The following is a 65032-nucleotide window of genomic DNA, read 5'->3' on the forward strand; positions in this document are numbered from 1 at the left end:
CCCTCTTATATTTATATTTTAGTCTCCCTTTCCAACCACTGCCTGGCTGCTAAGTTAGACCTTAGCAACCAGATTGCTACTGAAATTCCAAACGGGAGAGCTGCTGAATAAATAAGCTAAATAATTCACAAACCACTTAAATTAAAAAATGAAGACCAAAATATCAGTCTACATGATGTTAAAAGTTAATTAAAAGTAAACAACCCCTTTAAAGGAGTAGGCTAGAAATGTTGTACATTATGTTTTGGGCTTCTATATCAGCCCAAGGCAACCACAGCCCTTTAGCTTGGAAGATCTGTGTCTCCTAAGATGCCCCAGTAGCTCCCCATCTTCTTTTCTGCTGATTCACTGCACATGTTCTGTGCTGCTGTCACTTACTGAGCTTAGGGACTCACTCACAATATACAGTACACATAGAATAGAAATGTCACTTTATAAGGCTGATTAGTAATTAATCCAGATAATTACTACATGGCAGCACAGAAACCAGTGCAATTAGCATTAGAATTTAATAATCAGCCCTGTAGCATCAGCTTATATTACAGTCCAACCTCATTTTCTGCTTGATAATTTGCGACGACCCCTAAGGTTAGCTTCTCAACAGTTGCTCAAAGCCCACTGAGCATGTGAGTGTCATAGACACTTTCCAAGATGGTGACCCCCTGTGACAAGTTTGAAGTTTTGGATCATTTCTGCTATTGGGAAGCTGAAACTTTAGGCTGGTGCAATAAGTTCAGCATATAAAATATAGCATTTTTAGTCATGTTCATTTTTAGGGTTTAGTTCTCCTTTAAATGAGCAATTTATCAGTGCTGATATTTGATGTGAGAATTGGCTTTCTATCTGTTAAAGCCTTCTTTTTGTAATTGGCTCTGTCTGAAAGGATTGCGAACCTCTGCTTCCTTATATGAAAAATAAGTGAGAAAACAGATAAAAATGTTTTCATGTAAGCCATTTTAAACATGTCCGTATTTTGATATAATTCGCCTTCATAAGTGTTTTCCTAATGAGAACAGTAGTAGCCCTCAGCCTTGCAAAAATTGCACCTATCCATCAACAAATGACAATTGCAGGACTTGCCATTGTAGTCTGCGTAAACCAGACTTTCTCCATGTTTTTCACTGCTGCTTTTTGACTAATTCATCACTTAATTATAAATAGGAAATACTGGTCCTGTCAGTCAGGACTTCAGCTCCAAAAAAACAACTGTCTAGATAAATCAAGTATTTCACTGCAGGTAAACATTTTACAGATGCAGATCCCCAACTGTTGTACTTTCAAAAATCAGGGACTGCTAAGAATAGGAAGTAAGCATTAAACATCACCCCATGTGACAAAAGAGAAAAACAAAGCTTCATAAAAGTTAAATAATAAATGCTGAATTTAGCATAAAATATTAGTGACCTTCAATATATTTGTAGTATTCATAGCACATGCTATAGGATGTTATAATGGTTATTAGAACAATCTGTGTTCTCCTTAAACAAACAGAGCACCCTCATTAAAAATAAACATTGGTTAGTGCATTGGGTGGGGAAGGTGTCGGGAAAGAATATTTTTATGCTTCTGAAATGTATGCAATAAAGTTGCCTTTACTTCAGTGTGAAGCCTGTCGCTATCACACTTAAATTAAGAAATGATGCACTGGAACTATAACTGAGACCTTATTATGCTCCTTCATTCAATCTGCTATTTTTTTTTTATATATAAGAATAATTTTATAGCTGGAGTTTGCAATTAAACTTGTATTTCTGTAAAATGTGTTTCTGCAATTTTGCGAGAAAAGAAAGCAAATGGCATCACTTTTTGTAAGCTGCAATTAATTTTTAACCGCTTCAATTAATTTTATCACTTTTTACTGCTAAAAAAAACATAGGCAGTGATTAAACAGGGCAGCTGTGTATAATGGCCTATGTATTAGTACAAGTAAGCAAAAGCAGTAGGGACAGAAATAATTAACGGGCACAGAGCTTGTATAGTGATTATATCATATAATATACCATCCCATGGTAAAAAGATAATAAAAGTCCTGTATTTTGCAGGTTATTTATGGCTGTTGCTGTCCTCTAGAGCTCATTTATAAATATGGGTGTATCAGTATGTAACTAGCAATTAAATTCATAAGGACTGCAATAAGTACAAGTAATGTTCTGTAAAATAACTGCTATTAGGTTCTGGACGATAGTAAATGTACCCCAGCATATATAACGGTATAAATAAAGTGAAAAACATGGCTAGATTCTGGTCCTTAAAGGGCACGGAAAAGCAAAAAATAAAATCCCATTTTAACTTTCTTTAATGAAAAAGAAACCTATCTCCAATATACTTTAATTAAAAAATGTGTACTGTTTTTTAAAGAAACCTGACTGTATGCAGTGAAATTCTCCCTTGATTTACTGCTGTGGATAGGAATTTATCAAATGGTCCCTAACCTCAGCAGGGACAAAGATATAAACAGATAAACTGGGATTCTATTTGGAGGATTATTTTGCTGCAACTACTGGTTCTGCAGAGTTGGATAAAGTTTGTATAAAACAATACAAAAACTATAAAATCCACATTAGATTACATGACAACACAGGACCCAGTGCAGTCTACATATTCTGAATATTAATCAGTCTTGCTGTATCGGCTTCTGGCAGATATTATTTGACTTGTGCAGTTTTGATGATTTAGGACGATCCCTAAGCAGCCCAGACTACACTGAGCATGGGCACAGTCTTGGTCTTGCAGAGATGTTTAACAAAGTTACAAGATGGTGACCCCCTGTGGCCAACTTTGAAAGCATAAATCATTTGTTTAATTAGGCGTGTGGTGCAATAAGTTTATGTTTAGTATACAAAATACAGCATTTCTAGCCTTATTCTATTTTAGACTTTAGTTGCCTTTTAACATCTACTGGAAAATTACATTTTCTTTCACTATGCAAAAAAATAAACCGTTTTTGGTGGGACATCCCCTTAAAAGTAGCTGTACAGCAAAAGTAATATGGCTGAAATGTTTTCCTAATGCTGAGCAATTTGCGGAATTGGCCACTGTCTCGAATGTCATATTGACTTTTTTTATTGCAGGACTTTAAAGCAACAGTTCATGCTATGTATTTTTTTTGGGGGGGGAGAGAAGGGGTCAGTGAATGAATTATGAACCAATGCTGGTCAGTTATAACTAGGTGGGGGGGGCTGGTAGATGTGCAACCGTATGTGGCTATTTGCATAATAGCCATGTTTGAATGCCTCATACTAATTCAGGAAATGAAATGGTTTAATTCCAAACAGCCGTTTATCTCTATTGGACAATTAAGGTCCTGCTCATTAATGGTACAATACATGCAGGCAACTTTCTGCACTTGAAATTAATGAGCCCAGTGGGTTTATATTTAATATTGAATTCCTTGTAAAGTCTTGTTTATTCATAGGTGCAGTAGTGATACTGTTTTACCAGCATTCATCCTACAATATTAGGTAAAGGCCCCCAATTTGGCACACTGAAACATTGTACACAATACACATGACAAGTACAATCCGGTTGAATGTCGGAAGGAACTGCAACATGCTGTAACTGTGTCTTGAGTCAGAGCAGATGAATAGATAATTGCTTTTTCACTTATTCAGATGTAATGCGTTAATATCCCTGATTTAACATTTACTTTGATAAAAACTGAATTACATTCAAATGTTATTTTGGGTGTTTTAAAGGGGAACTCCATTTAAATTTTTTGTGAAAAAACATCATTTGACATTCTGTGATCTTTGGGTATTTTATTTTCTGTGAGCAACGGACTGCCTACGATTTCTGCAGCCAGAAAGTTTGATTGAGGAACATGCAAATCATGAAATACTAGAAAAAAAAAAACTGTATGAGAAAAAAATTCCCTGCATTCCCTTTAGTTGCAACAGTGAACAAGCCCTCAAGGTCAGTACCTAAAGTTAAATGGGTCCAGTTCTTTGCAATCAGACTGTCATTCCATGGCTGTGCTAAACATCGGAAAATAATAAATTACTTTATATTTCTGAAACCTGCCTATTGTGTGAGAGAGAGTGTGTGTGTGGTTTTTGAAGGTGTGGGGTGGCATCCGATGCAGTAATATAGCATTTATATTACATCGTTATTACAAGCCAGGGTGCTCAGATTTTTTTACTACACACCACATCATCATTAGCTTTCTTGCATAAACTGTAAGAGCACTATTTTTATTATTGTCTACTAGTCCTAGCCAACACATATCTGGGGTACAGCCCCCAGGAAAAGCCAGGTGCGCTATCAGAGACAGTTATAGGATCCTCTAATTTGGATTTCACTAAAAATCTTTTATACATGAAATAAACGTAAACGGATTGTTATGCCACCGATATGGATACATGCAGTTTAATTAGGATTAAGTACAAAGTGCAGTTTATTACACATAAAAAGGAAATCATGTTTAGGAATTAGAATTATTTGCTTCAAGTGGATTATGTGGCATCTGGCATTCCTGTACTCCAGAGCTTTCTGGATAAGGGATCCCATACCTGTATTCTATTAGGTGCCATTATTGTATGGCAATCCCATATCCTCTATCCCCAAAAGGATTAATACAATGAGACAGGAAAATCCCATATCATGTCAACATTTTGAATTACCATATCCAAATCGGGGACATATTTATCAAAGGTCGTATATAGTTTTTTTTTTTAACTTGAATGATCCTAAAACTCTAAAATGTCTAAAATTTTAACAAATATTACCAACACTCGAATTGAATTTGAACGGAACTCGAATTGAGTTTTTCCTCTAAAAAAAACTTGAATGTCAGAAAGACTTACCATCTTGAAATGGGTCAATGGACCTCTGCCATTGACTTCTACATGAACTCGGCAGGTTTTAGGTGGCGTACTATCAAATTTTAGCTGTTCCCTTGGTCGAGATATAATAACGCACAAAATCGAGTTTGGATTTTTCCCAACTCGAGTTTTGACCAAAAATCCAACTCGAAAAATTGAATCCAAATTTACCATTTGAACCGTAATAAATCTGCCCCATAAATTGCATACCATGTGTCATGTCATACCTCAGATTGCTGGTCTTCAATTAAGAATGGGAAACTGTAATGTTATTTGTCATACACAAAGGGTTTTTTGTGTTTAGTTTTGATTTTTGTGAGATTTTGCAACATCTCCAATATAGAATAAACCCTAATTTACATTTGGCTCATGCAAAATCAAGTTCTATAGATAGTCGTGGGATTGAATGCCCCTCAAATTCAGACATAACGAAGGGGGTTTCCAAATTTTGAAACTCGTCTGCTGAAATTCAAACTTCAATCAAAAGATACCTCTGTTAAGTTATGCTTGTTCCATGCTCAGGGATAATTTCTACACAAGTGTTAGGTAGGAGGTAAGAAAGGCACTGGGAATGGGAAAAAACAGATAAAGGCAGAAGGCAATCTAGTTTTGTTTACTTAAAGGGCACCTGTTGGGCGAAAATATTTTCCCCAGCCAAAGGTGCGGGTTAATAGAACCCACACTCCGGTTGAGGGTAACAGTAGTTTGTTTGTTTTTTTAATTTGACCCCCGCCAGAGCTAGGACACCCGTACCAGGAGGGAGGTCCCAGTTTGAGCGGCTATGTTGAGGCACACGCATTTGCATTAATGAGCGAATGCACACAATGTCAGAAGCTTATTATGCTTTTGTGCACTGCACAGCATGGGCATGGACACTCACACTGGGACACTTCCATCCTGGGTCAGTTTCAGGAGTGGCATCCTCTTCAGGTTTAAGGAGGATTGCTATCAAATTCTTCTCCCCTGCAAGGGATATCTTTCCCCACTCATAATGGTAGAGCTCAGCTACATGAGTGCTATTCCCGTGTTCACTAGGGGTAATATGCACTATATTACTCCTAGTGAACCCAGGGATAGCACTCGTGGAGAATTTGGTAGCTATCAGGGAAACCTATCAGGACCAGTCTAAAATGAACACTTCATACTGTGCTACATACAGTGACACAATGCTGGTGCCCCTCCAGCATTTTGTATGAGTAACAGGTGAACAATGTGGGCAGTTTCAGTCTGGGTCTCAGGTGTAAACAGTACAGGGCTTTAGGGGGTGAACAATAGAGGTGTTACAAGTGTGAACAATACAGGGGGTTACATTGTGAATTTGACGTTTAAATAATGCAGGGGCCAGTTAATCTCTGTAGTGATACCTTTTAAAGGTTACACATGGTAAGCAGACACAGCAGGCAGACTTTCATGTGGGGGGGCACACAAGGGGGGGTCGCAGGCCGCCAGTTGGACAGCCCTGCTCTAGGGCACCTGGTGTCTACATTTGCACAGGCCACAGAATGGGATAATCGAGACCCTTTTGATGGGGGAGAAGGTCCCCTGCCACACATAATGTCGCTCTGTTTCTACGGGGTTTGGAGTCACTCCATTTTGTCCTCCAGGATCTCGGTATCCACATTTATCTCCGCTATCTTTTGCTTACATGTGGCTATCTCCAGTGTGGTTGCAACCATACTCAAAATGGTGCCGGGGATTTCTCTCATGTAAACTAAACTTACCCCAATACTTTGCTCTGGATGAGACCTTCATTTTCAGGGGTTTAACAGTGTGGAGGCAGGGTATTCTGCAACTGTAACAATGCTATTACAATTGCTAGGCGCAATAATTGAGCACCAGAGGTTCTCGCAATTTAACCAGAGAACGTTTATTGAACATTGATCCGCAGAGGGTTTTACCCTAAAAATTGGATCAATTCCATCGATTAAAGTTTTTTTTTTCTTCGTGGAAATTCATTTAATTTGAGTTTTTGAGTTGTTAACCCGAAATCGCTGAATGGAGGTTTTTTTCCATTCGATTTTTTTCTGAAATTAGAAACCATTTGAGTTGTGAGCTCATTGAAGGTATAAAAAACTCTAAAATTCGACCTTTGATAAATAACCCCCCTAATTGAACACAATAGGATTGTGTTGCCTACAATACGGATTAATTATATCTTAGTTGGGATCAAGTACAAGGTACTGTTTTATTATTATAGAGAAAAAGGAAATATGCTTTACAATTTTGAATAAAATATAGCCTGAAGGAGCTTACTGGATAACAGGTTTCCAGTATTTATTTTCTATTGTATTGTTCCCTTTCTGTTCTATTAAAGGAGTGGTTTACCTTAAAAGGGGTTGTTCACCTTCCAAACACTTTTTGGACTTAACTACACAGGAGATTTTGTAAGATGGTCTCAGATCAACAGATCACATCCTACATGTTGGAAGTAGTCGCATGGGTCAAAATACTGTATAACAGGACTGATACAAAAATCTGATAAGTAACCTACATGCCATCCCACACAACATGCCTGCCTGATGCGAACACTGCATGCTGCATCTATAAATGCGGAGAAATCTGATGAAGCCTGACTGTCTTTATTCCTCATTGAAATACATGTAGATGTGTGATACAAAATACGCCATCTTTATTAACATTACAGCTACGGGGATCAGATTTTGTAGAATCCTACAAGCTGCCTTTAATGAAACTTTACTGATTCTGCTGAAAGATAAGAAATGTATCCACTAATGTATCAACAGTTTTGCATAGAGTGACTTCCCTCCCAGAGCTGCCAGTGCCTACTTTATATCTTAATTCAGACCTGCTTTTCTCATTCTCACATCACCTATGCTGTCATATTTAAAGCGGTCTGTAGAGGGTGCAAGCCATATGGCAGCTGTATGCATAGTACAGAAATGTGTGTTGTATTTCTCCTGTGCATGAGATGTACAACCCAGTTAGTACATTTTCATCAGAACTGTTCAACATGCAGACTCCAGTGCGTGAATGACAATATTCAACATCCTCTGACAACTCAAGAATGTTATTATGCAGTCTAGGAGTTGTAGTTTTATAACACCTGGAGGTAGAGTCCTGCAGCGGGTCAGTTACCCGCAAAAACCGGGAGTGGGTATAGACGTGGGTCAGTGGTTCGCCAGGTTTGCGGGTCGGGTCACGGGTCTTCTCAATAGCGAGTTTTTTCTTTTTCTGATCACGCCTACTTACAATGATTTCACTTTTGGTTAACAATGACAGCACTTCGGACAGGGTCCTGGTTTTGGGTCGGGTTTAACTAATTGGTTCCTCACAGGACTCTAAGGGGAGGGCAGCAGGTTGTTTTTGTAGATATGGAGCCCTACAAAAGCTAGATCAACCCTCGTCTCCAGCAGCACAAGACTCCTGTGGTTATATTCCTTGTAGTGGCATACAGTCAGTTATTTTGGGAATTACAGCACCCCTTACTTCCTTAAGAGGTATTTGTGATTATAGGAAGGCCAGTATTTTTTTCCAGAAAAGGTGGCAACCCTAACTAGATGCTAACATCTATATTGGAGTCTTTCTGAGCCTGTTCTACTTCGGTAAACGTTTAAAATTTAGCACAAAGGTATAAAAAACCCTCAGATTATTAGATTTGTCTGTGGATCCCTTTAATAAAATATTCTCACATTCATACACATTTAAATATCGAGACTAGAGGCTTTGGTGGTATTGCTGGAAATCAACATAACAATGTTTTTATTGCTCTCTTTATCTGCCTTGGCTCAAACAGAAGCTGTGAATAGAAAAAAAAACTTTATATCTAATTAAATACTTCAGTGGCAGCTAATGGCACCCAGAAAAAAAAGTGTGGGAGAACAAATATTAGTTTTAGTTAGAAAACAACGAATTGCTCATTTGTGGCAAGCGCAACTCTTCACTTCCTCGAAGTGGGAAAAAAGTGTCAACACTGCGCCTATATACGGGTATCCGTGACCTCCATAATCGCGCGAGATGAGATTAGTTACGTCGGGAATAGCGGTCCATCAGAAGTCAAGGCGCTGGGTCTTAACGGAGTACCGGGACTGCGGGCTGTGGTAAAGAAAATCGCGAAACGTGGGATGTTTGGGCGGTAGGCCAGACGGCAAGTAAAATGCAGTGAGATTACATGTGTATTCACTCAGTGGTAATAATTATACGGGTTGACATTGGGATCAATTGTTCAATTTAGCTCCTGCTCCGTCCTGACTGATAGCTGTGGCTTATCGTTAATAATGGAAGAGACAGCAAGCAGCCTATGGCCATTGACTCTTCTGTGGGGGCGGAGCTAGTGTAGGCGCCACCCACACGAATTCCGATAATCATTGGCAGGAGAGACAGTGCAGGGTGGGGCGTGTGTAATTGGCAGCACTTTGCTCGTTGTATGAGGGAAACGAAGGCTTAACTGCTGGACATGAAGTGCTGGCATTTTCAGAATGGCCTCTTCTTGCAGCAGTATGATTGGCTCTCCCGCAGTGTACGTCACTTTTCCACAGCAGTGGCTTTTTTGCATTTTTAGTTAAAGGGGTTGTTCACCTTTGAGATAACTTTTAGTATGACATAGAGAGTGATATTGTGAGACAATTTGCAATTGGTTTTCATTTTTTATCATTTGTGTTTTTTAAATTATTTCGTTTTTTATACAGCAGCTCTTCAATTTGCATTTTAAGATATCTGATTGCTAGGGTGGAGATTCCCCTAGCAACCATGCATTTTTATAAATAAGACACTGGAATAGGAGAGGAGCTGAATAGAAGGATCAGGAATATCAAGTAACAATAGCAATACATTTGTAGCCTTAGAGCATTTGCTTTTTAAGGGAGTCAGCGACGCCCATTTGAAAGCTGCAAAGAGTCAGAAAAAAAGGCAAGTAACTATAAAACTGTAAAAAAATAAATAAATAATGAAAACCAATTGAAAAGCATTGGCCATTCTATAACATACTAAAAGTTGCCTTAAACGTGAACCACCTCTTTAAGTCTCTTTTGAGGTACAGCATTGTTAGGGGCACCCGTAGCGCATCAAAAGGTAATGCAGCAGGTGGGGGGTGAAATACTTGCCCCTTCACTGACTTAAAAGCCTGGACCCTGCTAGTGAAGTTTTGGGTCAGTTAATTGTTATTTTTAATTATTATTGTTTTTATTAATAAAGGGTTGGGGTTAAAGGAATTAAAATAGCTTGATGTTTGTTTTTTATCATTTGCTAAGGAACCACACAAATTTATACTTAAGGTGAAAACAATTGTGATAAACTGTATATTACACGCACTTGTATTTTTTTATAATAATGGCAGTGCAAACATTTTTTAAATGTGATTCTCTTATTGATAGGTTTGGCACCTGGGCCATATTTTTTCCCCTGGAAACCCCTACTCGTTGATGCCTTAAAGGGGTGGTTCACCTTTGAGTTTAACTGTTAGTATGTTAATTCTAAGGAGCTTTTCAATTGCCTTTTATTTTTTTTTTACAGTTTTTGAGTTTTTCAAGCTTTCAAATGGGGGTCACTGATCCCATCTTAGAAACAAATGCTATGTAGGGCTACAGAGTATTGTTATGACTAGTTTTTATTACTCCACTTTCTGTTCAGGCCCTCTCCTGTTCATGTTTCGGTCTCTAATTCAGTGCATGGTTGCTAGGGTAGTTTCGGCCCTAGCAATCAGATTACTGGAACTGGAGAGCTGCTGAATAAAAAGTTAAATAGCCAAAAAAAGACAAATAATAAAAAATGAAAACCAAGTGCAAATATCACTCTCTACATTACACTAAAAGGTGAACAACCCCTTTAAACATGATAATCGTCTTCTTAGGGTGGGTAGGTTAGATCATTGTACACATGGTCCTTTGATGTGTTTAGATTAAAAATGCATGCTGAAGAATCAATAGCTGCACAAATATAGGGGCTACATTGCTCCAGTGCAATTCTACATGGAGACCAAACAGGTTTTGCTTTCATTTTCTACCTTGTAGCATGCCATTCAAGCAGCCATGTTGTTCTTGTAAAAGGGACATGAAACCTAGATAGGAATGCTTGTAGCATGCAGGATACTATGTAATGAATTGGCTTGTGCTTCGGTGTGCTTAAACCTGCTCCTCAATCACGTTAAACACATTAAACATATTTGTATTAGGGTAGGACTACACTGGCATACAGAAAACGCCCGTGTAGCCCTACCCTAAGGGCCCTTTAAGGTTAATGGTTGAGTCTGAGTTATACACATTTGTATGTTGCTCCCGCCTCTTCTCTCGACTGGCACATGTTTAAACCTGGAAAAATAACTAAGCTATTTTAATATATCAGAAACCTTGGAGGTCAATGTTTCATGTACCAATATTTATTATCAAGCATCAATGATGGTTACCACTAAAAATATGAGGCATGTAAAATGTGAGTTTCTTTTCAGCACTGACAACAATCTTCTAAATCTTCCGAGTTATTTGCAGTCAGAGTGATCCTGTGTGTGTTAGTATTAGAACATGCTTATTGGTTGTGCACCAATGCATATGCAGCTGCAGTTGTTCTCTAAGTGCCCTTTGATACAGTGCTGTGCTTGTCAATTTTCTGCTTGAACATCTACAGATTTGGACCTTTATACAGATAAGTACAAGCAGTTGTTATTGTTGTTCTCAAAAGACAGGTTGGACAGAATGTGCTTTGATTGTAACAGTCCCCTCCCTTTAACCAATATTGTGCCTAGGGCTCCAAATATATTGAACTTTGAAGTAGCGCAAACAGTGGCAGGTACTCTATCTATTGCATATAAACACAAATTTATTGGCCTGAGGCATAACTTATGTTCCATTCTAGTTTGAAGATAAATCTAACGTAAAGGTGAACCATCCCTTTCAATTTAGTATGTTATAGAATGGCTAATTCTAGAAACTTTTCAACTGGCCTTCATTCTTTTTTTTATTTTATTTTTTATAGTTTTTGAATGATTTGCCTTCTTCTTTTGACTCTTGCCAGCTTTCAGATGGCGGTCACTGACCCATCTACAAAACAAATGTTCTGTAAGGCTGTAATGTTATTACTGCTTTATATTAATCCACTTTCTATTTGGGCCCTCTCCTATTCATATTCCTGTCTCTTTTTCAAATTAATTAATGGTTGCTAGGGTAATTTGGACCCTAGCAATCAAACTGGGGAGCTGTTGAAGAAAATACTAAATAATTTAAAAAACACATAATGAAACCATTTGCAAATTGTCTCAGAATATCTCTCTAAAAGTTAATAATAAAAGTTAATTTAAAGGTGAACAACCCCTTTAAAGGAATTTAAAATATATTTAAAAATAAAAACTGGGTAAATAGGTAGGCTGTGAAAAAAAAAAAATGTTTTCACTATACAGGTATGTAACCTGTTATCCAGAATTCTTGGGACCTGGGGATTTTTTTTAATTTGGATCGTTATAACTTAAAGGGCATGTAAAGGCAAAAAAATTAAATCAAATTTTTACTTTCTTTAATGAAAAAGAAACATACTTTATTTAAAAATGTGTACTGTTTTCATAAGAAACCTGGCTGCAGTGAAATTCTCCCTTCATTTACTGCTGTAGATAGGAATTGTCAGACAGTCCCAAACTGCTGGGCAGGGAAATAATCATACTTATGAACAGCAGGGGGAGCCCCGCCTTATTTCCCAGCCATGCAGAACTCAAGAAGCTTTGTTTGTTTCCCTGTAGAGCAGTCGGCGACTGTGTAGAGATTTGTATTGGATTTTATTTTGGCTTTACATCCCCTATACTGTTTCCAACTCTAGCTTCAGAGACCGAGATCATGCAGTCAGATTTAAAAAGATAAACTGGGATTTTATTTGGAGGATTATTTTGCTGCAGCCACTGGTTCTGCAGAGTTGGATAAAGTTTATATTAAACAATACAAAAACGCTAAAATCCACATTAGATTACATGACAACACAGGACCCAGTACAGTCTGCCTATTCTGATTATTAATTAGTCTTGCTGTATCAGCTGGCAGTTATTATTTGACTTGTGCTATTTTGATAATTTATGACGATCCCTAAGGAGCCCAGACCACACTGAGCATGTGCAAAGTCTTGGTCTAGCAAAGATGTTTTACAAAGTTAGAAGATGCTGACCCCCTGTGGCCAACTTTGAAAGCATAAATCACTTGTTTGATTAGGCTTGTGGTGCAGTAAGTTTATGTTTAGTGTACAAAATACAGCATTCTAGCCTTATTCTATTTTAGACTTTACTTCCCCTTTAAGTCTACTAGAAAATCATGTAAACATTAAGTAAACCCAATAGGCTGGTTTTGCTTTCAATAAGGATTAATTTGCATCAAGTACGATGTACAGTTTTGTTATTACAGAGAAAATGGAAATATTATTTGAATAAAATGGAGTCTATGGGAGACAGCCTTTCCGTAATTCTGAGCTTTCTGGATAATGGGTTTCCGGATAACAGATCCCATACCTGTGTTAGTTAGCCAAAAATATAATGTAATGTATAAAGGCTGGAGTGACTGGATGTCTAACATAATAGCCGGACCCCAACATTTTAATCTGTAGCACCAGGACCAAATCTGATGGTGGGTCACCCACAGGAAATAGCACACACTTGAACATCCTCTTTTCATCTGTCATCCCCCTTCAACACCCACCCACCCACCCAAGTTCCAACTTGGCCAGTATTACTGGTACCAGTGTAGATGTGACCTGCTACCCTATATTTGTCTAAATTACTGCAAAATACTGTAAAACATGTTTTTCCTCTTTTAGGTATGTGGAATGTTGAATGACTTTTGACCCCCTGTTGATTGCCACTTGAACCTTATTGCAGTGTCCCTATTAGATCACAGAAAGGCAAACTGTATGGGTTGAGCTGAGGGCCGGCAGCAGCTGTCAATTCACAGTTCTGTGCTTCCACGATATAACATAACAAAATAACACCCTAACAACCACCTTTGCTAAGCTCTATGAGTAGTAAAGGGTAAGCACAGAAACATATACTTTTTTTTTGTTTCAATAAATTTTTATTATTTTTCCAAAAGAAAAAGAAAATGGGTTGTAGTTTGTTACAGACAAGGAAGTATCGTAATGTTTTAGTCATGTACATCTTGTAGCATATAGCATTGCATAATTAACAGATGAGTCCTATATCATATTAAAACATGTTGTATGTAACAATTGACCAGTATGTTCAACATAAATATCAAACTAAAATTATACATATTGAAGAAACATATACTTTTAAGGACAATTTTTTATGCTTGAAGTGTGGATTGACACAAACAAATAATTTATTGGTTATTAAAATGCACTTACAGAATTATCTTGTGAAAAACTGATAACCGCAGTGCCAAGGGGCACTTTGGCTAAATAGAAGGAAGTGGCCCTTAATCCTTCTGACAAATACTACTACTTTAAAGGAACAGTAACATCAAAAAATGTAAGTGTTTTAAAGTAACACCCTGCACTGGTAAAACTGGTTTGTTTGCTTCAGAAACACTACTATTGTTTATATAAATAAGCTGCTGTGTAGCAATGGGGGCAGCCATTCAAAGGACAAAAGGATCAGGTTACACAGCAGATAAACTCTGTAGAACATAATGGTGTTATCTGTTATGCCATATAGCTTTTTTTCAATTTCCGACATTGCTACACAGTAGCTTTTTTGTATGAACTATTAGTATTATTAGTGAAGTTTTACCAGTGCAGGGCAACACTACATGATATTTTCATTACTTTAAAACACTTTCATTTTTTGGTGTTACTGTTCCTTTATCTAATATGCTAGCACAAAAATCATCATCCTTAAAAAAACACAACTGATAAAATGTCATTAATGCCAATAAATGAACTCGTTAAAATACTAAATAAAAATGATACAATTATGTGAAAACTGAAAAAAACCCCATAAAAACACTGCTAGTCCCAGGAGTTCAGTCCAATATTGTACCATTTGAAACATGTACAAATGGAACAAGTACAGGAATATAGGGTCAGACTTGAATTGAAGAATTTTGATAACTTTTTGATTTTTGCAATCAAGTTTTGCATATTAAAGGGAAAATAGAACTCCTTTTTGACATGAGCTCATACTGTTGGGCACATAAATACTATCTAAACATCCAAAAATATATTTTATAACATAGACATAACTAATTCCACTGATTGAAAGGAAACCATGGAAGTTTGTCTCTGATTTTAAGGGAACAATTATTAGACTCACAGTTCAATGCATACCCCCCCCCCCCCCATCCACCTTGTTTCTTGGTGAGGAGACAGATTCTGGGGCTTGAATTTCCTCTTCTTTCTGTAGGTGGTGCAGAGCTTCTCTTGAAAGGAGAGGGACCTTAATCACTACCTATTAAAAACTGGTCATACTGTCTGTGTGTATGTATGGCCGGAAAATAACAATCATTTCAGACTTGCAAAAGAAATACATTTGAACTTTTCCATAGAAGTAATAAAAGCAAAATACAGTAGCAGGATGCTGTCTGAGCAGAATGGCGAGGAAGAGTCATCACTGACTAGTTAGTCAAGGCTTTCTCCATTCAGTTAATTTGTGTATATTGCATTATACCTTGACTTTTCAATATACATTCATTGCTGTTCATATTTGTTGCTGTTGCATTAACCTGGCATTTAAAAAAAAACAACAACAAAAAAACCTTATGCCTTTCACACACAGGGTTAAGTACTGATATTTAATTTCACACTTGCCCTTTGCTATTTTGGCAACGCTGCCAGTTAGCCTGTGGAATACGGAAGCTCAGCATGTGTTATATTTAGCCTAACTTATTTGTGACTTTTTCTCATTACAGATGAGAGAGGGGGATCCTACATGAAGCTGACTGAACTGAGGAGATCCACACACAAGGTAATAAATACTACAGGTCTTCCCCAGCCAATTGTTTTTTTATGTTTTCTTTGAATGAGCATTAAACATATTAGTCTTCCTTCATGCATCTACACTGTATAATATATTCCATGTAATGACTACTTGTGAACATGGAAAAGTTATACACAGTCAATGTGTTGGTGTTCAGAGAATTAAAGGTGCTTCACATTTAATTTAACTTTTAGTATATATAGAATGTCCTATTTCTAGCAACTTTGCAATTGGTCTCCATTTTTATTTTTCAATTATATGTTTTCCATTTCTGCCTCATTCTAGTTTTTAGACTTTGACCATGTACAGGTACAAGGCTGCAGTCCAGATATGTGAACCATAGGCTAGTGGAACACAATGCGTTTTCTCCACCAAACAAATGTCTTCTTATGTGAAAATACATACATTTTCATTTCTGCTCCTTGGGTGTTCGCAGACAGGTTGATGCAATGTCAGTGTATATAGAATATAAATCAGACTTTTTACTAGTTAGACATAATCTATAAATGTACATGAACATGCAGAACTTTTTTTTTTGTTATGCATTCATTTGCAAGGTTTATGTGTTTTCCATATATATGGGGGTTAGCAATAATTTAGCAACAGATGCTGCTTATCTGGTTTGTTTTGTCCACATGACCTTGCAAGAAATCAAAGTGCATTGGCTTCAAGAGCTGTGCACATACTATGTCTCAAACAATCTTAGACCGGCAAACAAGGTTTATATGGCAAGACATCACTGTGTTAGTTGCTGTATCTTTCATTGCATGTCCAATTATTAATTCTTTCAAGCAAAATAACTGCGGAATGGGCTCTGAAACCTGTTCATCAAGTTCTGTTCTGTGGTTGGACTGAGCAGGTGTTTTAAACAACAGTGGGACCATTTGCCCAGATCTTTCCAAGCTTCTAGCATGGGGACTGGGCTTTGTTCAGACATACTGGGGCATGGCTTGTATTTTTATTATTATTATTTATTATTATTATTATTATTATTATTAACACCTGTTTATAAAACGCCAGCATATCCTGCAGCACTGTACAATAGAAGGCTGTACACATCAAGCATATACATTACATACAAAACAGATACAAGAGGTAAAGCACACACTGCTCAATAAAGCTTACAGTCTCCAAGACCTTTATCCACAGTCGGGACTTGGCCCCACCTCCACAATTGACGTCAACTACAGACACATCAGGGAGAGAAACTAAGTCTATGAGTGAATTTGCTCATATAGCTGTAGTATGTTTGATTTTAATGTAAAAGGTTTAGATTCACAGGGGACAATGCAGACACAGCTTTTGGGTATGACATGGTCAGCTGAGTTTTGTCAGATATTCTGTTGGTTTTAATGAACACTGACTTTCCATTGCTGAACCTGTTAGATATCTTGTACGTGTGACAACTGATTGTTAATCATTCTCCCTTAGTAACTGTGACTGCAAACAGGGAGCAAACTACCTGCTCAGCAAAGACACTTGTAAAGTCCTGCCCCTTGTTTGTCCCTGCCCAACTCCCTCCTCATTCTAGGCTGTTTAACTAGCAAAGTGACCTGCACAGTGGCTTCTTTCCTGACCGGGGAGAGGCTTGGCATTTTTGAGCTGGTCAGATCTATATATACACATTCCAGTAAGAGTTTTACTTGCTTTAAAATTTCACGACGTGCCCACTCTGTACTTAGCTCAACCTTTGTCGTCTAGGGTCTCCAAGCTGGTGCAAGGCAAGATGGCAGCGCAGGGACAGAGTTATGGCTACTACCGTACAGTTATATTTTCTGCAATGTTTGTGGGATACACCCTTTATTACTTCAATCGGAAGACCTTCTCCTTTGTCATGCCATCTGTGATGCAGGAAATAAAACTGGATAAAGATGATCTAGGTAAGTGGTTTCTGTGCATAACCTCTATGATGGTGTATTCACTAGCTTGCATGAAAGCATCATATTTCCAACCTTTAAGTGCTTATTTAAATTAATATTTAAAGCACCCCCCCCCAAATGTGTGTGTGTGTGTGTTTTTTTTTTTTTTTTGCACAATAAAGGAAAATGTACTTTTAGGCAACTTGGCAAAATATGTTTTCTTTAGCTTTCTTTGTGAATTAAATTTATTGAAAGTATTTGTTGATATATTTCTGTTCGCTGGGTCTGACTCTTAAAACAATGAAACAAAAGTCAGTTTTTATGCAGGTCTTTTAATCAGATGCTTCTGCTACATTGTTTCAGGAGTCAGAACCAGGAGAACAGAGAATGTAAATTGTCAGATACTGCTTTTAGTTAGACATGCCCCAAACTTGGCTTTGGTTTGAGATTCAGCCAAAGCCTAGCTAAAGCTGGCCATACATGAAGAGATCCGCTCGTCTGGCGACATCGCCAAATGATAGGATCTTTCCCCAACGGCAGGACTAAATCGGGGTAATCCGAACATTCGGCCCTAGGGCCTGAGGCGCAATGGCTCAGACAGGTCGGTTGGCGAAAAATGAAACCTTCCCGATAGAAATCGTGGCCAGATATCTAACAGGAAGGACCGTAGAAAGCCCCCATTCCCGGGCAGATAAATTTATCTGCCCCTGTATGGCCACCTTTAGTCACATGACACCTGAACAACTGAAGGTAATTTTTTTCCTGTATGTACTTTAGGGAGGGGGTGTTGTCATTTGCATACACAAATTAGGATTGGAATTTTGTTCAGGAATACTTTTTGATGGATTTGGTGTTTAGCTGAACTGTATAATTGTAAACCCCTGCTGGGTACAGCAGTTGTGGGGCACATGCATACACAAACAACAAGTCATTCAGAGCCCAAGTACACTACCTTAATATGTGCATTTTAGTGACATACAATCCAGGTGAATATCTATCTCTATATATATATCTCAAACGGAAAAAGGTGTGGTGTTGGAATCTTTCTGTTTGCTCTTGTTTTGTGTACTTGTTGATATATTTTGTATTGTTTCTTTGTAACTAGCCTTGGAGTTGAAGATATTGTTTACGTCAGATGCTTTCATCTTTATTTAAGATAATGTCATAAAAGGATTTACCTACCAAGAGATGATCGGCTGTAATCAGTTATGGGTTGGACCAGAAAGTGAGACACAATGGCATCAATGATTACATCCTAGCAGGCTCAAGGTGGCCATAAACTATATGGTCACCATAAACTACAAAGTCACCAAAAGAGCAGACTTTTCCCCAATATGCCAACCACAGACAGGGCAATATCATGCTAATCTAATTGTTCGGCCCTAGGGCCAAACTATCGTATTACAATGATGAAAATAGGCGCTAATGCGGCCCTCAATCCCAGGGGGAAAACAAACAAGGCCGATCAATATCTGCCCGATTTTTGGCAAATTACCGGTGGCGACAGCCTGTCGGAACTCCCTGCACACTGGCAGAAAAGCTGTCTAAAGGACCTTCATCGTCGGCTTAAATCTGCATTAGTATGGCCACCTTTAGGCTAACAACACATGAAAAGGGAAAAAAAATCAAGACACAAAAATCACGATAGTTGACCCAAAGCCTTAAGGCCCCTTTAGACGGACAACTATCAGTTGCCAACAGATTAAGTCAGCAGCTTATTGAGCAGTGTATGGTTCCCTCCGACAGGCTTCCCCAATCGATATGTTGCTGAAAATCAGACAGATTTTAATCGGGCGGGTCTAAAAAATCCAGTCTGATTGATGACCACATCGATGCAGTCCTTGATCTGACTGTCTGTATTCTTCTCGTTGTGATCTGATCATTGGACCCTAGGCCTCGTGATAAGATCAGCCCAATATCAAGGTGCCCTCAAGGTGGGCATATGTGGGAGATAACGAGCAGTTCTCCCCATGTATGGCCAGCTTTAGGCTTTTTGCAGATTGCATCAGAACATTTAATAGGCAAAAGCATTTGTGTGCCATTACTCTTGTTAATTTGCACAGTGCATCAGAAGCAGCAAATCCCTTTGCTTTTGGGCTGGCTTCACGGATAATGAGGAAGGTTCTATGCATCCAGTGCCAAGCAATTGTTGCTGGCAAAAGCTATACTCATTTATGTACTTGGCCCTTTAGTTGGCCACACACAAACTGATTATTTCATGCTAACAAAGCCACAACTGACCAGGGCAATCAGTGTCCTATGTTCAGTGAATGTGTGTATGGAGTAATTGACACTATAACACTATATAAAAATATTGCTGTATTTAAAGCAGGGGTCCCCAACCTTTTGAACCCATGAGCAATATTCAGAAGAAAAAAGGAGTTGGGGAGCAACACAAGCATGAAAAATGTTCTTGGGGTGCCAAAGAAGTGCTGTGATTGGCCATTTGGTAGCCCCTATGTGGATTGTTAACCTACATTGAGGCTCTGTTTGGTAGTGCACCTGCTTTTTATACAACCAAAACTTGCCTCAAAGCCTGGAATTCAAAAATAAGTACCTGCTTTGAGGCCACTGGGAGCAACATCCAAGGGGTTGGAGAGCAACAAGTTGCTCACGAGCTACTGGTTGGGGATCACTGATTTAGAGAGTGCATAGACAAACTTAACAGGCCGAATCAATGTGTGGCCAGATCTAAACTAGGGTTGCATAAAATAATTGTGTTGCCTGATCCAGATGAAATTAGTCGAATCAGATGAAATTTGCTCATGTAAAGAGTGAGATGTGTCTTTGCAACAAGTGGGTGAGCAGACCAGGATCAGAATATCATAGCTGCTGAGTCAAACTGAAGTGATTAGATTCAATGTAACTATTTTAGTTAAGAGCATACAGATGTACCTCACTTATCATGCCTCTGGTATGTGCCTGTACGACAGGCTGCATGAAATGCTGGCAAAGCAGTTTGAATTTTCTGTACTTTCCTGTAGGTGAAGGTGACAGGGAAGTTGCACAATTGGGTTCATGAGAGAGTCTATCTGCTGGCATGGCCTAGTGTCTGCATGAAAGCATACTAAACACAAAATGCATTATTAGTCAAACCTTAAAATGCAAAGTACTAAGTGTGAAAATTGGTCTAATGGTAACCTGAGGTAAATTACATTAAAAGGGAACTATAGTGAAAATGAAAATTTAATATAAGCTTCCGCATACTGAAGTAAGAAACTTTCTAAATATAATCAATTAAACATTTTGCTTTTGTTTCTGAAATAATCAAGTTTATATTCACTATTCCTCTCTCAGCACCTGTTTCTTCACATTCTGTCTTCAAGCAGCAGTTGGGTGTCAGATAATCACTGACAGATCCAATATATCTTATGGGGGGCTTCCTTTCCTAGCAGATGTATTAGAGCTCACTCAAATACTGATCCCGGTACAAACAAATTCGAACAAAATAACTGCCTTTTGCACAAATTGTGCATGTATAGAGACATGATGTCTGGTGATTTTAATAGAGTGAGCTCTAATACATCTTCTAGACAAAAGGAGCCCCTCTATAAGATATATTGGATCATTCATCTGACACCCAACTGCTGCATGAAGACAGAATGAAGAGAAACAGATGCTGAGAGAGGAATAGTAAAGATAAACTTGAATTTTAAGAATTTTTAATTGATTGTATTTAGAAAGTTTCTTATTTCAGTATGCTGAAGCTTATATTAAAATTTCGTGATAGTTCCCCTTTAACAAATGTAGCCTGATCATTCGGATATCACATTAACATTACTATACAATAAAATACCATGTTTGAGTCTACCACTTAAATATGAACTAACCCTTAAAGACCTGTAGAGAGGTTGCCCCTTCCCATTGACCACAAACTGTAATATATAATCTAAAGGGCACATATCACTTTAACATATCTTGTTGCTCTTAAAGGGATAAATCAAAATGTATTATGTCAAAATTGTCTGCAAAGAGTTAGAAGTTGACTTGAAAAGCTGTCAATGACAGAAATTTTGGTATGGATAATGGATCCTTTAGATCAGGGATCCCCAACCTTTTGAACCCATGAGCAACATTCAGAAGTAAGAGTAGGAGGAGTTGGGGAGCAACAATAGCATGAAAAAATGTTCTTGGGGTGCCAAGAACATGTGGATTTTCAATCTACATTGAGGCTCTGTTTCGCAGTACACCTGGTTTTAATGCAGCCAAAACTTGCCTCCAAGTCTGAAATTCAAAAATAAGCACCTGCTTTGAGCAACATCCAAGGGGTTGGAGAGCAACATGTTGCTCACGATCTACTGGTTGGGGATCACTGCTTTAGATGTTTACAGTATGTGCAGTGTCACAGTTTCATCCAGATTTGATCTTGAGCAGTAGTCCATTTCAAACTGATAGCTACATGTCTGATAAAACAGAGAGAATGTCTAAAGTGTGTTGGGATAGTTTTAATTCACTTAGAAATCCCATCACAAATCCGTAACTTTTGTCATTTATTGACAAGTTTTAGAGGAGAATTGCGTCATGGATTATTTGGATTCTGCAAGATTCAGGCTAATAGCACAAAACGTTCTGCTCATCCACCTACAAACAAAACATTTCTTGGAATCCAATGACTGGACAATGGCAGATGGTACATTTTATTGCTTCCTTGTCTAGTGTGAAGTTCTGCCCCCTGAGCTCTCCTCTCACTCTAGCTATGAAGACCTCAAAGATGTGCATGATCACTGCCTCTTTTCCAATAGAAATATGACCTGCCAGAAGGCACCTCTTTGAGCTCTTCATAGAGGACATATGAGAGTTCAGGGGGTGGAGCTTCACACTAGAAAAGAACGTGGCTAAAGTTCAGCTTCTTGTTATAAAAAAATAAATAAATAAGACTAAACTGAGGGAGAAAGGTATGTTAAAGGAACAGTAACACCAACAAATGAAAGTGTTTTAAAGTAAAAGCCATGGGTGCAGCCATTCAAGCTGGAATAAAGGAGAAAAGGCACAAGTTACATAGCCGATAACAGATTAACTGTATAGAATGCAATGGTATTTTACTTGGCTTATCTGGTATCTGCTATGTAACTTGTGCCTTTTCTCCTTTAAATGGCTGGCTCCTGGCTACACAGCAGCTTATTTATATAAACTACAATAGTCTTTCTGAAGAAAACTAGGGCAACATTACATTATATTTTACTTAATTGGATACACTTTCATTTTTTGATATTACTGTTCCTTTAATCTGGGGACTGTTTAGAGTAATTTTAGGGGATTTTAAAATAAGTCTTCGTTTCCGTGTTACTTGCCTAAGAAATTGCCCACCAAAGAGTTTAGCTTGTATTGTATTTTTAAAGGAAGAAAAAGCAGCAATCCTGCAACACGCTACAAAAGCCATCAACCTCATTCTTTACACATTGTAATACTATGATTGTTTAATCACTGCAGGTCTCATCACCAGCAGCCAGTCTGCAGCATATGCCATCAGTAAGTTTATTAGTGGAGTTCTGTCTGATCAGATGAGTGCTCGATGGCTGTTTTCCTCTGGCCTTTGCTTGGTGGGTCTGGTAAACGTAGTATTTTCCTGGAGTTCCAGTGTATCTGTTTTTGCCATTCTCTGGTTTTTTAATGGACTGGCTCAAGGACTCGGTTGGCCACCATGTGGAAAAGTCCTGCGTAAGGTAAGAAAAGTATATTATCATATATTGTATTAATGTATGTTTAAGACAAAATAAGGTTGCAGGTAAACCACCCTAGTGCTATGATTTCTTGCTACCCATATTAATTTTTATGCAGCAAAGCAAGACTTTTTACAGAAAAACACCTCTAAAAATCAATTGTAGAAATGTCTCTGAGACTTCCCTTGGCTCTAGGTATTATGAAACATTTCAAAGGCTAGATTTGTCTATTTTATTTGTCATCTGGTATGAACAAGGAGTGGCTGCTATGCTTTCAGTCTCTGTATGCTGTGTTGATAGAAGAGGACAGCAACTAAGCATTTCCACTGCCTGGGTATGAAAAGTACCTTAGTACATTTTGTGAAAATGCTGCTTAAAGGAGAATTCAACCCATTTGTAAAAAACCGAGTGCCCCCCCCCCCCGGGGAAATGCCTCATACTTTATACTTGCCCCTCGGCGCAGATTCTGCCAGCGGAGTTCCACACATCCATCTTCTGAGTCCTCGGTTAGCTGACTGTGAGATCTGCAATTTCCGTGTAACTTCACGCATGCGCAGTTGTCGCAAACTGCGCATGTGCCGAAATACCGATCTCCACTGGCAGAATCTGTGCCGAGGGTAAGTATAAAGTATGGGGCATTTCCCCTGGGGGGCAGTTAGCCTGGGGGGGAGGAAGGTCTACCTGGGGTGGGGGGTACTCGGTTTTTTACAAATGGGTTGAATTCTCCTTTAAGTCAATAGACTGAATTTCACATTTCAATTTTTGCACCTTCTATGAATATGGCAAAAGGATGGGAATGGTAACATTCAAACCCCAATATTCTTAATGTTCCTCATGTGACTTAACTCACAGAGCTTCCCTTAACTCACAGAGCTTCCCTTAACTCACAGAGCTTCCTTTCATACAGGGACAGTGTTTCCTTTCATACAGGGAAAGTTTTCCTGTTAATGCTGTCCTTAAAATAGTTTTTGGAGTAATGTGAAAGGAAGCTTTTGTTAGAACGTGCGAATAGGCTATATTTTCTATACTAAAATGTACTTGGTCTTTCAGGAAATACCATAATGCAGTGCTGTCCAACTGGAGCTCCCTCCTCCTTGTCTGACCCTCCATTAAAGTCTGGCTGCTTTGATTGCTTACTTTTTTGTTAGCTTCAAGAGGTATTGGAACTGAGATCTACTGGCCCCTGCATTGTTCCCACCTCAGATTTAGGCTGTAAAAGCCCTGCATTGTTCACACTTGTAATACCCTATCATGTTCACACAAAGTTCACAAAGTCTGTATGGCATATAGCCTGTAGGAGTAGCACAGTCATTGTACAGTATGTACTGAGTGGTTCCCCTGTCTCCCACCCTGGTCTGCTTGTGCCTGCTCTACTCTACCTGTGTGTGCAGTACTTCCAACTCTGCCTGTATGTGTCATACACTGCTTGCCCTATGCTGGCACTGTGTGTGTGTCATGCTGTCCACCTGAGGCCAACTTTGAAAGCATAAATCATTTGTTTGATTAGGCTTGTGGTGCAGTAAGTTCATGTTTGTTTAGTATACAAAATTCATAATTTCTAGCCTTATTCAATTTTAGATTTACTTCCCCTTTAAGGGTATGTATTTATATGACATAAATATTTTTCACGTGTAATATCCCTGCAGTGAGCACCAACCATTTGTTTTTTTTTGGTGTGCTAACATCATTAAAGTGGGTCTTGACATAACATTTCCTGTGATAAAATTGTGTGGTTTAAAGTGGGTATGGTTTGGGGGAAAAAAAAAAAGTGGTCAACGCTGGCTTCCATTATCTGCCCTACACTGCTAAAGACCAGAAAAATTCTGACCCTCCATACCACAGAATTTAGACATAATGGATTTGAGCTTTCTATTGACTTAATTAGTTGACTTGGATTATCAGGTCCACCCATGCAGGAACAGTAGATATAATCATCTGACCCATTCAATATAATATTACAATAAACTTTACCTCATAATAAATGTGATGAGTGACTTGGTCTTGTTTAAAAGTAATATCTTGTCAACTTGGCCCAGAAGGCACTGTCATTATGAGAACAGGCATTGCAGAATGCACAATTTCAGATAGATAGTTAAAGGGATTATATACATCTAAAACACATTTGCCAACAATTAAAGGAAAACTATACCTCCAAACAATGTAGGTCTCTCTAAAAATATATTGCATTGAACAGCTCATATGTAAAACCCTGCTTCATTCATGTAAAGAAACCATTTTCATTATAATACTTTTTTAGCATTATGTTCCATTGGGTAATGGTAAATAAAAAAAAAATTGCCATTTAAAAAAATAAGGGCCGCCCCCTGGGATCATGGATTCAGGCTGCACACAAGCAAACCAAACAAACTAAACAAACTATACTTGTTAGGTCACATGAGCCAATTAACAAACACAGTTCTGTATTTTGCTTCCACACTTCTTCCTGTTACAGTTAGAGTTGTAGTATTTCTGGTCAGGTGATCTCTGAGGCAGCACAGAGACCATCAAGAAATGGTGGTTCAAGATAAGAGATGTAAAAGGGCAATATTTACTTAAACATATATTCCAGTTTGAGAAGATTCTTTAATATGCCACTTAACTATCTGTTTCTTTAGTTATCAGCAGCAGTCAGGTGCGAGCTCTGCGCAAGGTCCCAATTAGTGAAAATCAGCAGCACCGAGGAAAATCGTGGATCCACTGGTCCACAGTCAAAAGTTAAATAAGTATATAGTGTTCAGTGCGCTTGGGAATGATACGTGTTTTTACTGATACCTAGATGTAAAAATACAGCAGATAGTGTAGTATGCTCTTTTCAGAATGTATTCAAAGATAGCTGGACAAGATATCCTCTTGTTGAATGGCCTATCGCGGTTGATACCGCACGTAGAGGTAGAGACATCCGATATTAGAATATCTGAAAGATAAAGCTTTATAGAGCATTAATGCCGGAACGTGTACAATCAATGGGTGTCAATGGGCAGTCTCTGCTGGAAGGGGGGTAGGTTAGAGCAGCGTCTCTGCTCTTTGCGAAAAGATACGATCTTCAGTTTGTAGTTCCTCTACGGTCCGGAGTCTGGTACAAAGGGCTCACGTATACTATCCACTCAATGCGAAATAGTGATTATAAAACTGAATATTTTATTATTAAAGGGCTTTATTAACAAAATATTCAGGCTTAATTAATAAAATATTCAGGCTTTATTAATAAAATATTCAGTCTACACAGAGTAGTGTCGATGACTGTAAATGGGTTGAAAGACTTTAAAAAATATATATTTATTATATAAATATATATATACTTATATATAAAATATAGTAACTGTATTTTATCCAAGATGCAGTTCAGTTGCTATTTTTACTTAGGAATGCTTTAAGATTAAGTGCTCAGTGTTAAGGAGACAAAAGGATGGAGGACCCTACCCCGTAGGGCTTACAGTCTAAAAGTCTATTTATAGTGAAGGGTTTGTAATATAGCAATAACACAGTATTACAATCCACTGTTGCACAAGAATGAACCATTGCATTGATTTAGTTTTGTGCAAAAAGTAAAGTTTAAAAAAAAAAAAAAACCTATGACGATGTGTGTGTAGAGATCAACCTGAGAAAGTACATTAGCTATAAGGCACTTAATAATAGTTTTTAGCCCTTTTACCTATTCCCTTGGCATTCATATTTTTCAGTGGTTTGAACCCTCCCAATTTGGCACTTGGTGGGCAGTGCTCTCGACTAGTATGAATTTGGCAGGCAGTCTTGGCCCCATCATTGCCACTTTGGTAGCTGCCAGTTACAGTTGGAGATCCACCTTGTCCTTTTCTGGCCTGATCTGTGTGGGAGCTTCGGTTTTTTGTCTTATACTGATCAAGAATGAGCCTTCTGATGTGGGGCTGAAAAACATAGAACCTGGGCCCAAAAAAGGAAAACAAGGTAAGTGGTGATTAATAAATATACAATTTTCCAGTTGAATGGCTGCTGCAGTTATAAGTGTCTTGCTAAACTATTCTGATCTTTTAGATGTTGATGGATTACAAACAATACTTAAATATTTTTTTTCCCAATTATTATTGTTTATATGCTTATTCAAAGAATTTTGTACAAAAAAAGTTGTTTGTGGGTATTCTTAAAGGGAATGTCAACCCAAAGATTTGTTGCGTTATTAAAGAAAACCTGATTCTAAGCAACTTTGCAACATTTATTACAGATTTTCTGTTGTTTTAAAGTTATTCGTATATGAATTGAAAGCAGTGTTTGCTTTCTGTTGTCCGCCCTGGTGGATCCGACTGTTGATACAATGTAAGACAAGGCAGCTGATTAACAGACCTGTCTTTGCTGGGGAACTAAGGCTTTTGCAACATTTAAAATGTAACAAGCATGAGTTAAGCAAATACTGCTTTCGATAGCAATTGTTTCTATGATTAACTTTAAAAGCACTGAACATTTTTAATAACATGTATACTGGAAAATTGCTTAGAATTATGTTTTTGCCAATTTTTTATTTTGGGGTTGACTTGGCCTTTAAGTATAAGCCGAAGTATACATCAAGTATTCGGACCCTTCACATATCGGTTGAATCAAATTGTGTAGGGAGAAGGGACTGCCATTTATTATAAGCTATCTCCGATGTGGCAAATTGTGTCCCCGAATACCCAGTACAACATTTTTAGGGGTCCCGTAACACAAGTTTTAAACAGTGGAGGCCTGTATACAGGTTCAAGATATGTGAATTGTGCTCAAAAGGCATGATGGAACTGGAAGTATCTAAAGGTATGGAACCCTACCCCAGTCTGGCTTCAAATTGTATAGATATTCGTTTTTATTTACTAAACCAGGCAGAATATTTTTTTAGCATAAGGCCTTTTTATTTTGCTAATGTATATTAGGGTTTTTTTTTTGTTTTAAAAATATTGATTGCATTATCTAGCACCTCAACCTTTTTGCAGGGCTGTCTTCAAGCTTCTCTGTAAGGGCTCGTACACATGGGTGGTTTGCCCTGCGTTCCCTGCTGTTAGTTTTAAAGGCATCATTTTGCGTTTCATCTGTGTTCAGTGCTTATGTGAGTACAGCCCCAGAAAAGAGAATTGAATGCATTTCGTCCAGCACTCCCTCCGCAGTGCCTTGTGTACATGCCCTAAAGCACTGCAGAATATGTTGGCACTATATAAATAAGAATAATAATCCTCAACCACCGGCTTGTAAACGGAACGGTTATGGCTCCTGGTTTTCAACCAGGTCTGATATTTGCCAGCCTGCAATGATGATTTCTGGTGCAAACTCCTTCTGCTGAAGGTCTGGGGCATGTGCACCCACCATGGTCAGCTGTAAGTATTTACTTTAAAACCCTTGGACTGTTTATTTAATTTTTTCAGTGGCTTGTAAACAACATGTTTCGTTGCCACCATCTTGGATGTTGCTTTGTCTTTATATATTTTCAGATGGAAAGGCACCACTAATAAGAAGTGCCTATGCAAGTACATCCTGCTACAGCACATTTCATTCATGGCTTTGATATATGGTTGCACCTGTTTCACATGTTTTGATAAAAGGAAGTGTTTTTTAAAAGGAAGTGTGAGGGACTGTTTCAATCAGCTCCCATCAGGCATGACAAGTGTTAAGCCTTCAACTGGGGGTTTGAGTGTAAGTTTCATTACAGCTTTACTTACTTCTATGTCTAGACTGGGGTTTTTAAAACCAAGTGGGTGTGTTCCTCCTAGTGGCCTCGAAGCTGGTGCTAATTTTTACAGGCCTGACTTGAAGGCAAGTCTTGAAGTTTTCTACCAAACAGAGACTGCTGACAAGCCAAATGGGGCTAGGAAACAACCAACCATAGCCAACATTTCGCAACCACTAGGAAATGTGTTCACATTATTTTGACTTTCCTAGACTTTCTACTTGAATGTGGTTCTCAAGTACAAACTGTTGGGACCTTTTGGCTCTATAGTGTCTTCTAACATTTATAAAGAGTATCATGTTCCTACTCATGCACCTTTTCTTCAGAGAAAGCAACACTAAAATTTGATAGTCTTTCCTCGTGGTTTAATTGCTCCATTCCATTCCATGAAGAGTCCGGTCATGCTTGTACTGTCTGGCACATTTCACATGGGCTTTGAAATAAATATTTGTAAAGACTCTTTTCCTGACACCGTGTGAATCATGCCAAATAGTTTGTTTTTTTTCAAAAGAATTAAGCAGCATATTTTTGCACTTACCGCATCATTAAGGGAATTCAAAAGTACTCTTTCCTTAAAGTGATACTGACACTAAAAAAATAATTTTTAAAATATGAATGAACATTAAAAGTTACCTATAGGTCATGCTGATGCTAACGGACTTCTGCCTCCTCCACAAATATGGCAGCCCCCTCATAGGCGATAACAGGGAGTAAGATAGGTAATTTAACAGCACTGGGCAAATACTTTATGGCAAAATTATAAGAAGCGTGCAAAGTCAATTTTATGGTAGATGGTGTCAGTATCTCTCTAAAACTCCCTGCCATTTATAATGATCTTTGGTTTCTTTGTGATTTCATCCCCAATGCTAAAGAACCAAGAACAAATCCAGACTGATGATTTTAGATCCAAGGCCATGTTTACAACTACTTGATGACAAGGATCTAATATTTATTTTCCAGAGAATAACTTGGAAAGTTGGGATGCACCAAATCTATCATTTTTGGATTTCACAGAATAAAGAGGCCTTCACAAAATACTGAACCCTTACCATGCATATTAAAATTTGAGAAAAGCTAAAAAGAATTGGATCGATTATAAGCAAAAAACTCGGTTGTCCAGAGCTTTAAAGTAACGTGATTTTAAGTGTTTGAATTCAGTTTGGATTCTCAAAACAGTGCCTGGATTCTGAAATGTACAGCCTGCAAATAAACACTGCTTTTTTTTTTTTTTTTTTAATAATGTGGAGATTATCTACTGTGTGTACTGTGCATTAAACTACTTTTTGAATGCTTACATAAGTAATCCTGTATTTTTTTTAATTATTTTTGAATACTGTGTAAATTCATCCTGAGCACCATCTTATATGCAGTGTTACATAATTATCAAACATTTCCTTTTTTTCCCCCCAGCTTCCCAGTCAGGTGATGAAACAACACTGAAGGAGTTCTTGCTATCCCCATACCTCTGGCTACTGTGTGCTGGATACCTAGTGGTATTTGGAGTAAAAACCTGCTGTACAGACTGGGGACAGCTTTTTCTTATTCAGGACAAAGGACAATCTGCCCTGATAGGTAAAGGAACTAGTCACCTCGTTGTACCTCCCTGTACGTGTAATAGCCAATGCTGAAACTATAGCCAAGTGTAAATAGTACTTTAAGAAACAAAAAAAAAGAGGAACTTGGTAACTCATAAGTTATCTTGCTCCCAAGGGATGAGTTGCTAACTGTCCTCTTCATATTAACGGGGACAAATTGTGTAAAAGAACAAGAATGCACCAGTGTATTATTGTCTCATATGCAAATATGGAAGGAATATTTTTTAAGAACTTGTGACTTGGGCTGATTTATTTAACATTTCTCCAAAAACCAAGCTGATCCCAGAGTGAAAGCAGCACAGTTCTGCTATATATTGCCTGTAATGTTTGTGTAATTGTGGCATATATGGTAATATAGAGTCTCACAGGAGTGACTGGATTTCTAATGTAATGGATATCCTCTGCCATCAGACAGCTGCTGGATTTCCATAGGGTAATAGCACACTGGGAGATTAATCACCCCGCGACAAATTGCCTCTTCTTTGGGGCGACAATCTCCCTGAACTGCCTTCCCCTACCTTCCTGCCGGCTATAATGAAAAATCGCCAGCATGATGGCACTCACGGCACTTCTGAAGTCACGAATCTGCCCGTGTGTCCTTACCCTTACACTGTAAGCCATATAGCCAGAACATCTTTAGGCAACAAACAGAGTTTTATAGAAGTTTATTCAGTGGGTAGTACATTGTTTATCTTGCATTCCAGACCTTAGACAAGAACTGGATATTGGAGAAAGTTTTGAAAAAATAGGTTTTCTCCTGTTAAAGCTTTGGATATCCTTGTCAGTCTTGTGGAGGCAGGAGTATTTGTCCTGCTACGTATGCTACCTGTATGAGACTTACTTTATGCAGCAATATCAAGGTGTTGTCTCTTTAAAGCCGATATGTTTCTCCTTGCAACCCAGAACTGCCTCTCTAGGATCATATGAAACTGCACTTTTCAAGACAAGCAGTAGAGCAGTATGGCCACATCCAGTTTCCCAATTACTTTTTGTCATGTGTGGTCCTAAATCTTAACTTATTTTTACTGTTCTCTTGATTATAGGTAGCTCATACATGAGCGCGCTGGAGGTTGGCGGCTTGGTGGGCAGTATTGCAGCTGGATTGTTGTCTGATCGAGCTGTAGCTAAGGTAAGAAATGATTAAGGAGTAAGCTAGTTGGTTTAAGCATTATAGGGAAAGGAACTTATAAGGGGAAGTACAATATATTTCTAAGGATATCATTTCAAGTATTTCATGGTGTGCATATCTGTGGCAATATTTAAAATTTTGCATTTTCTGACCAAAATCCACCTGTGTGCGGTGACTGGCAGAACATATTACTTCCTGTCTTCCTGTGACGGGTTTAAAACTGATTAGCATTTATGAAGTGTTGGTGGAAGAAATGCCATGTGTGGTAAGGGCTAAGGCGTAAGTATTAAAGTGATATCCACTGGGGTGCCAATGTGTTCGTCATCTTCTCGTGAATATAATTATTAACCTTAGACCCCAGGCTAACAAGTTAGAAAAATGTATTTTATTCTTAACATCAATAAAATGTGAGTTTTTCTAGCAAAGTTCTTAAATCCAACTTGTTGAATTTTTAGATGGGATTGAGAAATCATGGTAATCCTCGCCATGGTCTCCTCCTCTCTATGATGGCTGGAATGGCTGTATCTCTGTACTTGTTTCGTGTTACTGTCACTGCAGGATCTTCAAAGGTAATACGTGTATTGGTTATGGATTTTTTTTTTGGTGTTTAAAATATCTTCTGCCTATGTAAGGGTTACCAGGCCACCACATCAGGGGCACATCTAAAAAATACAGCTTGAAAGTCTTCAGTGATTGTAATTTACTTAAATTAAATAGATGCAACATACATTTATTGTAGGTATCCCTGAATTGTAAGTTGTCTGGTACACATAGATTATTTGCTATTTGTCTTGAAATCTTCACTGTCTACTCTCTTTTTTTTTTTTTTCTTCTTGCTATCAGGTTGAAGGGATTTGGTCTTTTGCTCTCCATCCTCTTGCAGAAATGGCTGGTATCACCGAACAAGAGGTTTCTGTCTCTGCTTTCCCTTTAAACACATTCTATAGTTTTAACCACTGCAAGATTAATAGCTATACTAGCCCTTGTTAGAATTACCATAATAAAACACCATTGAAAGCACACTAAGATCAAATAATATAAGTTTTATACATGAATATTTATATAAATAACATAATTTGTACACAGGCTCAATTTTAATTTGCTTTGTGTCAGCCAGTGAGTCTGCCTCAGACCTTGGTGCTTTACTGAGATGTCACCTTCCAGAAAATTTCTTCCCTGCTTCATTTTAAGGCTGGCCTGTAGTAATGAATAGGCAATACACAGTAATTGTATTCTGCAAGTAAATCTTATGTTGGTGTTAATGGTACATACAGACTACACTTAGACAGTATATAGACTACGCTCTGTTACTCTTTTTCCTTAGCTTCTAACTTCTTTCCTCCACCCAGGCTCTGTATTCTGTGCTATCAATTGCCAGGCTTAGTTGGGCCTAGATAAGTGGCTGCACATTGGATGAGTCACTTAAGTAAACCAATCTTGGGCTTGGAATTTTTTTTTATTTTTTAGAAACCAGTTCTTCTTTCTAATTGTAATTATGATTGATGCAAAATATGGTTATATAAGGGATTATCAAAATGTTATGCCTTGCAGGCCAACACAGTGCAGCACTATTTTAGAGCTGGAAGTCAATGAACACAGGAAGGCCAGTGTTCTACAGGCAATTGTTTGTGAACTTTGTGCAATTATACTCAGCATCGCCAAAGATAAGAATTGAATCAAATTAGAACAGTCAGTGACCCCCTCGCTTATCAGAGCTGCTCCAGGGAGACATGAAAAATTAGAAAAATAGTCAAAAATAAATAGAAATTGAAACCTTTGCAGAAATACAAAAGCTCAACAATTGAATAATCAGGAAGACACCCTTATTGGGACTGGGGGGGTAAATCATCCTGACCCCAAAATAGCAGTTAAATTGCTACTAATAGAAGATATTGAACCATAACTCCTCGACAGACCACCTTCAGGGAAGTACATGGGGTTCTACACTCAGGCTCCTTTGGGGTGGCCCAAAAATGGGAAAAGTGTGATTTGTAGGTTGTGAAAGGGACAGGGATTACAGGGCTTACTGACGTGAGCATGGTTTGAGTGGATCATGTATCATCTCAGAATACCTTACTGTACATTGCCCTGTGCACACCTTTACATTTTCTAGTGATAGTAATCTATCTCCTGCCAAAAACACAGGTCTGGATCTTGATATTGGGAGCTGCATTTGGATTTTCTTCATATGGACCTATTGCACTGTTTGGAGTCATTGCCAATGAGAGTGCCCCTTCCAATTTCTGTGGGACATCACATGCTATTGTGGCCCTCTCTGCAAATGGTAAGTCTACCAGTCCTTGGCACCTGGTGTTCATAATGGAGGGTAGGATTGCTGGATAGAGTCCCCTTTAATTAAGAGGGTGTGTTGCCACAGCAAACTAGAAGATAGAATATTGTCATAAATAGCCCTAAATGTAAGCACATTAAAAAGCTACTTGTTGTAGTTTTTATTGCAGCTCTCAGGTTTTGACTGCTATCTGGTTGCTAGGGCTTAACTACCATAGTAAACAGGAAGCACATTAGAAGACACAATGAAAGATGAATAGGAAAAGTCTGAGCTATGCAATAACAATAAAATTGAAGCCTCACATTCAGCCTGAATTGTTTTTTTTCCAATTATAATTCACAAAGTAACAAATCAGAAAATGGACAACTGATTTATAGTTGCGGTTACGTAACAAGTAATTGAGATGGAGAAAAAGCAAGCAGAGGGAAGCTTCCTTTCCACTTCCATTCACTCTGCTGTGCCTCTGCACAGACAGACACAGATTTGGCTTGTCTGCAGATGCACTGAGCAGATGCCACAGAAGTTTTATATTTGTTTTGGGGACTTTACACTAAGGGGGTTATTTATCAAAGGCTTAGTTGATTGTTACCTGAAAAATTTGCATTTTCAAGGGTATTTTTTCAGTCAAAACTCAAATTTTCGGGTTAAACAAAAACTTGAGTTTTAGGGTTCTTCAACCCCAAATTCAATGATCTGAGTTTTTTCTTAAATCAGAAAATATTCAAGTTGTGAGTTCATTTGAGGTATAAAAAAATCTCACAAACCTCTCAAAATCGGTCTTTCAAAAATAACCCCCTAACATCATCAAATTCTGATTGTTTTTTTTGTTTTTTTTATCATACTGTTAAGTGTGGCACTCGAGTTAAACTAATTTCCTTTCTTTATCTCCTCATGCAGTTGGTGGCTTCCTAGCAGGACTCCCATTTAGCACAGTTGCCAAACACTATGGTTGGGACACAGCATTTTGGGCAGCTGAGATTACCTGCTTAGCTGTTACAATCATATTTTTCTTTCTGCGGAATATACAAACCAAGATGGGCCGTCTACCAAAGAAAGCGGACTGAATTGGGGGGACTGAACCATCCACATTTCCAGACACCCCTCAGGACCATGGAAGGACTATACACAAAGGGAAGAGGGGGTGGATGGTTTTAGGGTTCTATTTTCTTTCTCCAACAGGACCTGTAGAACTTGATTTGTGCCAAGAAAATACCATGTTCTCTTACCATTTCAATCCCAAGTGAAACCATTTCAGATTAACACTGGAAATCCCCATTCTGCCTGAAGTAGTGAAAAAATTACTGCTACAAAAAAGCAACACTGTAACCAAACTTGCTGCTTAGTGTAAGCATGTAGTTTTTCTATAATGTTACAGCCATATGGATGGAGAAATGAATGTGAGTGAGCAATGGAATGAAGAGGAAAAAAAAATCATTTATATTTCATATCACTTCTGGTAAAGAAATATAATATCTCATTTCTATCTCATTTCTATCACTGACAGGCTTTATTCTCCTTACCTTTTCTCTGCAGGTGATCATATAGTTTGAATTAGGTCTCTCCTCTGTAACAAACTACAAAACATACTTTTGTACAAAATCCAGTATTGCTAGATATCTAGTAATAATGCACATTAATTGCCTTACACTCAAGCTGCAACATTACATGCATTTCAGCAAGAATCCTTTATCAATACATTTTCAGCCCATTCACCGAATGAAGGACTCTGCAGTCTTCTGGTAATAGAAGGCAAACCTTTCCTTATTAGTCATATGTTTCAGATCCCTGACTGTGGAATGAAGATTTGTTCTTGTAATGAATATAACTGGAAGCCTAATTGTGGTGCTAATACTGCTATATTGGTGCTTAATCCTTTTACTGCTGGCATCATTTCATCATTTGCATCATGTGTTTCATGCATTTAGAAATCTCAGATACAATACAACAAAGTATGCAGCTTCATTGGAGGCATAACATCCAGGGCTTGGAAAAGATGAAGTGCTGGCTGCAGTTTAATTGTTTTCAGTGACTATCATCACTGTAGCATTCCTCTCCATCGCTGAGACAGTGCATGACCTATAAGATATTTGCTTTGGCATTACAGGAAATAGGACTGTAGCAATATACTGTGGTGATAAACAGAAATTGTCTTCTATCCTCATTTAACACTGAACCAACCCTTAATATAACACTTCCCAAGTCTAACAGATTTATTTTTCCCCAACTAGCTACATTAAACATGTGGCTGCAAAAATGAAGGTGAGGCACTGTGCTGCCCTATTTTCAGCAATCTATTACAATATTAAAGTTATGTATTTTGTTTTTGTAAATTGAAATAAATTACAAAACTGTGAAGTAGGAAATACGGTTTATCCGTTTAATATAATATTAAACTAAAATACATGTTGAAAAATGTATTCTTGTCTTGTCCTTCAAAAACATGCAGCATGCATGTCTAAATGCCAGTACTTTTAAAGTTTACAAGGAATGGACATATGGTTATGGAGAATAGTATCACTTGTGTATGCTTCAAGCTTCCCAGCATAAGTAAGGAGAATATCCAGCTATTATTACAAATGGAGGCAGCTTCACAACTAAGTCAAGTTATCATGTGTGACTTAAATTAACTGGAGTAATGGGCTTGCCAAGTCAGAAAAAGTGAGCAGGTTTGTAAATATGCTAAATAACTTTTTATTTCAGATAGTTCAAGAACCTACTAGGAAAGACCATTTTGTATCTGGTAGCTACTTCTAATACCAAATTCATCTCTTCTATAATGGAGTAACTTAAACTCTACATTTAAGATGTGCACATTTTGGCAATCCTGCAATATATTAACTGGGAAAGGCTTTTCACAGGGTTAAACACAGAAGGAGAATGGAATGTCTGAAATGCTGCTTACTAAATATACATGTTCGTATATACCCAAAGTAAGCAAGAAACATTACGAAGCAAAACATTTGTTGTTTGCTAGAAGTGTTTGTGTTGAAGATGGTATGAAAAAAAAATGCATTCCAGTTAGCTGGGACAGCAAAACTTTTATCAGGTACAATAAAGCATGTAAAACCAGGTAAAATCGGGAAGGAGAAGGGTATTGCAGTGATGCGTAAACTTAATATAAAATCTATTTTTTAAAAATTTAAATAGTTTTAGAAAATAAAGAAGGGGTGGAACCCTTATTATCAGAGTGATGTCAGATGGATGGTAAGAGCAGGGAAATAATCAATGGGATAATGAATGGGTGGATTGATCAAACCCATTTCTTTTATATGTTTGTAGCTAATTTGGCCAGATCCGTCACACTTCCATCGAACTTCACTATTTTACATAGCCTTGGAGTGCTCTGGCAACCCCCCTTTTTCTGTGTATTGTTTTTCTTTAGCAGAATTGCTCTGTAGGAAGGGTGGCCAAACTTCAGTGTGGTTGTAGCACCCCCACACCCATCCCTTTAACGTTGGTCTTGTGCCTTTAAAAATGGGTTGAGGTCTGGGCAGTCTCTCTCTTTTAAAAGCCACAAGTGGGGGAGGACTAAACCTGTGGAACCAGTGTTTTGGCAGCCTCTCTTTTTAAAAACTAATGATGGGGGAAAATTGAGTTCTTTGAAACCAGTCTTTTGGGCAGGAAGCGCTTATTCCAATAAAAGCCACTATGCAGGGAGGTGTCAGCCTATGACAAATGACCAGAGGTAAACAGTTAGGGACCACGTATGGGGTTTACCTTGATGTGGTATGGTGGCTTGTCACTCCTACGTTCATAATTTTTTAATAAAACCCCTGTTATTGCACATACATGCTCTTGCATAAATACTAAATGATGTGAAATGGGGCCAGGGAATATGCATTGGTCAAACACCTTTAATTAACCCAAGGGAACTAAATGAGCTTAGCTCTGTGGGTGCCAAACCTCTTTACCTAATTTTTCAGAATTCCTTGGAGTCTGGCATTGTGCTGAGATATTGGCAAATTACTTATGTGGTGGTGCTTTTCAAAAAAGAAATACCTGAAAACTATAGGCCTGTTAGCTTGACATCACTGGTAGGAAAGCTTTTTGAAGTGGTATTAAGGTAAAAGATACAACAACTGCAAATCACTATACTATAGTTTGTGTCAATATGGTTTTATGTGCAACGGATCTTGCCAGACTAATTCATGAGGAGGTAAGCTGGAACCTCGACTCTAGGGTGGCAATGGATGTAAACAACTTAGACTTTGCTAAAATATCTGATATATATATATATATATATATATATATAAATATATAAATATCTGATGCAGTACCATACAGAAGTTTTGCTTGGAACATATTTGTACCTGGATAGAGAACTGGCTAAGGTAGATTACAAAGACTGGGGGTAAATTGAACAATTTCTAATTGGACCAGTGTTGTAAGTGGAGTACAGCAGGGCTCTAGGCAGTGATATAAAAGCAAATAAAGTGGTTTCTTGCATTAAAGGCAATTAATTAGATGGATGAAATGTAATTTTGCCTATTTTTAGCCCGGCATCACCTTGAGTTTATACAAACAAGAAAGGTAGCTGGCTCCAATCTCTTTCAAACTATTCAAATATTAATAGGACGACTTCAAATTCTAAACTTGCTTATGCAGGGTAAAACACCTAAACACTTCATAAATTAAAGCAAGCCACGAGGTGATCCTCACCGAGTGGAAAGGAATGAGCTGGGTGTCCAAACCCCAGGCCCGTCACTTGAATATTGTACAATATTGTTTCAATGAAGTAGAAATCAGCAGAGCTTGTCACTCACCAAATCTGCCGGGTGGCCTGGGTGCCGTGCCCCGAACCCGTAGCATAGGCAATGTAAATCTTCAAAATAAATATGCACGCGCTCCTGCGACCATGGCAATAGAGGTTAAAAATTCGTCCTAACGGGTTTCGTATCAAAGGATACGTAATCATAGGCCTATGATTACGTATCCTTTGATACGAAACGCGTTAGGACGCATACCTTTTAGCAAAATGGAATAAAGTTACGAATTTTTAACCTCTATTGCCATGGTCGCAGGAGTGCGTGCATATTTATTTTGAAAAATCACCTTGAGTTTGTAGTGCAGTTTTGGGCTCCAGTCTTTCAGAAGGAAACAGTGGCGGAACTACCGGGGGAGCAGGGGGTGCGAGCGGGCCAGAGCCCGCACCCCCTCAGGGCCCCCCGGCAGTCCGCAAAGTCCGCGCTCCGCTGTGCATATCCCGGACAGTTTCCGGGTGTACGGAGGGGGGCGGGGGCCCAGCTGCGCATCCTGCGCCAGGGCCCGCCCCCCTCTAGTTATGCTTCTGGAAGGAAATAAGATGGAGAAAAAAGGGCTTGCGAGGGGACATTATTGTTGTTGTTGTTATATATAATATAGTACATTAGACATTATTACAGACCGTGGAGGATCTTTTTTTTCCCCCTCAATTCTCATTTAATATAGTTTCCTTTTATTTGGGCTTTTTACTAGGGCCAGAGTGCTTTGCCCTTTTTCTTTTATTTACAACTGTCTATTTTTACTTCACCAATTGGACCAGAGTTCGCATTTTGCCTTCACCCCGCGTTTTTATTATTTAAGTATTTACTTCTTTCAAGTTGTTTATTGCACCACAGTGCAGTTAATCCGACCTCTATTCGTTTAGAGCTTTTTGTTATATTTATCTAGACCAGGTTATTCATACACAGCAAAGTAAATTCTTATTATCCTTGTTGTGCTGGTTGGGTATACCATAAACTCATAGGTACGCAGTCCTTTAAACAACCAGGATCCTATACCCATTATAAAACCCTATTGACAATGTGTCCACCCATTTTCCAGACTGTTATCGCTGATTGGCTAGTTCATTTGCATTCTGACAGCTTCCTGGTGCATCACGTGGTCTGTAGCGTGTCATGTGATCGCGGATGTGCTGGAAAAAGTAAACTTGCAGTGGAGGCGTTTCGTCTTTTTTGAGAAGGAGCAGGTGCGGGCACCCGGGGAAGGTGGAAGTCTGCTCACCATGCCGACTGGTTTGACAGTCTGCGACTCTGGACGTGGGAGCCTCCTCTTCGGAGATATCCTCGGCACTATAATGTTGTAATAGCCTGAAGATGAAAATGATCACGATAAAAAAAAGCTTAACTCAGAATTTAACGTTATCTTCTGTAATGAATATGTGTACATTGTGTGGTTAGGCGCAAATGTCAGTGGTAGACCAATGAGTTAAGGAGGGTGATAATGGACAGGCCATTTCATCTCAATATTGGGGTCATTAGCCAGTACATTTCCACTGTGGGACAGCCAGGAGTCTAATGTACTGAGTAACACCAATAATCTGCTGATTCACAGTTTTGTAGTCATTAAAGGAGACATTTTGTGTAAAAAAATAATAATGTACCAGTGCGTTGCACTCATTTAGATAAAGAAGAATTGTGCTTTAAAATTTAGTGTTTCAGGCTGATTTATTGAATATTTCTGCAAAAACCCTAATAATCCCTCCCTTCTTTTCCACTTCCTGCTCCCTGAATTATCAGGCTGTGCAGGGGAGCCCCGCTCTCAGCTCACTGCACTTTAGGACAGGAACCAATCAGCAACTATTAGGACCTGATAGGGAACTGAAGTCTGTGCTTGTGTGACTGCAGGGCTGTGATTGGCTGTCCCCCCAGTAACGTAACTAGAGGGGGGCAGGCCCTGGTGCGTGACACGCAGCCGGGCCCCCGCCCCCCTCCGTACGGCATTTTTGGACTGCATTATAGTGGCGCACGGGCTACCGGTGGGCCCTGAGGGGGTGCGGGCCCTGGCCCGCTCGCACCCCCTGCTCCCCCGGTAGTTCCACCACTGTGTCCCCCTCCTACTGTGCTTCTGGCAGGGACTGTTAGGACACGCCCAACCCTCATTTGAAACAGGGACCAGAGAACATCTATAGGGAGCTCCAATAAAGGGGTGATTTTTAAAGATATTAATTTTAGCACCATGTAAAAGCAACGCCATATATTACTTATAATTGCTTTCAAAATTACGTTGTTTTTTTTTCATTTATCCAATATGTCTCCTTTAAATGCAGTGAAATTAACCCAGTCAGTGAACTGGTAGCATCTGTGAAGATGTAAACATTTTCTACTAATATGCATTGGAAGGGCCTCAAAAGCTTTATCTAGAACCAGACATTGCTGTCATTCTTAGTAGTTGATAAATTATATTACTTTGGCAGTATTTGTATGGAGGATATGTTACCACCCTGAAATAAAACAGTATACTTTTAAATTGTAGAAAGGAGACTGTTATTTATAAGAGACTGAAAAATTAAAGAATACTACTAGAAACATTATATTTTATATATGGTGCCAACCTTATAATAATAATGATCCAATCTTCCGAAATTGTCCAGAACCACTTCCTATCTTGAATCTTGTTAGGACATCTTTTGCAAGGTGGTGGCACTGGACATGCTCTGTGTGCTCTGAGCTGCTGTTAAAGCTAAGCAAATGGGTAGTAGGAAATATCTATAAAAAGAAGATGTGGTCCATGTAACCACTGCTGAAACAAATCAAACAGATCAAACATGCTTACATGCATGAATAGACATGCTTAAGACTTTTCATAATTTCATATACTTACTATAACAATGAACATCTGTGCTATTTTAGGTATATAATAGGGAAAGGCACTCTCTCTTTTCCACATGAATGCCTACTTAATGCAGCATATTAAAAAAAACTACATTAAGCATGTTGGGGTAAAAAGACTCATATATAAAGCCAAATGTACATTTTAATATCATATATCACAGATAAATAATAAAGTAGAACAATGTACATGATTGTATACGTTCTACAATGTATTTTAATTCGTCACCAGATCATGAGTCAGTCTGGTGGTATCTTCAGAAGCGCAGATCCTCACTGCTGATACCCAGTGGTGGCCTTGGTCTTGTACCAAGGCTCAAAACCTACCAAGTACTACATTTCTAGCCTAATTCCTTATTCCTATTCAAAGGAGACATTATGTAAAAAACAAGAATATGCCAGTGCATAATTGCCCTTAAGAACCAAAATTCTTAAATCCTTTATGGAATTATGAGGGCCATTGAAATGATGTCCTATTGGTGTCCAGTTTTTTATTGATTACAGTGAATCTGTGGTGTGTATTTCTCTTTCTCAGACTTTGCCCAGTCTCTCCTATATGTAGTCCCCATAAAGGATTTAAGAATTTTGGTTCTTAAGGGCAATTTTAAAACAGATAATGATCGAAAAGTGTGGGAATAAAAATTTATGGAAACATTTAATTCTCTGGAATAGGGACTAAACCTGGGCCTTGGATTTACGGCTAATTATGTAGACTAAGAAAGGACTGCATCAGGTCAGAAATACCAGCATGTCTGGATCTGGACTGAGAGATCATATGGTATTCCTTTGATTCTACGTTACACTACAATAATTCAGCCCTAATTTATACTCAGTCTGTTTGACCCATATGATCTTGTACCTTATCTGCTTGTCTCTTGCAGATCCCCTTGTAAATTACTTTGACACTTCACACATAGATATATATATATATATATATATATTTATATATATATATATATATATATATATATATATATATATATATATATATACCAGAGAACACCACTGTTTCATTGTAATCAGCTTGAAAAAGGAACTAAAATGTTCTGATGAGCTTATATTAGTTTGCCAATAAAGGTATAACCTTTATACCACTTTTGTTGTTTTTTTATGTCAAAAGGGTTGCCCTATAACATTTTTACTGGCTTGCACGGTACAGCAACTTTACGTGGTTATTTATTGAAAATTTGAAAACCCTACTAGTTCCACCTATCTGTTCCACTTCTTGCTGCCTTGTTTCCCAGACTGTGCAGGGGAGCCGGCAGCTCTCATCACACTGCACTATAGGATAGGAACCAATCAGCAGCTAGGCTGACCTGATAGGGAACTGATGTATGCCTTTGCTTGTGTGACTGCAGGGCTGTGGTTGGCTGTCCCCTCCTACTGTGCTTCTGGCAGGGACTATTAGGACACACCCACCCTTCATTTGAAACAGGGACATTAGCAGATCCATAGGGAGCTCCAATAAAGGGGCCTTTTTTAAAGAAAATATAAATTTTTGGCCAAAAGTAAACCAGCACCATATAGTATACATCATTGCCTGCAAAATTAGGGGGTTTCATTTATCCTATATGTCTCCTTTAAGCATTATTTAAGCATTATGTTGTGATTGCTGTATAACCATTATTCCCTTTTTTAAAACCATTTAGTGACATTTGCAAATCAGTAGGATTATTTTTTTATATTTCTAAATGCTATTGAAATGAATCTCTGTTAGCCAGCTAATTTAATTATTTTGTGGCATAACTGTAGTTATTGCGTAAAGAATAATAAGTTCCTTAACTTAATTCTACATATGACAAGAAATATATGGTTCCTGTCCCGCTATCTGCAGCTTACCTCTTTTCAGGCTTACAAATTATGTGTAACTTACCTTCATCAACTGAAGCAGCACAACATATTGGTATCTGTTGGAGAAGATGAGGAAGGAATCAATCCACTGGTAAATTACCTTTGGTTTGTATATATTACCTTCTTCTAGTATGAAAAACCCAGAGACAGCAACATCTAGTTTTAACAGCTTTTGTTGTACTACAGCTTCCCTTAATATAGGCTAATCATTCAAAACACCATTCTCTCTGAGCATCAAAATCAGATTTCGATATATAGCCAGATTGGGATGTATGCCTTTGTACCAGGTGTGCTTTTGTTACATATAAATATCTATGCAAAAGACCTGGACGTCCACAGAAGACAACAGTGGTGGATGATCGCAGAATCATTTCCATGGTGAAGAGAAACCCCTTCACAACAGCCCAAACAAGTAAACAACACTCTCCAGGAGGTAGGCGTATCAATATCCAAGTCTACCATAAAGAGAAGACTGCATGAGGGGGCACTGCAAGAATAGAAAGGCTAGATTGGTTTTAGACTTTGCTAAAAAAAAAAAATCTAAAAAAAGCCAGCACAGTTCTGGAAAAACATTCTTTGGACAGATGAAACCAACATCAACTTCAACCTGAATGATGGCAAGAAAAGAGTATGGAGAAGGCGTGGAACAGCTCATGATCCAAAGCAGGGCTGTCCAACTGGCGGCCCGCGACCCCCCCCTTATGTGGCCTGCCTGTGGCACTGGGACACTAGTGTTTATCCATGATGTGACACAGGACAGAAGCAGCCAAATGAATTCGGAGGTGTTCAGAGACACTGTCTGCTCAAATCCAGCTAAATGTAGTCAAGTTGATTGGGAGACATTTCATAATACAGATGGACAATAACCCAAAACATACAGCCAAAGCAAACCATAATTTTATTAAAGCAAAAAAGTGGAATATTCTTGATTGGCCAAGTCAGTCACCTGATCAGAAACCAATTGAGCATGCATTTCACTTGTTGAAGACTAAACTTCAGACAGAAAGGCCCTCAAACAAACAGCAACTGAAAGCCGCTGCAGTAAAGGCCTGGCAGAGCAATAAAAAGGAGGAAACCCAGAATCTGGTGATGTCCATGAGTTCAAGACTGCAGGCTGTCATTTTTTAATTTGTCCAATTACTTTTGAGCCCCTGAAATGAAATGATTGTGTTAAAAAAAATGAGATTTCCAGTGCACAGATAATCCCCCTGCACAATGGACTCCCAAGTCCAAATTTAAACTTTAGGCGACCCTAGGCCAGCACCACTTCTCATCCCAGCCAATACATTCGCATGTGAACGTGTGCACACATGCATGAGCAAGTCTTTCCTTGTCGTGTCTAGAGCACTGGATATAGGAGCGTGGGATATATACAGTTTGGTCCATTAATATTTGGACAAAGACAACTTTTTTCAAATTTTTCTGTACACTACCACAATGAATTTTAAATGAAGTTGAACTGCAGACATTCAGCTTTAATTCAGTGGGTTGAACAAAAAGATTGCACAAAAATGTGAGGAACTAAAGCCTTATCTACCTTGTAAGAAGCAAAAATTAAGTAGTCCAATTTCGCTATTTGTTCTCTTTAGCACAAAAAATAACAAAAAATATAGATTTTCCATGACTAAAACAATAGACAAAATAGGGTTTGATAGTATAGTAATTACAACTATATCAGTAATCATGCTTTATATACAAATAATCAATATTACAAGGCAGGAGATCCTGTAACATAAATGAGGCATGAAGCCAACAATAGAAGTAAATATAATAATAATATAAGTTTTCCAACCAATATGTCCTTTGATTTCTTAAAGACAATGCTTACACAAAGAAATATATGCAGTATTTAGGTTGGGTCTTGCAAGTAATGAAATGGGTGTTTAAAGGAAAAGTTAATCCCAAAATAAAAAAATGCCTAATAAATGAAAACATAATTCTAAGAAACTTTGCAATATACATCATTTACAAATTTTCTATGGTTAATCTGTCCCATTCTATACTCTGCCTTGGTGGCTCAGATTTTTGATACAATGTAAGACAAGGCATCTGATTATCAGACCTGCCTTTGCTGGGCAACTAAGACTTCTAAAACATTGTTTAAAAAGTAACACCCAGGAGTTAAGCAAATGCTGCTTTCAATTGTTTTTACATGTAACTTTGTAAGCACTAACATTTTAAAATAAATTTATATTGGAATTTTGCTTTCAATTATGTTTTCTTTGATTTGGCAATTTTTTATTTTGGGGTTGACTTGCCCGTTAAATGAGAAGGAAAGCTACCAAAGCAGTTTATTGCCAATAGCTTAGCCACAATAGTGCAATCTAGAACGCCATTTTTATTCTTTAGAATGTTTTTCCATACCTGAGTAAAGAGGATAGCAGCTGCCATATTAGCTTGGTGTGACATCACTTCCTGCCTGAGTCTCTTCCTGCTCACTCATAGCTCTGGGCTCAGATTACAGCAGGGAGGGAGGGGGAGAGGAGCAAACTGAGCATGCTAAAGCCCAAGCCCTAGAGGTTTAAGTTAAGCTACAAACAGGAAGTCTGATACAGAAGCCCATGAGTACACAATAGAAGGAAAGAAATGCTGTTTTTCTTTTGACAGAGGACTCAGAGCAGCATTACTTTGATGGTTTACTTTATAGAGACCTTTCTGATAAAGCTTACTTAGTTTTAGCCTTTCCTTCTCCTTTAAGACATGTTAAAAATAATTATTTATGATCTTTCGTTTATTCTATTCTTATATATTCCAGGTAAAGGTTTGGAACCTAGAAAAGCGAGATGGTGGAAAGCCCACTTTGCACAAGGATCTCTCCAGCCATTCCTGGCAATAAACCCACCGTGGTGTCATGCATGAGAACCTCAACTTCACGGCAATTGGTACGTTTGTGGGGTTCTAAATAACCGCTGCACTGCATCAGGAATTTCTTTCCTATACTGGTTATACAACACAGAATAATTAATGAATAAGTTGAACTGGATTCATATATATCTATTTCTACTTAATTGCATGTGAGTTTGGGGAAACTAATGTTCACTAGGGGACAGATCGGACCAGATGGGAAGAGATCATATTGTTTTGCAGTTCCCTAAAGAGCAAATCATTACCTAATTGGAGCATCACAAATCTTACTGGTTTGATATGGAATAGGTAATATCTTTAGTCCCTGAAGGCAGTGTTGATGGCAGTGTTGTTCTTACTAAGGGCGATATAACACGTGATAGACACAGTAAGACTCAGATCTTGCAGGAGGGTAGTTACCCAGTCACAGGAATGGCATTCAGACTGGTAAAACCACTCACCCAGGCCCGGATTTGTGGAAAGGCCACCAAGGCCCGGGCCTAGGGCAGCAGGAGTTTAGGGGGGGCGGCATGCTGCCCAACCACACACACATTGGTTCAAAAGCACTGGGGATGCACAGGAGATACAATTTTTTAAATTTCCCCATTGCTGGGGTCCCGATAATGCAAATTTGCACGAATAAAGGGGAAGGGACAGGGGCAACAAACGGCAGTGGGCCTAGGGGCGCCCACAATGTAAATCCGGCCCTGCACTCACCTCTTTGTGGTCACCACAGAAAATGTGCGGGTATGGACTTCTTTTTGTTTCAGTGACTCTTACATTCTATGTTTAAATATAGCATAGGGTCCTGCCCTTACTACACTAAACATTATCCTAGAGATATCTAGTTTCTTAAGTAGTTCATCTAGTTAAGAAACTAGATATCCTCAAACGAGCAAGTCTTTCCCCAATATACCCACCTGGTGGGTGATATTGCAACCTAGGGCCAAACAATCAAATTACAATGAATGTGATTACAGTGACGCGGTTCTTGTTCCGACAGAAAAATCAAGGCTGCCTGATTGACATTTGGCTGTTTTTTGTCCAGATATAGATCATGGAAGCCTGACATGGGCAGATAAGCTGCCGAATCAGTGTAAAAGACCCAAATTGGAAGATTAAATCTGCCCATGTATGGTCACTGTAAAACTCAGTGGAGTACAAAAGTGTTCAGCAGTTTAAAACAGTCAAACACATTCGACCGAATAGCTGCATGAGTTTACACTGAGGTTGGAGTTACTGACAAGAAAATAAAAAATGTATCTGGTAGTCTGTAAAATGTTAGAAATGTGCTAAAATTCAAACTGCTGGGAATTCTTAAGGACACCACAGCTATAATTTGAGTAAAATCTTCCCCACTGTGTTGTTTATATTGCCAAAGAGAGAGCTTTTTCCTCAGCAGTACAAACAACACTGTGTTTTTTCTTTCAGTTTAAAGATACTGAGGCTACTTTTGGCAAGCGAAGTTACATTTTGACCTGAGCTGAAGTCAGACTTTGTCCCTGTTTGCTTTGATGCTGCAGCTCACCAGTTTGGAGTTTAAACTGTTTTGGTAGCATCCCAATCGCCCTCTCAACCACCCAGTAAATTGAAAGCAGGCTGTGGAAAACAAGCATGATGAATATAGCCCCAATATAAATCTCAAACCAGCAACCACTTAACATTTCAAATTTCAGACTGGAGAGAGTAGAAATAAATACAACGGCTTTTATTTGAAGTACAAGTTCAATAAAAAATTAACATCAGGTATTGAGTTAACTTAAATTCAAAGAATAACATTAATTGAGTAGAACAAACAAAAGGTTGAATCTTTGTGACCGATAAAGTGGTGATGTATCCATCGTTTCTTGATTAGAAAAGTACCAATGGATTTTCCCAGCTATATAAACTTGATGATACAGTATACTCCTATGCTATTACAGACTTAAGCTTTAGCTCTGTGCGCCTTTAGCCTTAAGCTGGCCATAGACGCAAAGATCCGATCGTACGAATCGTGGATTCGTACGATTTTCGGACCGTGTGTGGAGAGTCCCGACATTTTTCGTCCGTCGGAGATCGGTGGTTTGGTCGATCGGACAGGTTAGAAAATTTCTGTCGGCTGCCGATAATATCTCTGCGTGTATTGCCGATCGTACGATTTTCAGTGGGAGAATGTCACTAGTGTTGTCAGACATAAGTATCGTACGATTGCCGTCAGGGGCAGAACATTGGGTGATCTGTTCTATTTGATCGGAATGGCAAAGACTTTGATCTGAATGGTTAGTGGAGGTTCGGGAGATGGGAAAGTCCGATCGTACGTTGATTCGTACGATCGGATCTTTGCGTCTATGGCCAGCTTTAGCACTAGAAGTCTTCTAGATACTAATACATTTGAAGTTCTGTGATATCTTATGTCTGTGTTTTTACACTTCGCTATTCCAGAAAATTTCTGAGAAACCAAAGGCCATCCCTTGCCTTATTGTAAATGTGCATCAGTATCAGCTTATGGTAAACTGCTCCTTTTTGTAGAGGTTAAAGGGATACTGTCATGGGAAAAAACATTTTTTTCAAAATGAATCAGTTAATAGTGCTGCTCCAGCAGAATTCTGCACTGAAATCCATTTCTCAAAACACAGATTTTTTTATATTCAATTCTGAAATCTGAAATGGGGCTAGACATTTTGTCAATTTCCCAGCTGCCCCTGGTCATGTGACTTGTGCCTGCACTTTAGGAGAGAAATGCTTTCTGGCAGGCTGCTGTTTTTCCTTCTCAATGTAACTGAATGTGTCTCAGTGGGACATGGGTTTTTACTATTGAGTGCTGTTTTTAGATCTACCAGGCAGCTGTTATCTTGTGTTAGGGAGCTGCTATCTGGTTACCTTCCCATTGTTCTTTTGTTTGGCTGCTGGGGGGAAAAAGGGAGGCGGTGATATCACTCCAACTTGCAGTACAGCAGTAAAGAGTGATTGAAGTTTATCAGAGCACAAGTCACATGACTTGGGGCAGCTGGGAAATTGACAATATGTCTAGCCCCATGTCAGATTTCAAAATTGGATATAAAAAAATCTGTTTGCTCTTTTGAGAAATGGATTTCAGTGCAGAATTCTGCTGGAGCAGCACTATTAACTGATTCATTTTGAAAAAAATTCTTTTTCCCATGACAGTATCCCTTTAATTATCCATTGACCTCTGTTTGTGGTAGAGTCTTGCGCGGGTCCATTTTTTGGAACCTATACCGTACCCGCAACCTGCAATCCAGACCCACAACCCGCATTCTTACCCGCTTGGACCTGCTACACGACCCGCAAGTACCTTATCCGCAACCCGGACCCACGACCTGCTGACCATCAAGAATCAGGAAGTGCTGTTATTGTAAACCGGAAGTATCCTCATCGGAAGTAGGCATGATCAGAAAAAAGGAGTAAGACCTGTGGCCCGCAAACCCGCAGAACCTCCGACCGGCATCTGTACCCGCACCCGGAACTTCTACCCGCAAGATACCGCAGGTGCCCGACCCCCTGCAGGACTCTAGTTTGTGGGATTTTTTCTATGGCAAAAGATCAAATAATTTCTGCTCATGGTATTGCCTTTGGGCCCTAGTGCAGTGGTTACAATGCCTGAACCCCAAGAAAATGATGGCCCTTACCTAAAATTATTTAAAATGTAATTCAGTGTAATATTTTCAGATCATCTCTGGACTGTATACATATTCTCTTAACTGATTTTAATTATTTTTTTCATTTTCCCTTCTAGTCATATATGCTGACACAAAAGGATTACCTGTATACAGAACTGGAGTCCCATGGCTGTTGCCTGAGCTGCTCTGCCCTGTCTGATCCTTCTCAGGACTTGCAATTTGTGGTGGCCAGTAATGAATGTGTGTATTTATATCAGCCAGATGAGAGGGGACCTTGCTTTACCTTTGAAGGGCAGAAGATGATTGTGCATTGGTATCGAGGATATCTCATAATTGTATCAAGTGACAGGTGTGCACTCTGGGCTGTGGAGAGATTATCTTTCAAATACAGATGTGAACTCCCATCTTTTACTCCCAGTTATATTACTATATTACTCTCAGTTTGTTGCTATTTCTTTGTTTTTTACAACATGTTCTTTCTTATTCTATCCTACCTGAAAATCCGTCTCTGTTCCTTGATTACATCTAGACTTGTAGATAGCTCACCGTTATCTTCTACATATCTCTTTCAATTCCTGTTTCAACAGATTACCATTTGCTGGACGTGCAGGGGATAGCCAGTCAATGGATAGACAAACTCTGACTATCTATGACCTGAACAACAAGCTGATTGCCTACAGTGGTGCTTTCACAGAGGTTGTCGATGTTCTGACAGAGTGGGGTTCTATGTATGTTTTGACACGTGATGGACTCTTGCACGCTTTACACGAAAAGTGCACGCAAACCAAATTGGAGGTGTAGACTCTCTGCTGTTTAATGTTTTTTTGTATAAGAAATGTCCAAAACATGACGTGTGACACTGACAGCTGAAACACACAGAACCTGTGTGTGTTCATGGATACAAGTACAGGTATAGGATCTGTTATCCAGAAACCCGTATCTGGAAAGCTCAGAATTACAGGACAGTTATCTCCCATAGATTCCAAATAATTCAAAATTTGGAAACCTATTTCCTTTTTTTCTGTAATAACAAAACAGTACCTTGTACGTAAGATAAGATATAATTATTCCTTATTGGAGGCAGACCAATCCTATTGGGTTTAATTAATGTGTAGATGATGTTTTAAGTAGATTTATGATATGGAGATACAAATTTCAGAAAGATTCCTTATCCAGAAAACCTCCAGGCATTTGGGTTAACAGGTGCCACACCTGAACCGTTAAATCTTTTGTTACTGTGTGGTTCAAAACATGTATACACCATCACAGGACCAATACAGCCAATAAATATAGGCTAAGATATTATAACATTTAGTATGTTATAGAGTGGCCAGTTCTTGGCAGCTTTTAAATTGGTCTTGATTTTTATAGTTTTTAAATTATTTGCCGCCTTCTGACTCTTTACAGCTTTCAAAGGGGTCACTGACCCCAGATTGCTCGGTAAGGGTATGATTTTATTATTGTTACTTTTTTATTGTTAATCTTTGTATTCAGGTTTCTTTTGCTCCTATTGCCGTCTCTCATTCAAACCACTCCCTAGTTGCTAGTAGGGATGCAATGAATCCCCGATTTGGTTCAGAATTTGGCCTTTTTCAGCAGGATTCTGCTGAATCCAAGTGCCTGGCCAAATTAAATCCTAAAAATCATGTGACTTTTTGTAAACCTAAACAAGGAAATAAAAAATGTTTTAACCGTGCTCATAACAACCAATTCTCTTTGGGCTTTACTTGCACTAATTTGCATATTAGGGCACAAAAGGTTTGGGATTTGTCTGAATCTTTCATGATGGATTCAGGATTTGCCCAAATTCCAAAATAGTGGATTTGGGGCATCCCTAGTTTCTAGGGTAATTTAGACCCTAGCAACTTGACAAGCTGCTGATATTTCAAACTGGAGAGCTGCTGAAGGAAAAGCTACATAATTCAAAAAACACAAATAATAAGAAATGATGAGTAGTTGCAAATTGTCTTAGGAAATGTTCACTACACCATACTAAAAGTTCACTTTACTTAAATATAGTGTTAATCAGAACTCAGATTTAAGCAACAATTATAATTGTGTTGGTGCAGAAGATATTTGCAGTGAATCATATTTTAACCAGTCTCAATTCTTTCATTTCCTTGGTAATTTTGTAGTTTTCATAAAGCCAGTGTTTCTTCAATTACAAAAAAATAATCTTGGCCACCTAACTCACACAGTGTTCAGCAAACAGTTGAAGTTACTAAGGGCTGAAGCACACCAGAGATTTTGATCGGATTTTGTAGATCTTACAATATCTGATCCCCACAGCTTTAATGGAAGTCAGACCCGATAGTCCGATTGTGTGTTTTGTTTGTGCATCAACCTACGAGAGTTCAAGTGATGTTAACACAAAAAAAAAAATACTCTTTGAAATATTAATGTGCACTAAAAGTTACCTATATCTCATGTTGATCCTTTTTGGCTAATAGGGCTGCTTTTGTGATTGTTACTTGAAATTCCTAAACCTGACTCTTTTACCAACCTGACAGTTCCTTCATAACCTGTGAGAGTTTGTAATGCTAATCGACTACTGCTACACAAACATGGCAGCCCCATCATAGAGGAACATGGGGGATCAGATAGAAGTATTTGCCCCATGCTTTTACATTACATATCTATTACATATCCCTCTGATCCCTATGTCTTATAAACATAAAACCCTATTGCTTTAAATTATCCAAACACAGCTATTTTTGAATGGCAGTAGGGTGGCAGTTGGAACCTGTGGAAGTTGGAACCAGCAGAAAATGTTGTGAAAAATCATATATTTCCTAAGGGTATATCTATAGTTTTTGTACTCTTTCAGATGCTGTTTAAGAAGAATCTCTTTGTTATGGCCATTTCTCTAGCAAAGAGCCAGCATTTAGATAGCGATGGCCTTTCTGTGATCTTTCGTCAGTATGGCGACCACCTTTACAACAAGGGAGACCATGATGGAGCTATCCAGCTGTATATTAGGTATGTAGTTTTCTAAAGTGTGTCTAGACGGCAGGCCTTACTGTATACAATATGTATCTTTCATTTTCAGGGTGGACTGCAGAAAAAACGTTTTATTCTTTACCTATATGGCAGAGTTAGATAGACAGACAGACAGACAGACAGACAGACAGACAGACAGATAGATAGATAGATAGATAGATAGATAGACAGACAGACAGACAGACAGACAGACAGACAGACAGACAGACAGAGACAAATAGATAAATAGATAACTGTGATCTCCAAGATATTTTATCCTGAGCATGGTGGGTACAATTTTTAAAATGTTTTATTCTTTACCTATATGGCAGAGTTAGATAGACAGACAGATAGAAAGACAGACAGACAGACAGACAGATAGATAGATAGATAGATTAGATAGATAACTGTGATCTCCAAGATATTTTATCCTGGGGATGGTGGGTACAATTTTTAAAATACTCAGTGATATGATCTGTATTTCCTGCTAGTTTCTCTGTAGGTTATTACATTTTTCTGTGTGACTTTTCTGAAACTGTGTGCAATGTGTGTGTAGCATTTATAGCAATGGGAAACTTAGAACAGATTTTAAAAAAGTCAGGGGAAACAATATTGACTGCATGTTTCAAAAACCAAATACTTTTTACATATGTTAAAAGTCTGCAAAATGGCAAGGTTGCTCCCTAACATGACGGCTGCAAAAAATGATAGTTGTTCTAAAACCACCCCAAAACAATCACCTTAAAGCTTAGTAAACCTATCCACTCAATGATTAATCTCATTGTACGTTGTGATTCAGTAAAGAGCTGCCAGGTAACATTTATACAGCAGTTTTATATTTCTAATGTAATACATGCATTTGCATATATTATAGTGAGTACAGGTGTTCTGTGTAAGTTTTTTTTTTTCTTTTGAGAATCATCATTTAATTAATGATTGGGAACGTGTGCAATAAAGAGTGAGATGGGGGAGACCTCCAGACCCTTCGTCACTCAAAGAACAAAAGGCTTTTAAAGTATAGTTTAGCATCCCAAAATCTGTATGACTGTAATACTGCTAACCTGTTGTTAAACGTTCCTCTTCTCTAGGACGATTGGTAAGCTAGAGCCCCCTTATGTGATTCGAAAATTTCTGGATGCTCAGCGGATACACAATTTGACTGCATATCTCCAGGCTTTGCACCTGCATTCTCTTGCCAATGCAGACCACACAACATTGCTCTTGAACTGTTACACCAAACTAAAGGACAGTGCCCGCCTAGAGGAATTTATTAAGGTTTGTGACACTGATAATGCATTTTCAATATAAATAAAAATACCCTGCTGACTTCCACAATCTCCATGTGAAATCCTGTTTGTGGCAAATAGACGCAATAAGCTTGTTCCAAAATAAGTTTATTTTATTTTCCTTTTGAAATTTCTTTAAAACATTTGTAGCAGTCCTGTAAATGTGATGCTGCAGTTTTTAGGAAAGCATGAAATTATACTGATTATCTCTTCACCATCCTGTACAGAAGTGTCTTTCTTCTGTAAATGATTTACATAGAAACTTTTTACCAACAAATACTATTTGTGTGTACTTATCATGAAACTCATTCACATGTCGACTTTATAACTCTTGTCCTTAATGTAACCTTCATAGTGTTGTCAGTGTTTTAGGATCAACATTACGTTATTGGTGCTTTATGTGTGTTGTGTGAGTATGCTGCATTTACTGTTAAAGTTATTTCATCTCCTGTACCTTTACTTATCAGTTAATTTTGTCACTTTTAGGCCACATTTTAGAATGTGGGCTTTATTAAGCTCTAAACTCACATTTTGATAAATCTGCTCCTAAAAGGCCCCATACATGCACCGAGTCGCCAGCTTATTGGCCCGTGTGGGGCCCTCCCCACAATTGATATCTGCCCAAAAGTTGACCAGATGTCGATCGGGCAGTTGTGGCCGCATCTGTTCGTTGATGCGGTCCCGTGATCCGACTGCCAGAATTACCTCTATTCTTATCAAATCGTTGGGCCCACGATCGGATCAGCCCAATATTTCTCACCTCAATGTGGGCATGTCGGGGAGAGATACGCTCTTTTGGCGACATCGGCAAACACGCGGATCTCCCTGTGTATGGCCACTGTTAAGAGTCGTGAGGGCACTTAGGTGCTTTACTATTGAGTGTTATTCTCATATTTACCACCAGGTGGGACGTGGGAGTATTTTATCAATGCAGCTGTCAGGGAACTGTTATCTGGTTTCCAATCCCATTCTTCTGGAGGAGCACTATTAACTGATGCATTTTGTAAAAAACCTGTTTTCCTGTGACAGAATTCCGTTAAAGATTGTTTCATGCTTTTAAAGAGATGTAGTATGAGGATCAAGATTTAGTAACCTTTAAAGGAGATATTCACTATCTTACAAACCTGCAGAGTTTAGCTGGTAATACATTCCTATTTCTATTTGGCACTTTTATCTTGCTCTGTTTCCTTTTACATACCCTCATAGCTCTGACTGCTGTCAGTTACCAATAGTTATCCCTCTCAGGGAACACTTAAACAGGTTTCCTGGTCATCAAAGGTCACTACAGAGAAAAAGGAAATAGTTTTAAAAAATCTGTATTATTTGGTTAACAATGGAGTCTATAAAAGATGGCTTTACTGTAATTTGAGCATTCTGGATTACAGGTTTCCAGATAAAGGATCCTATATCTCTAGTAACTTTGCTAGATCACAAAAGGGGGCTTGATCTCAAACAAACCTGAAATCGAATGTTTTAGGAGATATGTCCAACTTTCTTATCCTATGATTATTGATATAGCAATGACGTATGGCACAGTCTGTTATAGAAATAATGCATCGGCCCTGCTCCAGTGTAGCTTCCAATCAATGTCCCCATCACATTCATATACAATATCAGGAGCCAGTTAACCTGTCTGTATGTTTATGGATTGTGGGAAGACACCAGGGGAGAAAAAACAGCACATGAACAGGGATGATATAACACTATTAACTTGTAAACAGTTGAAAAATACTTCAACAAATGTATTGTTCTTGTTACAGGCTGCTATTAACAGTTCATGACAGTCAGGTCCTGACCATGTGTTCACTTTTGGGCTCAAGGGATCTGTTTCCTCTTAGTTACACCCCTGACTGCAAATCCACAATGTGCACTTATTTGATGTGACAAGAAATGCTTCAAGGCAATACTTAACTGCACAAAAATTGTGTTCAAATAGTTCCCAACTTATCAATTTCCTTATCTGCTTTGTTATATATTTTATTTCTTAAATTTGTTTTGTCCCCTCAATTATTCCAATACTGTCTCAATAATCCTGGTCACTGACTCTCTAAGCTCTGTACAGTTCTCTTCCACGTGTGATACAGAATAAATCAAGAATAAACCAAGCCCACCACTTTCTTTTCAGAATGATGACAGGATTTAGTAACATCGTAGATGAGGTTCAAAAAGAGAGACGTGTTCATTGCTGTCAGTCATTTTGCTTTATAGTGGAAGAAGGGAGAGAAATCCATTAATATAAATAAACAATCTGAAACAACATATTTCATTTTGTCAGTTTGTTTTTTTGTCTTGTGTCCATGCAGCTGCTAAGGCTGATTCAGTAACTGTCGACACTCACACTCTCTCTTTATTTTTTTTTCAAGCCACAGAGCCTGCTGTTTCATTTCAGTTACAGTTCATTGATCTCAGTTTCTGCTCTAAGAAACAATTACTAGGGACATGGTTAATATATTAGGCAGTTTTATTATGGTGCATACTTATGTTTGGTGTTCCAGGATGTTTTTAAAGAAGAAGGAAAGCTACAGAGGCATTTTATTGCTAATAATAGCGCAAGCTATAACACTATATTTATTCTGTAGAATTCTTTACCGTACCTGAGTAAGCTGCTCTTTGTTTAAGATAGTAGCTGCCATATTAGCTTGGTATGACATAACTTTGCCTGAATCTTTTCCCTGCTCGCTCATAGCTCTGTCTGGAAAGGGTGAATTCACAAATTCTGCAATTGAACTGGTTTTAGACAGCAAGGCAAATGTATTAGAATATCTCCATAAAACTTGGAAGAGCCAAAATTCAGAGGTTAAACTAAATCCATTGTATAGAGATATGATTATAGTTTGGAAGCTATTATGCAAGCAATCTAATGGTTATTATCCGCACACACCCTTTCTTCCTTTACAAGATAATTGTAATTGTCTTATTTTGGCTGGCCTTTCACACTATCTTGGAAATCAAAAAGAATCAAATTCTTAAAACATGTTGTAGAAGCCAGTAATGGGGATTTGATACCTTGGCAGTCTCTCACCTTTACTCTATCACTTTCTGGGAAAGCATATTTGCTTATTACCAGCTCAGAGGCTATTATAAGTTAATACAGGTATGGGACCTGTTATCCAGAATGCTTGGGACCTGGGGTTTTCCGGATAATGGATGTTTCAGTAATTTGGGTCTTCATGCCTTAAGTCTACTAGAAATTAATTTAAACATTAAATAAACCCAATAGGCTGGTTTGCCTCCAATAAGGATTAATTATATCTTAGTTTGGATCAAGTACAAGCTACTGTTATTTTATTACAGAGAAAAAGGAAATCATTTTTAAAAATTTGGATTATTTGGATAAAATGAAGTCTATGGAGACAGCTATTCCGTAATTCAGAGCTTTCCGGATATCGGGTTTCCGGATGAGGGATCCTATACCTGTACCACAATTTAATTGGTTATACTTAGAACAATACCCCATTCTGAGTGCACTTGACACTTCTATAAATAACACAGATATTATTAATATAAAGATTTTAACAAATAACTTGTGGCTTCTTGACAATGGCGCTAAACGTTTGCGAGACAAAACCAGTGCTCAATGGTCTCTATTTCTTGACACTTCTGTTTCTCCTGAGCACCTGATTACATCTTTGAAGGCTTATAACAATTTAATTAATACGGAAATATGGAGGGAACAGCATTTTCGCTTCATACATTTGGGTTATAAAACTTTTATTCGTGGTTCAAATATACTAACTTTACATTCCCTAAATGTATTTGCCTTAATCCAGGTATTTTGTATTTATTATGGTCATGCCATTTCAATGAAATGAAATCCGTTAATTTGCGTATTAAGCCCTCCAACTGAAAATATGAAATCTTTTAAATTTTGTGGAACAAAAGTAAAAACCGAATCCAACAAAATTTCTTCAGATACTATTCGCGGCTGTGAGAAGATCAGTCTATAAATATTGTATAAATCCTCTTACACCCAAGAAATCAGATGTTTTTATGTACCTTTATGATCTCTGCTGGTTTGAGAGTTTACATTTAGCTTTAGAACGGAAACATTTAGCAAAGAATATATGTAAAGTGGTTATCATACTTTGACTTACTGAGCAAAAAAGAAAGAATATTTCTCGTTTGAGGTTTAACTATTAACTTTAAGATTATTTTTGACAGTCATGGTAGTGCTTTTCTTTTTCTTTCTGAAGGTTTATTTACGTTACCTTATTGGTACTACCAGTTTTCATTAACTGAATTAATTTTATTCATTACATCTTATATTGTACTCAATATATATACTCATTGACATATGTTCTTAATGTTTTATGTTATTCTGGTGGTTTATTATAATAAATAATTAAAACTATTGAAAAATTAAAATGAAACTGAGCATGCTCAAGCCCTAGACCTGGAAGTTTAAGCTGAAAACAGGAAGTCTGATACAGAAGCCCATGTGTACACAATAGAAGGAAAGAAATGCTGTGTTTCTTTTGACAGAGGACTCAGAACAGCATTACTTTGAGGGTTTACTGGTGTATTTATATAGACCTTTCTGATAAAGGTTACTTTGTTTTCTTTCTTTTCAAGTCTTTTTATAGAATTTTCAAGCAGAAAAAAAGACCTTTACATAACACAGAAATAAAATCAAAGCATATGCAAATTAAAACATAATAAGCAAACTATACATAACATTGTTTGCTTAAATGTCCTTAAAGGAATTGTTCAGTGTAAATATAAAAACTGTGTAAATAGATAGGCTGTGCAAAGTAAAAAATGTTTCTAATAAAATTAGTTAGCCAAAAATATAATGTATAAAGGCTGGAGTGACTGGATGTGTAACATAACAGAACACTACTTCCTGCTTTGCAGCTCTCTTGATTTCCACTGACTGGTTACCCTGGCAGTAACCAATCAGTGACTTGAGGAGGGGGGCACATGGATAATATCTGTTGCTTTTGAATCTGAGCTGAATGCTGAGGATCAATTGCAAACGCACTGAACAGAAATGTCCCATGTGGTACGGTCCCCCTTCAAGTCGCTGACTAGCTCACAGTTAGAGAACTGAAAAGCAGGAAGTTGGATTCTGGCTGTTTTATTAGACATCTGTTCACTCCAGCCTTTATATATTACATTTTTGGCTAACTATTAGAAACATTTATTTTGCACAGTCTGTCTATTGGCACAGTTTTTATTTTATATTAAAAAGTTGCTTCTAAAGCCAACTCATTCACCCCCAAATTGCCCCAAAGAGAATGAGTGATACAATTAATTCTAATTTAACCAGGGTTTTCAATAAATTCCAGTCATTTTTCTGAAAGGGGGCTTGAGGAAACACTTTTCTTCATATCTGGACTACTAAACAAAATTTCCCATTTTATTTAAAATTTATTTTCTGTTCTGTTGGAGTGAATGCCAAGAGTCAAGATTACCAGTGTCAGGGTTAATAATTTCTCTTATTTGCCTACGTTGCCCAGAATTGTTTAAAAAGTAGTGAGAATCTTTCTCCAAAGAAGAAAATTTGCCAAACTGCGTAGCCAGCGAAAAGGGAGTAAATTCTACATAAAGATTATTATTTTTAAATAAATTTCCAAATAAAAATAGAATCCATATACAAATGATTTTTCTTAAAGTCAAGATGAATTTAATACAATGTATAGCACCTAATATATGAAGTCTATCCAAATGAATCAATTCAAGATCTGGATTAGTATATTTATTTCCACCAAATAGTGTGTAAGAGCGCCAAATAAAAACTTAAATTAGGCAAGTTCAACCCACTCTGAGAAGAAAGTAAACTCAATTTAGCAAGGGCAATCTTAGGTTCTTTTCCTATTCCAGGCAAATGTGCTTAATGTCTAATCCAACATTTTAACATCAATATGTTTGAGTAATAAAGGAAGAGAAATTAAAGAGTAAATAATCATCGGAAAAATAAACATTTAAAAGAAAAAAAAAAAAAGCTCTCCGTTTTAAATTAAGTGGGGAATGAATCCACTTGCAACAAAATTAAAAAAGGTGCTCCAGAAAATCAATGTAAATAGCTCACCAAGTAGATCATGTGGTCCAGGTGCACCAGCCCCAGACGCTTAGCTTCAGTGAGCGGCAAACCAGAATGTAAGACAAGAAAAACAGGGCTATCAAAGGTAAAAATATTCTTACATCTCCATCAGCCCCAAGGGTACGTAATCATAGGCTGAATGAATGCACACTGTGAAATGATACTTTTAATTATCTGGGATATATTCAAATGATAAAGTCTATAGAGATCTGGAGATAAAACTATACCCAAAGTCGCCCTTTTATTTTGCTAAAGAGGTCCCATTCAATGTTGGGTTGAAATTTTTGTTTTGTGGAGGTGGCAGTAGTCGTATATTTTGTTTCCATAAGGGTTGAATAATGGAGTAAAGAGGCCTCCTTGTCCTGGCATCTTAGGCATGCAGAATTGTCCAGCTGGCCCATTTTGAATCTTCGTAATGCGGTTAGATAGGATTGGTGTAAGATTTGTAAGGCCATGATTTGGTATTGACTGGATGGGATGATCCTCATGGCATGGGGGTGAAATTTAAAGGGAAACTAAAGTCTAAATAGAATAATTCTAGAAATGCTGTATTTTGTATGCTAAACATAAACATGAACTTACTGCACCAGAAGCCTAATAAAACAAATGATTCATGTTTTAAAAGTTGGCCACAGGGGGTCACCATCTTGTTACTATGTTAAACATATTTCCAAGACAGAGACCATGCACATACTCAGTGTGGTCTGGGCTTCAGTTAGGAGGTTAAGTTTAGGGATCGTCAGAAGTCCCTCCCCCTGCTGTTACCTTATTGTCCCATTGGAAGTATGTGTTGCATTTATAATCCATTCACTTCCTATTGTTGCAAAAAGGAGTAAGAGCTTTAGCTTCACCTCGCTTTCCCATTGGCCATGTACTGGCACAAGCGATGCATCAGCACATACAGTTTTCAAACCAGATCCCTGCACTGACCAATATCCATGTTTTTTTTCAGGCAATTCTACCATTGAAAAGCCATTTGGCCCCTGCTGATTGAAATAAGGCTCCACACATTTTAACATCAATAAAACAGACATGTTTATTAAGTAAACTAATCACTTAAATTAAAAAAGTGCATAGAAAAAAAAGCAAACATGTTTTTAAAACGACTCTGTTGGAGTAATTTTACAACTATATACACTTTACATTCAAACAGCCCCCACAATTCCTGTTCAGTATGAAACAGTTGTACATTTTTTTCCTTCAGCTCCGTTGACACGGATACTTTTTTTGTATACGTTTATTTTGTCTTTTTTTAATTTTTTTTTAAATAACACTGATAAACTACGACACTTTCCTCTTTTGTTTACTTTAAATATTAAAACAAGAAAACCTGTGGAACTAAATAAAACACAATAGAAGAGTTTGGAAGAGCAGCAGGAAAGCATGAAGAGGCTACAGGGGGTGGCGCTTGGAGGGTGAGCACATACAAGAGTTCCTTTTGTATCGACAAAAAAATAAAAAATCCAAGGGTTACACCTGTGATGCAGGTCGGTTTGAAAGACACGGATATATAGTTAGATATTTAGAACAGAGTCAAAGATCACAAGAACACCAGTTTGTTTTATTTCAACGTTAAATGCTTGGGCATTCAATGCCCCTATAGTTTCGGAAACAGAATATATAGAGGAAAGGTGAGACTTTGTACAAAGAATGACTATACAGGAAAAAATATTTGGAACCTCCATCGACAGCAAACTGAAGTTGTCAGGGGAAACGTTTGCAGAGGGAAGAACATGAAATGGATATATTGTTATTGCAGAAGACACCCATACTGTGTATGTGTTGGACCTGCAGGAATGGCAACATGGTGTGCGTATTCACAGGGTGCAATTGCCATTGAATGGTTTTATGACTGTTATTATGAACTAAATTACTAATGGACAGAACATATTCTCACTGAAACTTTTCCAAAGTTGAAAGAGTTAACCTGATGGTAATAATCAGACTACTAATAGGATTCCTCTCCAGCATGTACACAGATAAATTACTGGCAACAACACACTATACAGAATACTGAAAGAACGGACTGGCCTTCTTCTGGCTTTAGTTAAATTAGAGACTGGACAATTGAATAGAAAATAGGACATGATGTTTCATGAGATCTATATTTTGCTCTGTGCAGAACACAAAACAAAAGAGAGAGCTGCACCCGAGCAGTGCAACAGCCATGTTAGAATAGGGTGCAACACATGTCTGTGAGAAGGTCTGAGACAGGAACATTAAGGTGGATGATTGGCAACATAGAAGGTTAGTCCTTCATGGTAAAGAGACGAGTTCATGGAGGGAAGGAGACTTGGACTGAATAAAACAGAGGCAAACAGTTTTGTTTTCATGCCTATGAGATTGGAGTTAATGTGAATTATACAAAGAACCATGGAATACAGTATTTCTGTAACTGAAGGGCTGAAAACTAGTGTTTTCTGCTTTAAAAATCCCTTTATTTGAACCTCACATCAGCTTAACTCCAGTGCTAATTACACAGTATATGTCTGTATATTCCAGCAAGTATGTCTGGAAGTGAAACCATTCTTCAGTGAATAATCTTAGCGCACATTTAAACATTTGCCATGAGGACACTGTTGTGTTTTTGGGCACTAGCAAGTTATGGTTTGTGGGAGCGATATTATTGGAACTGTCCTTGCACTTGTATTGGAATACCATAAAGGTCATGTTTAGAATCTGACCAGTTATTGGGGGAGATGTCATCCCATTTTCCAGAAGGCACTTGTTTAGGTTGTGTGAATAGGAGTTATTACTTCATATAGACAGAGTGGGGCCAGGGGAGTACCATTCATGCAGTAGGAGAGTATTGGTCCTGTGTGGGTATATGCGGGTATATGTGGGTATGTGTGGCACTGCAGAGCAAGAAGAGAACAACAAAGCAGCAAGTGCAGAAATACATTCTCTGCTGATGCAAAGACATTTTACCCTGATGATAAAAAAATCATGGCTCCTAAAAAGATTTTCATGCTCCTATCTCTAAATGAGCACAAGGAAGAGTTCAGCATGGGTCCAGTCAGGTAGACCTGTGTTGAACTGAACCAGTCACCCAATCGGTCCCCACTTTCTGACATGGGAACCTTGAAACTGGATGTGGCACCTCCATCTTAATGGGATCACTCCTGCACCCAGATAGGGTTACCTGCAGACTGCCAATACAGTCAGGGAATCTGGGACTTTCTTCCCCAGCCGATTTGATGTTATTCGGCATGTACCTGACCCCATGCAGGACTCTTTCACAAGAATAAAAAAACAATGCAATAACAATGGGCAGGTTAATCAAAGGTCGAATTTTAAAATTTCAATTTTTTTATGGTCAAAACGGTCATTCGACTAGGGAGTTATCCAAACTCGATTTGAGTTTAAAAAATTCAAATTTGATTTTCGAGATTTATCATTCTCTGGCCCATTAAGAATTCAAATTTGACACCGAATACCTGACGAATTACTGTTTAAGTCAATGGGAGAGGTGCAGGGATCAATTTGGAAATGTTTTCAGCCTTCCTGACATTCGAGTTTCGAGAAAAAACTCTAATAGAGTTGCATTGAACTTGAGTTTTCGGGTCGATTAAATTTGTCCGAGTATTAAAAATTTAATTTTATTAAAATAGTTTCAACTACTCGAATTTCTAATTTATGGGGGTTTTAAGAAAACTCTCGAATTGGACCATTGATAAGTGTGCCTCCAAGTGTACGTCTATGAAATATTAAGCTGTAACATGGTCAGATGTGCAAATGTCTGTATATCAGAGAGAACTGTATTAGTGCTGCCTGAAACAAGAGCACATTGTATTTCATTAAAACAGCAAATACATTCATTGTTAAAAGCAATACAACGTAGAACTTATTCTAGAAAGAACGCTGCAACTTTATTGATCTGTTCTAAGAAAACCAAACCAATCTGTCGACGATTTACCATATCAAATACCAGATACATATCAGGTACATTCCATAATCCTTTCCATCTAACAGCTAGGGCTATGGGTTAGCTTTGCTTTTAAATGTACGATACAGACTACAAAAAAACCCCAAAAAAACTGTGATTAGCGGCTCAGTCTTAATGACACATGTGCCCGTGTGAGTATATATATATATATATATATATATATATATATATATATATATATATATATATATCTGCAGCAACAAAGTCCATGGTAACACCTCCCATGAAGCTCGGCAAGTAAAGGCAGCTGTGCTTGATTTATTTTGGAAACTATCAGCAAAATAATAAGATCTATATATATATATATATATATATATATATATATATATATATATATATATATATATCGGATATAGCACAGGCGTTTATATGCATTATTGTAGAAAAATCAGACATAATCCACAGTAAATCCATACTAAATTAGATAACATTGCTGCTACTTGCAAATATTGATAACTTGCAGATTGAAAAACCTTATTGACTGATATTAAAATATCCTCATATTTTACAAGGTAAGTAAAGCCCACTGCCTAATAGAATCCCTGACATTCAGCCAAACAAGCCGAGACAATTAAACCCTGACTCTCCCATTCAGAAACCTGGCAATACACTAAACCCAGCATGGTTTGAGTTAGGCCCTGATGAATATGCAGCCAAGTAGAATTCAAAAGCAAACATTATCCTCATTTGAATTACGTAGGCCTTATGATCTAGTTCACAGTGTAGTGTGCTTGTGTATTGTGATGGAATGAAACAGCTGGCACAACATGATACATCTTGAACATCTTCAATGTCACTTAAAGCAACCTTCCATTATATATAATACATATATATGTTGAAAAGCAGGCAAACTTTCATTTGGTTTACTATCCCCTTTAATTTCAGTGGGATATAAACATGATTCACCTTGTGTAAGATAAGAGAGATACACAAATATATGGGGATTATCTGTGAATTTATTATAAATATAGCGATGCCAAATTTTATGTATACCGGGATCCGATATC

General features: G+C 38.0%; 2 protein-coding genes across 6 annotated transcripts; both read left to right on the forward strand.

Moving 5' to 3' along the window:
• The first annotated feature begins 8788 nt into the window (after window positions 1-8788).
• slc37a4.L (solute carrier family 37 member 4 L homeolog) lies at window positions 8789-36283 on the forward strand. 5 transcript variants are annotated; one of them, XM_018224380.2, is made up of 11 exons: window positions 8789-8878; window positions 15605-15660; window positions 17374-17552; window positions 22962-23194; window positions 26872-27115; window positions 30267-30428; window positions 31495-31580; window positions 32036-32149; window positions 32424-32489; window positions 33726-33864; window positions 34768-36283. In XM_018224380.2, the coding sequence occupies exons 3-11, from the start codon at window positions 17399-17401 to the stop codon at window positions 34932-34934; spliced, it is 1365 nt and encodes a 454-aa protein (XP_018079869.1). In that variant the 5' UTR covers window positions 8789-8878; window positions 15605-15660; window positions 17374-17398; the 3' UTR covers window positions 34935-36283.
• A 6728-nt stretch (window positions 36284-43011) lies between these two features.
• Window positions 43012-54652, forward strand: vps11.L (VPS11, CORVET/HOPS core subunit L homeolog). The gene is made up of 6 exons (XM_018225848.2): window positions 43012-43401; window positions 46066-46192; window positions 49888-50120; window positions 50359-50566; window positions 52599-52750; window positions 53839-54652. The coding sequence occupies exons 2-6, from the start codon at window positions 46094-46096 to the stop codon at window positions 54056-54058; spliced, it is 912 nt and encodes a 303-aa protein (XP_018081337.2). The 5' UTR covers window positions 43012-43401; window positions 46066-46093; the 3' UTR covers window positions 54059-54652.
• The last annotated feature ends 10380 nt before the right edge of the window (window positions 54653-65032 follow it).

The sequence above is a fragment of the Xenopus laevis genome, chromosome 7L (genome assembly GCF_017654675.1).
Source record: "Xenopus laevis strain J_2021 chromosome 7L, Xenopus_laevis_v10.1, whole genome shotgun sequence".
In the NCBI taxonomy this organism is placed as follows: domain Eukaryota; kingdom Metazoa; phylum Chordata; class Amphibia; order Anura; family Pipidae; genus Xenopus; species Xenopus laevis.

What these genes read in the sequence shown, in the direction of transcription:
- slc37a4.L (XM_018224380.2), top strand. Translation starts at nt 17,399, where the DNA reads ATGGCAGCGCAGGGACAGAGTTATGGCTACTACCGTACAGTTATATTT. An exon ending in GTGGAAAAGTCCTGCGTAAG is followed by an intron (nt 23,195 to 26,871) that starts GTAAGAAAAGTA and finishes CATATTTTTCAG; the next exon opens with TGGTTTGAACCCTCCCAATT. An exon ending in AGGACAATCTGCCCTGATAG is followed by an intron (nt 30,429 to 31,494) that starts GTAAAGGAACTA and finishes TCTTGATTATAG; the next exon opens with GTAGCTCATACATGAGCGCG.
- vps11.L (XM_018225848.2), top strand. Translation starts at nt 46,094, where the DNA reads ATGGTGGAAAGCCCACTTTGCACAAGGATCTCTCCAGCCATTCCTGGC. An exon ending in CCTCAACTTCACGGCAATTG is followed by an intron (nt 46,193 to 49,887) that starts GTACGTTTGTGG and finishes TTTCCCTTCTAG; the next exon opens with TCATATATGCTGACACAAAA. An exon ending in ATAATTGTATCAAGTGACAG is followed by an intron (nt 50,121 to 50,358) that starts GTGTGCACTCTG and finishes CTGTTTCAACAG; the next exon opens with ATTACCATTTGCTGGACGTG.